This window comes from Cupressus sempervirens, chromosome 9 (assembly GCF_028749045.1).
Source record: "Cupressus sempervirens isolate cs-2001-9-10 chromosome 9, ASM2874904v1, whole genome shotgun sequence".
Classification (NCBI taxonomy): domain Eukaryota; kingdom Viridiplantae; phylum Streptophyta; class Pinopsida; order Cupressales; family Cupressaceae; genus Cupressus; species Cupressus sempervirens.
In genome coordinates this window covers 529,798,033-529,865,450 of record NC_143126.1, presented here as the reverse complement: position 1 = coordinate 529,865,450, position 67,418 = coordinate 529,798,033, and the positions used below count along the sequence as shown (strand labels likewise).

At 33.1% G+C, this 67,418-nt stretch overlaps 1 protein-coding gene across 2 annotated transcripts; it reads left to right on the top strand.

The window, feature by feature from the left end:
- Window positions 1-26,694: 26,694 nt before the first annotated feature.
- LOC149539678 (vesicle-associated protein 1-2-like) lies at window positions 26,695-57,753 on the top strand. Of its 2 annotated transcripts, none has more exons than XM_089800900.1 (9): window positions 26,695-26,745; window positions 29,457-29,579; window positions 30,053-30,123; window positions 30,462-30,543; window positions 30,691-30,806; window positions 30,909-31,067; window positions 31,288-31,329; window positions 45,180-45,257; window positions 57,147-57,753. In XM_089800900.1, exons 2-9 carry the CDS (start codon window positions 29,531-29,533, stop codon window positions 57,255-57,257), a joined length of 708 nt encoding a protein of 235 aa, XP_089657026.1. In that variant the 5' UTR covers window positions 26,695-26,745; window positions 29,457-29,530; the 3' UTR covers window positions 57,258-57,753. The 2 variants fall into 2 exon arrangements, with proteins under 2 accessions (XP_089657026.1, XP_089657027.1); XM_089800901.1 differs by having other exon boundaries at window positions 26,695-27,039.
- Window positions 57,754-67,418: the final 9,665 nt, after the last annotated feature.

The following is a 67,418-nucleotide window of genomic DNA, read 5'->3' as shown; positions in this document are numbered from 1 at the left end:
CCCCTTTATCTAACCATCTTTATCTTGATTTTTGTTTCAAGAAAATTTCCTCTTTGGATAATATATCTTCTTGCCTTGCTAATAATTTTTTTTTTAATAAATAGTTGTCATTGTTCATACCTTTATTAATAATTTCTGAGTTTAAATCCTTTAATTGCTTTTCTAAATCTAATTTTTCTTTAAAGATGTTATTAAAGTGTTCCTTATTCCATTTAAGAATTCTTTCTTTAAGCATTCTCATTTTGGCCACAAAAATGAACATCTTTGAGCCTTCAAAGTTGTCTTGTGCCCACCAATCTTTAATATTATTGTTGAAGCTAGGATCTAAAAACCACATTTTCTCACATTTGAACGGGTTCCTTGTAGGTTTATGTGGCTCTGAAAATTCAAATTTGGCCAGGAAATTATCGGACCCAACAATTGGCAACATAGAGGATTAAAAATTTAGATTGTTAGCATCCAGATCACCTTTAATCAAGAATCTATCTAGTTTTTCAACAATGTAAGCAAAGTCCTTCCTCCTATTGTTCCATGTGAAAGTCCTGTTACTGATCGGAATATCAATCATGTTATGAGAATCACACTACTCTTTGAAGTCTTTGGATGCTTGAGATAATTGTAGATTTCCACCTACTTTTTCATTAATATCTAGAATTGTGTTAAAGTCTCCCCCTAATTAAAAAAAACTGCCTTTGAGATTATTCATAAAGATGCCAATATCTTCCCAAACTGATTTTTTATCAAGATTACTGATTGGACCGTAGACATTAATGAGAATAAACTTAAGATCTAATTTTAAACTTTGAACACTACCACTAATTCGGTAATTACTGATGTTTAGAATATCTATGGAAACCTTCATGGGATTCCATAAGATTCCTAAACCCCTTGAAGCTCCTAATGACTCTTGAAAAATAGAATTCCAAAGACCAAGCAACTTATCTAATTTAGTTCCTTCTAATTTATTTAATTTAGTTTCCTAAATTAGCACAATATCATATTCAAAGGATTTGAGGTTATGTTTAAATAACCTTTTCTTGCTCGGGGCATTAAGCCCCCTAGCATTCCAGGTAGTAATCTGCATACCTCCTTGGGAAGGCACTTCCCCTTTCCATTGTTAAATAGCTAATCTATCTTTTGTTGTTCTCTGTTGTGCCCATCTGCTTCCCTTAGTTTTCTTTAATGATCTTCTTCCTCTTTTGCCTTTCAATTTTACACAAATTGGTGATCTAAGACCTTCTTGATTCATGTGAATCCCAAGTTAGTCTAAATTGGATTCTGCCTTCTGTATAGCCGCAATCTTATCACAAGTGCTCTTTTCAGTTTCTTCATATTTGAGTTCTCTTAGTATCTGATTAATGAAACCAAAATGCTTCCCTAGATTTGACTCTGAACCTGCTTTGTTGTCATTGCTCATATCTTTTTCCTTTTGTTCCACAACTCTTTCTTGCCCTTTCATCTGAGATTGGTGCAAGTTATTATCCTCATTCTCAATGTTTAATAGATATTTTCTTAGATCTTCATAGGTGTAGTTGCTCCCTCCTAATTTGAGGATTCTCTGAGTTAAGTCTTGCTTCTGAGCATCAGTGATATTATCAATATTCTTTAAACAAAAAACTTGAACTAATTCATTAGTTAACTAATTGAGACTATCTTCTTCTGATTTTGAAATGCTCATATTCTCCATTGTTGGGTCCAAAATACTGTCCCTGTTCAAGAAATCATGAAATTCGTCTAATGGAAAATTGTTTGCATTCTTTGAATCCATTTTTTAATTCTTTTGGATGTTGATTGGGGTAAATGGTGAATTTATTGCAGCACTTGGAGTTTGCTAGAACTTTTATAGGCTATTAGTAACCGAAGTTACTATATTGTCCTCATGTTTCAGTGGCTTACAATGCTCCATTTGGTTATTTTCCTTTTGTATTTTATGTTCCTCTTCATTATGCTCATCTGAATCAAATAACAACGAGTTCTCTACATCCTCAACGTTACCTTTTTTAATGTCTCGTGTAGTCTCTACTTATTGCAATTCAGGATTCACTCTGTGATCGGTATCTTCACTTTTGTGACTTAATCTTTGAGTCCTTATCATCAGGTTGGAACTCTGCCTCCTTAAAATTTGTTGTAGTGGTATTGGAATTTTCTTTTTCTTGTCCATTGTGTAGCAGCAGTTCCTGTAGATGTTGCGATTCTTTGTCCTCATTGCTTTCCTTGACTCTACCCTTTTCTGCTATCTTACTCTGTCCCCTGCTGCTTTTTGATGACTTCTTCTTTCCTCTTGATTTCCATGTCTTGCTAGAATTGAGATCCTTTGAAATTTCTTGTTTCTCTTTATGATCAGCCACTATGACTAATTTGAGCTTAACTTTGTCTGATAGAGAATCCTTTGTCCATTTGCTAGCTACTCCTTCTATACAAAAAGGCTATGTTTGGAACTCAAACTCCTCATAGGAAGTTGCAAATATGTTCTGATCTATATATCTTTGCCGACTTCTTTTCTTCATGATTCTTAACCAAGGAAATTTACCGTTGAAATCTGAAATGAGAGGTAGAGTCTTGAATCTAATTTTGTTAGTGTTATCTAATCTTATAATATCTGTTATTTTGCCTTCATAGATTTGCATTTTCAGCTCATAAATAGCTTTGTTAGTTCTTACTTCCCTCTGCATTTGAGTTGATTGATTAAACTTGGTTTTGATGAGCATTTTAACATTGTTACAATAGTGAAAGGAGGAATCAATACCAATAAGCTCTCCCAGAGCTGATCATATGGATCTAAGAATTTCTATTTGTATAAGCTCCGGAGGTAAATACTGGATATTAAACCATGTTGGGATCATACAGTCTAGTTCTTCTACTTTAAAATCATGAGACCATTCTACGAATTTAACCACATGACCTTTAAAGAAGCACTGAGATGCTAACATAAATTCTTTCTTAACAGAATCATCCACGCATTGTAAATATAGAATCCTATTTGAGAAGTGAGAAATACTTACTTGATCATCATATCTTCTAGCCACTCAGAGAGAAGGGGAAGATCTTTCTGAGGACCATTCCAAACTACGAAAATTCCTCCCTTTTGGCATTCAATCCAAGTCTCTTCAACTTCCTTATTGGAGATAATTATAGAATTATCTAAGGGTTTTGCTAGAGATTGAGAACTATGTAGATTTTTAGGGTTTGGTGGAGAAGAGGCATGTGTCTTTGCTAGATGATGATGAGGAGGGATGTAAGAATTCGGAGCAAGGGGATCAAGTGAAGAAAGATTCCTAGACTTATCAAGATGAGGTGAGTCGAATGATGGATGAAATGCTGAATCAATTGAATTTCAGATTGTTTCGTGGAATTGAGGATGGGCATATTTGGTTAAATTAAAAACCCTAAATTGATTATCTAGGTTATCGATGGTGAAGATCGTATGTAGTCTAGGGTACCTGATAGACATGATAAAAAAAGGGGGAATTTAAGTTGCAGATCTCTACCCTTTATCTGTCTTTTGCATCAAACATGCCCCCTGAAGACGTTGATTATTTCCTTTGAATTTCTCCAGTGTAGAGAAACTATTTGTCGTTGTGACTGTGTACTTATGCGCATCTTGAGGAGCCAAAGCAGACCATGTTCTATTGTGATCATTTGGAGAAAATGGTGGAGGATTGCCATACGAATGAGGCAACCTAAGTTTTCTTCTTTGAATTTTTTGGTAGTAAGACTACCCTGCTGTTTTCACTGCTCTATAGGATTTTGCCATTTTTTTTTTTCATTTCATTAAAATAATATTTTGGTTAATTATATAATATTGAGAATTATTAAATATTATTTGATTAAAAAGAAAATATTAAAGCATGAGAATATTTAATTAATTTTAAAAAAATAATTAAATATGTGCTTTATTTTAAAAGTCTTAATTTAGAAAATTGGTTAAAGAGAGATTAGAATATGATGATATTTAATTAATTATTAATTAATTAAATATGTACTCCAATTTAAAAGATTTAATTTAAAAGTTTAATTTAAGAAGTTGGACAAAAAGAGAATTAAAATATTAAAATATTAAAGATTTAATATTGCTTTATTATAATTATTTATTTAATAATAATTAAATTAGAGTTGCATTTAAACAATAAGTTTTGATTATTATTAATATGCATGTGAAAACTAATATGTTAAAAATAGAAAGCTAAGTATAGTATGGTTGCATGTATGTGAAAACAAATATTCTAAAAATAGAAAACTAAGTATAGTATGGGTGCATGATTTGAGAGATCAAAGACATGCAAAAATACTAATTGCATGTGTATTTTTATAATTTAATTTTTAGATTTTTTTTTTTAAAAAAATTTAATTAATTAAAAATAAATTAGTTAATTAAAAATAAAAATTTAAAATAATTTATTAATTTATAAAAATTTAAATAAATATTATTCATTTAGTTAAAGTGAATGTTAGTAATATTAGTGATTTTTTAAGTCTAATTAAACTCTTAGTTGCATATAAATAATTTAATATTTATTAATGCAAGAGGGAAGTTAATAACTAAATATTTATAATTTTATTATATTTTAAGAGAAGTTGTAGTAAAGTTCACTTCGTAATCATTTAGTTAATAACTATTTGACTTTATGAGAGAAATTATAAATAATTAAATTAAATTTATAATTTTATCTCTAGTTGTATTATGAATTAAAGGAAAAATAAATATTAATATTAGACTTAAATAAAAGTCATATTAATATTTTAAAAATTGAAATTAATATCAATATTTAAATATATTAATATGCATTTATGTTATTAATTAAATTATTTATGATTTAAGATTATTTAAATTAATAACATGATAATATTGTATGATATTTTATATGCACAAAAGGTTTGGATATTTAAATACTTATTTTTAAAATAAGTATATTAGCATAACAATTTATACTAACACATATACTCTTACTTTATTTCTAAACACATCTTTGTGACCCATAACTAAACAAGAGAAATTGGTGGATTGAAATCATGCGGCTGAAAACTATGTGTTTTCTAATATTCTATTTATAGTCTTGTGATGTTTATTTTCGTGATGGTTTTTCTTTGTGGGTTGTTTAATTGGCCAAGTTAGGATGTGAACTAGAGGCATTTTTTTATATTTCTTTTATGATTATTTGATTGGATGTCATGATGAGCTTTATGATTTGAATTGAGATTTATGTTTTATGAGCTTTATGTTATAGATCATTTATGAGAACTTGGGTTTTGGGAACCAATGTTATTTTTGGGTTGTCTGTTAAGGAACCAAATTCGATCAATATTATTTTTTGTGGTATGGGACACTATTGTGGTTTGTGATTCTTGAAAAGGTGGTCTAGGTGCATGTCTATGGGAGTGGCTTGCAATGGGGGCCAGGGCCCAAAAAGGCTATTAAGGTAACTCATTGTAAGTTGTGTAACAAGTGATAACATAGTAATTAAAATATCTTTTCTAACCTTTTTCCTTGAGATACATTAAAAAAATAAGTTAGAGATTTTTCCTCATCCATGCCTTTAGTGTTTGTATAGACTAAGGATGAGATGGAGATGATACCTTGAGAGGTATGACTAGTTTCTTCATCATCATGAGAGGATATTCTAGTTCCACATAGAGTCATTAGGGGGCAGGGGTCCTGAGAGATTGTTAGGGTAACTCTAGAGGTGGCTCATGTGATGACACTCCATAGTATGTAGCCTAAGTCTCCTTCATGGTTTTTTATATTTGCCTCTAGTGGTGTATTTGTTGGATATTACTTTTGATAGTGTATTTATTATGAGTTGTTACTCATTGATTGGATATCATTTATTGTTGACAATTGACTTTTATTAATGAATGATCAGTTATCCATTGGTGGTGTTTTTATTGATAGTTTTTATTGATAGAGTTAGTGATTGGTAGTTTACTTTTATTGATGACAATTGTTATCTGTTGGTTATTGTGCTTGTGATACTTGACATTGATTTTGAGGTGGTTTTATATTTTTGGTCTTGGTATTTGTATGTTGACTTGGTATGTGGTGTTGGTATTGGATGAGTGTCCTTTCGATTTTGATTATCTCTTTTTCTTGAGCAGTTTGTGTTACCCTTGAGGTAGTTTTGGCTATCGGGATTCCTTGCCTAAGATTATTTTATGATTTGATTATCTATATGTAGATCATACATAATCTCTCCTGCACGGTGGGAGTGGGAGCCTAATTAGGTGAGCACACAGTTGGGAGGTAGTGTATTCTTACCATTTGGGTCCCCCTTAGATTGGCAGATGTTGGATGCTTGTTGATACAGTGATACCATTATTATTCTTCTTCTTATCTTGAAGACTCCTATTCATTTGATGTATCTATGTATCATGTGTTTTGAGATCCTATGGGATATTGTATTGTATATTGATGTACTTGTATCTATTTTCACATACCCTATGACATGTGCAGTAGATGTTATTCATTAGATGTGTTTTCATATTATTAGTTGTACTTATGCATTTGCTTATATGACTATGCATGTGTTTATTCATTTTATGATTATGGACATTGTAATTGAGACTTAACCAATTAAAAAAAAATTCTTAAATGTGACTCAACGTGAAGGAATCCTTGAAGAATTGAAACTGTATTTGTAATTGATTACATGTTTTTGATGTTGCTTTTGCATTGTTGTTACTTTGATGTTGTTTAAACTTTAAAAAAAAATAGTTCAATAAACTTTGTAACATATTAGGTTTATTTCTTTTGGGTTCTTGAGCGGGGCGTTACATTCTTCATCACATTTGTAGCAATTACCCTTAAATTCACTTCTACCTATCTTCTTCTTCTGCTCAAATTTGTATTCACCTTCAACACTTAGTTTATTCTTTGCCGAGTGGTCTTGTTTTTCTTTCTCACGAGTACTACCTTGATTTCTCCTCTTCAACTTATCTTCTGCCTTTAGAGCATATTGATAAGTATCCTCAACTAAATCAACCTTCAACATACCAAACTTATCCTGAATATTGAATCTCAAACCATTAATGTATCAAGTCAACTTCTTCTTAGACAATTTTGTATGCCCAGATCAAATAGCTTGTAAAACTCCTTATTATAATCCTTGATAGACGTATACATTTGTTTTAGATTTTGGAACCTCTTAAATAATTCAAGTTCATTATCAACAGGGATGAACTTAGCCTTCAACTTGGACACCATCAATCTCCAACGAGTGATCTTTATTTCACCTTCCTCCTCCATGTATCTTTGCAATTCTTTCCACCAAAGAGTAGCATGCCCTTTCAACTTAGTTTGTGCCAACCTCACTCTGAGTAGATCATCAATATCCTCCAACTCAAAATAGTCTTCCAGGTCACCAACCCAATTAATTAGGTCTTTAGGATTCAAAGTACCTGAGAAATTAGAAATTTTCATCTTGTGCTTTAGCTTTGACTAAGTGTCAGATCTATCTAGCTGACTCAAAACAACTACTCTAAAGAATCAATATTATAAATGTCTATGGGCCAATGAATTCAGGACATAAAAGATTGGTGAGACATGTCTTATCTTATATTCTTTCAAGACATAATGATGACCTATTTTTTATTTTATTTTATTCTTAATTTTTGGGTTCTGGGGGTGGGGGGTTGGGGGGACTTTAATGTTATTTTGTGTCCAATTGAAAAGAGAGGAGTGAAAGGTTGAGTTTGGTAGTGACAAAAAGATTTTTCTATTTTTTATACTAATAATGGACTTATTGAACCAATATTGAGAAATGACAAGTTCCCATGGATGAATAGAAGGTAGAGGTTTCTCAACATTGTAGAGAAACTGGAAAGTTTCCTTTTGGTAGGTGATTGGGGTACTACAGACTAATTGTGTCAGGCTAAAATCCTTCCTATCTATGGGTCTAATCACTACCTAATTAGCTTAAATACCAAGAAGACACAACATCGAAATGTGCCCCTTTTAAGTTTCGAACTATGTGGCTACGACACAAAGATTTGGAAGGACTCATTTAGTTTTGGAGAAAGACGACTAAGATAAAGCTAGATAACAAGTCCTTTACTTTCTTCAAGAATTTACAATTTATAAAGGACCAGCTTAAAGTTTGGAGTAGAGAAACTTTTCATAATATCTTTAGTGAAAAGTTTAAATTAGAACAAGAATTAGCAAATTTACACTCTTTGGTCAAAACTTCAGGATTGAGAAGGTAGGAATTCCAACTTGAGACTTCTTTAAATAAAAGCTATAATGAAATTTTGGCAAGGGAGGAGGTAATTGGCATAAAAAATCGAGAGAAAATTGGCTTGCAGTTGATGATAGAAATACAAAGTTCTTTCATAATTCAGTCAAGGTTAAATTATCCTATAATGAAATTTTCTCAACCATGAAGGTGGATGGCATAATGTTAACTAACTTAATTGATATTAAATAGGAGGTTGTCAGTCACTTTTACAATATTTTCAACTCCAATCTCACTGATAATATGGTACACCCTTCTATCTTGGATGTTATTCCCTACTTGATCATAGAGCCTCAAAATCAACTACTCTATGCCCCTATTGTTAGTGAGGAAATTAGGCAAGCTATTTTTTTAGGGAGGAGAGAAAGCTCCATGGTCGGATGGTTTTCTAGCCATTTTCTTACAAAAGTTTTGGAAAATTCTTGGGCAAAACATTGTGGAGGTAGTAGAGAAATCAAGGTTTGGGGGCTCATGCTTAAAGACTTCGATAAAAAATTTATTGTTCTCATGCCAAAAAGGGAGGAGAGACTCTATTTGGATGACCACATACCTATTTCCTTGTGTAACAAAATTTTAAAAAGTTATTTCCATGGTTATATCAAACTAGCTTAAAAAAGTCCTTAGAGGCATCATTTCACTTAAACAAAGTAGGTTTTCCCCCAATAGATCCATTTATGAAGGTGTCATCTTAGCACGAGAAGCAATCCATACAGTGAACTCAACTAAATTGGAGAAAATCATGGTGAAACTGGACATTACAAAATCTGACAATGAGGTTAACTGTGGTTTTCTTTTGAAGGTTTTGTACATGTTTCATTTTTGCTTGGATTTGATCAAGTGGGTTGCTAGTTGTATATCTATATCCCACTTTCCAGTCCTAGTCAATGGGAGCCCACATGGTTTTTTCAAGCCTACAAAATGATTGAGGTAAGGTGATCCTCTATCACCCTTTCTCTTTATTATCATGTCTAAAGTACTTGGAATGTTAATTTTGAAATACGAGGTTGACGGTTAGTGGAAATGTATTGAAATTGTTAATGGTGTTGACCCCATTTCCCATTTATAATTTGATGATGACACATATTTAGTTGGTGTTGCCTTAGCTTGGAAAGCTTGAATGATGAAGTTTGTTTTGGATAAGTATAGTGAGGCTTCAAGGCGAAGGATTAATTGGCACAAATTTGAAGTTTATTTCTTTAACACTAATGTGTAATTGCAATTTAGAATTAGCCAAATTTTGAAGATGAAGGCGAGCAATCTACTAAGTATTTATGCATCCCACTCCTTGAAGGTGCTTCTAAGGCAAGCTTTGGAAATTTTTGGTTGATAGTTGTGTTAAAAGATTAGAGGGCCTGGAAAAATAAATAGCTTACCTTTGTTGGTCAAATCGTTATCTCTGTCTTCTCAATTTTCTTTATCATGTGCCTTAAAATTCCAAAGAAAAACATGAGAACCATTGAACAAAGAATGAGGATTTTTTTTTTGGAATGTGGGGAGTGATGAAGACAAGAGATTGTTGTTGTCTTGAGAGAAAATACGCAAATCAAAGAAATAGGGTGATGCAAGTTTGCATAGTTGAGATCTTATGAATGAAGCTTTAGGAGACAAGCTAGTGTGGCTTATGCATTCTGACCCTGATTTGTTATGGGTAAAGGTCTTGAGAGAAAAATATTTAGATAATCAAGAAGATAGTAGGATTTTAACCATTTGGGATCCACCATGAGGGTTAGCAATTTGAATTTCATTCTTGATTGCAAACACATTATTGTGCAATACTTAACTTAGAAGATAGAGGATGGAATATTGGCTAAGTTTGGGGATGATTCCTAGGGATGAATGGATTAAATGAAGTAAGAAATATTTTGGAGCAACAATGGGGAGTTCGAGTTAGGGACTACTGAGAGAAAAGGGAAACACCTCTAGGAGATGAATGGAGTTGGAAATCCATGGATCTTAATATTATAGAGAATTTAAAGAATTGACTGCTAGGTCTATTAAAGGAAAGAAATATAGTGATATCAAGAAAGAAGAATAAACTTATGTGGTATGTTGTTAAAATTGGAACTTATTTAGTCAAAATTGGTTATCAATTGCTTTCTAACGAAGGAGGAATAATGACTAACTAAGATTTTCTAGGACAAGGATTTCTTACCAAAGGCCGAAAGTTAGCCATAAATTGGAGGATCCTTATTGAGGATAAAAGGTGAAAATTTGGTTTTCACGGTCCCTCTAGATTCTATCTATGTGAAGATAGTGAAGAGAATGTAAACCATTTACTTTTGAATTGTAAGGTAACTATAGAGGTGTAGAGAATGATCCAAGGGAAAATAGGCTAACATGGCCCCTTTCCTAAAACACCTAAAGATTCATTTTTCTATTGGCCAAGCAGAATCCCTTGGTCAGTTTACTCAAGTCTTTGAAAAATATTGTAATCACCCAAAAATGGTGATCTAAGCCATGAACCCCATTTTTGCATTTTAATCTACGATCACATCCCATGCTTAATTAATTTTGCATATGTTATCAATCATTTATCCTTGATCAAATCATCAATTGAATATTTTATCTATTTTACTTTATATTTTACCACCTTGTCCTAATTAAAAGAATAATGTCCCCTTTTAATTAAATGGAGTCCCCAAAGTCCCTCTTATCCTAAGTGTGCACATGAAAAAGACTATTCCTATTTTATAAGTAAAACAAAACCATTTTTTTCTACGTATGCAAGGACACACTTTTCAAGGTGGGTGGAATCTCCTTTCTTCTCCACACACCTTTTGCCTCTTAAACACTATTGTTGATTTCACCTCTTGGAGATTCATGTGTACTAAGTCAACTTGAGATTGATTCTCCACCATCGATTTTGCCTCTTATCTCGTACGGTCCATTTCTCCTTAAAAAGAGGCTCTCTCCTCACTCTCTCATATCTCATTCTTGCACTCTAATGTTATGTTGTCATTTTGTTTACTCACACTCTTGAGCACATTTTCACTCACTTTTCTTTACTTGCATTTTAGTGTACTCTCATTCTTAGCTTAGATTTCCTTCATGCATTAGCTTAACTCACTTAGTCTAAATAGGGGTATTATAAGTCTTTCATTCTTATTAGCTTAATCTTGAATTTTTATTTCACTTAGCTTTAGCCTGCATACTTGTGATTCATGGATATGGGCACTCTTTCCTTTACTCCTTTTGAATCTTCAATTCTATGGTGCACCTTGCAAGGGTTGCTTAACTAGGTTCATTTGAGAGCCACCATGCTATCTTCAATCCTTGCATGCCATGGATAGGAGGCTATAGGTTGCATCTTGGGTAATCTTTATCATGGGTTCTCTCAAGTATAATGGTCAATAGAAGTGTTCCCACCCTTTGAGCATACAAATATGTCCTTCTATTGCCATCTGAGAAGTGTGGAAAGAACATAGTAGGAATTTTTTTTAGAATAAGTATGAATCCCTAAATAGATTGCAACTTAGAGTTAATTTGGCAATTAAAGAAATTATGTGTGATACAGCTTCTAAATTATAAATGTGTCCCCATTACAAAATGAGATCGATAATGTCAATTAGGGTAGTTAAGTCTATAATTTAAAATTGATGGTAGTTGCAAACAAGGGAGGGATACGATTGATCATGTAATGGTCAAATGACTCCACAATAAGAGGGATGGATTAAAGTAAATTTTGATGGTGTTGCTACAAGTAGTGATGGATATTCTAGAATTGGAGTTATGGTTAGAGATCATGTAGGCAATTTGCTAGCCTTAGGTGAAATGAAATTGCTATGTGGAACCAATAATATTGTTGAAGGGAGAGCTTCTTTAATGGCTTTAAAACTGGCAAAGGCCCTTGGATATAAATATATTCACTTGGAAGGCGTCTATTTGATATTCATGACGAAGATTGAGAAAGGGAAAATTTTAGCTTGGCATTTCAACCTATCCTCATGACAATCTTAGAAAGTATAATTTATTTTGAGAATATAAAGTTACTCACATTTGTAAAGAAGACAATTAGGAGGCTGATAAATTATTAGAGTGGGCCTAATCTTTTGATAAAGTTGGAGAATTTAAATGGGAGGATCTAAGAGGTAGTCTTAATGATGGGTTGTAGAGTAATAACGACTGAGAGTCTTTGGCATAAGACTGAATTGTTTGTATTTGTAAGGAAGGTTTTTGCTTACCATTCTTTGCTGATGTGTTGGGATGGCTATCAAATTGTGAAGATCCTTCATAATAAAAATGGTGTGAAAAATTATAATAATTGATTGTGTTTTAGAAGGTTGAAGTGTGGTTCAAAGAAAATATTGGCTCATATTTATTAAATGAAACAACATGTTTGATGGAAGGTCATTTCACCATAGGTAACTTCATGTGACGATGACACATAATCATTTCCAAGTTGAGAAATTTCTTTATATGGGGATTTGTGTTGGTTTGATAAACCACAATCAGACTAAAAACTAGTAAAGCAAAGAGGTAAATGAGTTAAGTTTGAGAAATGGAAACAAATTTCTCTATTTTCCACAATGTTAAAACAAAAAGGGTAGGAGAAATGAAAAATTTGTTGAAGATTAAATTGAAGAAATTGGTGGAAATTGTGTTGGAAATTTTAGAAGAAACATTCCAACAACATCGGAGGTGGAGGATGGACATTAACATAGTGTCAGTGGTGATTGTGTGGGAGCTTGAATTGGGAGATGACATAAAAACTGTTAAATGGGTGGCAAAATCTTTGTTCAAAAGTAAGATTTTAGTTGGGTTAGACTCCATTTTGGAGTGGGTTGTTCCAGGTGTGGGAACAAGCATACCAAAGTGCTATGAGAATGATCAAGATGCCAAGGAACATGATATCATTCCATTTTATGAGGTGGATTTGTAAGGATGGGAAATAAGCTTATATGGATAAGCAGTGTGAGGCTTGGTTGAAGTTAAAGGTGGAGTTATTGAAAATTGAGGAAGGAATTTTTGAAGAATTCCCCTTGCTTATCCTACAAAGGATGGTGACTTAGCTTCGCCATGTAACTGGGATTAAGTGATCGCATGCAAAAACCTCACTGGGATGCGCTAGGTTTTTTGACATACGTTTTGTTCTTCATTTTAGGAACAAGGCCTATTTTAGTAAAATTCAAGAATGTCTAAGAAAAGCCTTATTTTGGTCTATACATTCTAGTCTCCATGTAAGAGAGACATTTTGAAATCTCATGTATTTAGTTGAAAGCCTATAAGTTTTGGGGGTAAATATAATAGTGCTATGCAAATTCAATATAATGGCTTGGAAGGATAGGGATATGTGGTTTGAAATCTGATATATTAGAAAATGCAAATTTGTAGTAAAATGATGTAATGCTCCTTTACCTTTTTTTTATAGGTAAAATGCTCGCAAAAAGAGGGGTAAAAATTTATTAAGATAGAAAGGAATACAACAAGGAGAGCTCAACAAGGAGCTTGATCCTGAGCAACAAGATCATCAAATTCTTGCACCATCTCAAAGGACAGTTGCCCCCTATCCCTAATATTCCAACCCGGATCATGACTAGAAGCCCATTTGGCTAAACAATCAGCAGGTCTATTCCATTCTCGCGGAATATACTTGAACCTAATGAACTGAAAAGAGGAAGAGAAGAAAAGAATCTGCTTAACAACAGTGGCCAGTTGCCAGCTAACATCCTCAAGCTCTTGCGAAGAAAGCATGTTCACCACCACCTGGGAATCAGACTCACAAATAATCTTACTCCATCCCCACAAGCAACACTGTTCCATAGCATATAAAATAGCCTGAGCTTCCATGAGATTGTTAGTATAATCACCCTTATGAATTGAGAAGAAAAATTTAACATTCCCAAAACTACAACGAGCCACTCCGCCAATACCAGCCAGACCAGGATTCCCACGAGAAGAACCATTAGTGTTAATTTTCAGAACTCCACAGGGAGGAGGAGTCCAGTTACATATTTGATTACTATTATAATTATAATAACTAGCAGCCACATGCTTGTGTGCATGCAATGATGCGCCAATAGAAAATATGAAATATCAATTAATAATGTTAATAAAAAGAAAAAGAAAAATTATAGGTGATTATTATAATTTGCATTATACCAAAAATAAATTTGAATAATTGATAGTAAAATAATTGTAATAACATAGAAGAACACTTAAAAAGACTTTATGGTATATTTAAAAAGTTATGGAAAAAATACATTACATTTATTTTGAGAATTTTTTTTTTAAAGAAAAAATGTGTTTATCTATAAAAGAAAATATTTTTTAAATATCTCACTTCTATGTTTATCAATAGGAAATTATTAAAAAGTTTGATTATTGTTAATTTATTTTATTAAATTTTAATTTAAATAAAATGATGTTTTAAATTTATTTTAAATAGAATAAGAAATGGATTTTTCAAAAATAATTAACTCAATACCATCTCAAAAAAATTAGTAGGAAAAAAATCTATTATTAATTTTTTTTAAATAATAAAACTAATTAATTATTCACACTCTTGTTTCTAAAAATCTTTACCACTTTTTAGATTTTATTTTAGTGTTTTGATTAAAGATTGACATTTAAAAGATTTGCATAGAAAACTATCATCTTACTCTTGTTTCTAAAAATCTTTATCATTTTTTAAGATAGTATTTTAGCCTTTTATTTAAAGATTAACATTTAAAAGATTTGCATGAAAAACTATGATCCTTACTCTTGTTTCTAAAAAAATTAGTCTTTAAAGATTATTTTAGCCTTTTCTTTGTTCTAGCTTTTTATTCTTATTATTATTATTCTTCTTCTTTTTTGATGGAGGTCATCCACAAACAAGTTTTAGGTACTCAATATGGGCCCACGCGAGCCAAGGACTAAGGAGCATCTACGCTGCCAAATTCGCCCAGGGCACGATCTCGGCCTCATCCCTTATAATGTCTTCGGACCTTGCACTCAGCAAGACTTGATCCTTGGTTGGCTCTTTGTGAGCCATTCAACTTCACTAGTAGACCAAGGGCCCATTGACTTCTAGCTTTTTCTTTAAAGAATAACATTTAAGAGATTTGCATGGAAAACTATCTAGAATATTATAACTAATTTATTATTTTATACCATATGAATTTAAAATAAAAATAATTTTATGTGTGCATAATGAAATACATTTTTTACAATTTATTAATTTATTTAACTTAATTTTGTGTAAATATTATTTATAAATAGTTGCATGTATAATGGTTTCAAATATTTATTTTAAAATAAAATATATTGTTTGTTTCAAATATTTATTTAACATTAAAGCTACTTTTTTATTCTGATATATCTCATGGTAATAATATGATATCAATGTTAGTAAAAGAACAATAATGTCATATAGAGTCTTCCAACCATGAAAGTCATCAATTTAGCATCATGTATACTACTATTACAAAATCTAGTAGAATACATTACTACATTCTTGAATTAAAATTTTGCATCTCTTTTACACATGCTTATTAAAAAGACAACAATAAGCTTATTGATATTGTTAGGATATTATTATCAAACAAAATGACTTCGATGGGAAAAAAATATGATCTCAAGATTGGGCACATCAGCCTTGAACTGATAATTGTCGATATACGATTTTAGTCTAGGTATACCAAAATACATCACATTGACATCACATCTAATCATGCAATAAGACACATAGCCTAGATTCAACCCCTCCTAGAAGTGAAAAAAAAATATTAAATATTTTAAGTAGGATATCCAGATCCATCAATAAAAAAACATAAATCACAATAAGTGAACCAAGAATATCTGGTTGTAAAAAATCTGAACTGTAAAAATATATAAGCAATATGTGAGTAACTAAACAAAATTTGAATTACAACATGATGATTCATGAAAATTAAAATGCATGAGTATATTTTTTGAAATCATCTAAGAGCAATCTTAAAACAAGTGCCACATAATGGCTTAGTACTTGCCTTTAGTTTTTATATAAATCTAATTTTAATTTAATAAATTTACTATAGTATGTTAAAAAAAATTATATATATATATATATATATATATATATATATATATATATATATATATATATAAATAATACAAAATAATATTTCTTAAACAATTATATAATATAAGTAATATTATTTTTTCACTATTTTTAATTGAATGACAAAAATTATATTATAAGAAAATACACTATTAAAATATGAAAATCTCAACCAATGCACTTACATTCAAATAATTATTAAAAATCAATGAATCACATTAGCTTATTAAAAAAACAAGACTGAAAAAGTGTTATGTTTACAATCCATCAAATTAGTCAATATAAGAAGTAAATGAGTTCACCCAATCAAATTTTAGAAAAATATTTTATAAAAATTGTAAAGTTAAAAATCTTGCATCTATAATATACAACACATTGGTTTGATAAGGAAATTTAAAGAATGATTAATTATAACATGTAAAAAACAAAAAAATTAATCACTAGTTAAAGCATAAAATTCAAAAAGTATCACAATAGTACTTAGCCTATGAACAAGTACTAATAAGAGCTTTCTATTCCATATTTAATGAAAAAGTTTCTTTCTAAAAGACAAAAAAAAATCCATAAGTTTAGGAGCTAAAAAATAGAGATGGTAGTAAAGATTAGGTGGTCTTTGATAGTTTCTATACTTAAAAAATGAAATATGAGCAATTGATTCTTATTGAAAAAAAATAAAAATGGGAAAGGACTGACAATTTTTTGGCGAAAATTTGTTAAAACTGGGAGCAAAGCTCTTACATATAAGCTTGTTGGCCTAAAAATAGTAATTACTAATAAAAAAATGATCATATAAAAAAAATCCACATAAACATATCACTATACAATAAGAGAAAAAAACAAACTAAAATAATTGTAAAAGCTAAAAACTAAGCTAATTGTAAAAGCTAAAAACTAAACTAATTTTTAAAAAAATGAAAAAATTGAACATCAAATTTAGATTTCCTTAAAAGAAAACATAGATTAACTTGCTATTCCTCAAATAATATATTAATTTCTTAAAAAATAGTGAGAAAATAATTCAATTGTATCAACGGAAAAGAAAACTTTCGAGAATGAGGGTTGACAAATTTTCAGTAATCTAGGAACAAAGTTTCCACATAAAGCCTATTGACTTAAAAACAAACTTACATTTGTTTACAATTCAATTCTTTTTTATTATTAAATATATATAGAATTTAAGACAAAATCTCATAGATCCCTAGTTGACATCATCTTCAAATTCCAATGAGCTTTTAATTCAAATTATTAATTTCAATGTCAAATTTGTCTAATGTGAGATCACCCAAATATTATGATTATTGGAAATAAAAATAATGAGAGAATCGAAAAATAACTTTAACCATAGACAATCCAAAAATAAGTTTGTCAAAATGATAAATGATGACACTTTTGAAGTAAACAAAACATAAATAAAATATACAATACATTGCCCTTTTAATAGGCCTAAATGATGAAGGGCCACACTGCCCTTACCAACTCATAACCAAGAATGCAACAATATGGAGACAAAAAGAGGTAAATGCTTCCCAAGCAATTTTATTATACTTGAAAATTCTCACAATATTCTTCAAATGAGAGAACTCCAAATTCTTACAATACGAGAGAGCTTCCAAACCAAGAGCTTCCAACTAGCTTGTACACTAAGAGCTTCTACAAGAAACTATACTTGAAGACTTCTACTTCCTGAACTTGATTACAAATGATAACAAGGACGCAAAGCGTCTAGTTCCTGTCGTAGTGTATTTTGAATTGAAGCTTGTAGTGTTAAGATAAAATTACTTGTTACAACTAGTTATTTGTCTAGAAGGATTCCTTTTTTACCAAGGAAATGCCAATTTAAGTGTAAGTAATAGTGTCGTAGACTAAGTTTGCAAGAATTGACATTAGGAATTACATACAGCCCTTATAAGCAACATATGCAACATTGATAAATTATTGAAAATGGCATCCATACACATTTTATTGGATTAAATGCATAATTACAAAGAATAAAATAGGTATCAACATATATCATGTTTAACTACATAAATTATGACACTGCTACGAATTTAGTAGAGAAATCAGACGGATGCCACTATGCATATATTTGAAAAAATACTTTATTATAAATGCTATAAATTGTTTCAAAAAAACCAATCTGTATGTATGTGTGCATAATACTTTAGGTCAACTTCGATTGTATACCTTCCAAAAGACATTAGTTGAGAAATCAAATGGGTATCATTAGATCAATGAATTTTATAAATAAGTTGCAAATTCCGCGGTGTCAATTGGCATTTCATTAGATAACATATATTTTGCAACATTGAAAAGTATATGACTGTTAATTGCATTATATTACAAATATAATAATGATAAATACCATTAAATAACTCAACACAAAAAAAGGGTGTGAGTGTATATTGTATCATATTACAGATATAAGGATAAATGCAACAAATTCATATGACAGAACAAATGTATATTAACATACAATCTAAACAGACGGCTTGAAAAGATTGTCTAGATACATAAAACCCATGAGATGGTACTACAGAAAGAAACAATCCACATTGGTGGTGGGCTTGATATTCACAACTATATCTAGAATGAAATTTAAAAAAAATTAAAAATCATTTATACTTGTCTAGTTTTTCTCAATGACCCAATAACATGCTTATAGTATATAATATAACAATTATTTTTGGTAATCATTACTCATTTTGATGCAAATACTACTTATAAATAAATTTAATTCTGTAAGTGAAAGATTTTAACCCCTTGTCAATAACTAATGAAAGCATGAATTGTCATTTCACCTGGCATCACTCTGACTTATGACTTGACAATAAGAACTGATTGGACGTTAGCATTAAAATAATATAGAGAAAAACAAAAGAAACATAACTAGATTTATGCATTAGAATACTATTTCATTGATTTTTTAACACTTTAAAGCCCACAATTGAATTGAATGATAAACAGAGAAACTCGATTTAGACATGATTGCAGACTTCATAGTATACACAAATCAATTTGATCTAAAAATGTCTTATGTGTTATAAGTGGGGCCATTTTCTTGTTCAACAGAACATAATTCTCTGTGGAGACTGCCATAGACTGGAAGATTATTTGAACCCAACACATATTGATGGAATTTCTTATTAGATGTTCGCTTATGATTGTATGACATCAGTCATGGGCCCTTGCGTCTTTGAGCATGCTAAAGAAGTTTAGAGCTTAATGTTTAAGATAATGAAAAGTAAGTCAAATATTCCATTGGCTTAATGTATAGCATAATTTAAAAGTAAGCCAAAGTTTCCGTGGATCTTAATGTATAGCATAATTAACAGTAAGTCAAATTTTCTAAGTAGAGTATGACTTGGTGGACAACAATAATAGATTAATTCTGGTAAAGTATGCAGCAATAAACAACACCACTAATCTTCTTATGTTCTGTATTTTATGATTATCTGTTCTTTGTTATTCATTATTATGGTGAAAAAATTTAAATCAACAATACATTGGATAGTTCCTTCTAAAAAATTTGATGGAATTTTGAATTATCTGAAAGGGCACTTCTCCTTTATTCCAAAATATTGGCATTATAGATCTTGAATAGCCGAATAATAGATTTGACATGCTTTGCGTATTGCAAAGAAAGAACTCATAGATTGCAGTCATATCCAAATAAAAGCGTAAACAAACATCACTTTCAAACTTAACTCTTAAGGCATGAAGACTATTACTGTACTTACCCAATACTGTTAATGACAGATGACCATCATGATCACGAGGCTCTTTCCAGAAATCATCTCCAGTATAAGCACCATTGCAAACATAGCAAAAGAAAGTATACCAAAGAATCCATAAAACATCCCAATGTCATACCAAATACTACATAGACTTGTATTATACCAAAAGATCCATGAATGCATCTCTAGTTCCAATTCAACACATCCATATGCATGGATGAATTCTGGATTTGGTTGCATTCAAGTCACAAGGCCAAAATTGTCTCATAACTTAAACAAGTAGAATGGAATACCTTGAAAAGCCACAGAAGATCAACAAGACCTCTCAAGAGTTTCATTTGTTGTTTACATAATCTAATCCAAATATTTTTTTTTTATGCTATCACAATTAAGTGAAAAGTTCCCCCAAAACGGACGCAAAGAGCCAACCAAGCCAAAACACTTAATTTTCAAACTAATCTAATTAAAAATTCGGGCAAAACCATTAGTTCTCACACCTCCCTCATTTGAAAAATGTGATTAAAACGATAAAGCACTCAACCAAATGAAATATGGACGTGCATGATTACTTAACCCTTATTTTTTCATAACCCTGATGAACTCATCAAATCTCCATTAAAATTCATCAAATCAGTTTGTAATGGAAATAAAGTCACTATAATATGCTTACGCATTCAATTCCCAACCATCAGATCAAAAACCTGAATGGGATTTGGGGAGAATTTTAGAAACTTACCTCTTCATGAGGAAAATGAAGAATATTCAGTAAAAAAACTCCTCACCAAATGCCACAAAAAATTGAAGGAAGCAAGCTTTTGACCTGAAGAATCCATTAGAAGAACACCCACAAAATTTCCTCCACTTAGAAATCCTCCATTAGCCCATATTTGAATAGGGTTTCTCAAACAATTCCCAAAAATGGGGATAAAACACAAAGAACACTAAATCAGGAAAGCACTTTTTGAATATAATAGAATGCTCTGTTCAAATATTGTAGCATTTTAATTAAAGTCATTAAATTAGAATCCAAAAACAACTTTTACAATCAAAACCAAAGTCCAAATAAAAATTCCATACCATAAAATATTACTTGTTGAGGATATATTTGATAAAATAATAACCAGTGACACCAACCAACATACAACTAAATATAATATATAATATATCTCATACACTTACCAGTTGGTAACTGGGTGTCATTCTCGGGCTAATTTGTATGAAAATGCTGGCAGTATTGGCGTCTCTGGTTCAAAATTGGGGGGAATTGGGGGAAGTTGATGTTGAGGAGAAGTCCACCGTAGTAGAAAATAATAGAGAGGTCCAATGTGAGAAGCTCACTAGTGCCCAGGTCGACTCAACACAAAAGTTTGTGACTAATTGTTCTTGCCCTCCTCCTCCACTAGTTCCTCCCCCAAAACCAACGATTGTTGGATTGGCTCCTAGAAGATTTGTATCAAGTGGGTCGGTTGTACAAAGAAGTGGGTCTTCTAGAAGACAACAAATTTCTTGGAATGTTATGCCATGCGAGACTTCACTAACAGGCTCGCACTAGCCATGACTTCTTCTAAAGCCTTTGGCAATAAATCATCGTACTTGAGCTCCGATTTGTCCAGAAACACTTTCAGTCTCGTGGCATTGATGCTCATGCATGGTGTTTCAGGATCAGGGTCACAACAATTGCTCAGAATAGAAATCGAACGAGTCTGAAAGAAGTTGAATTGCATTTTAATGTATTTCAAAGGTTTTAGACGAGTCCCATATCTAATCTCCTGCACATAATCAATGCCCATAGATTTTTGTAGAATGCCACATTAAATGTGAACAATGACCGCTGCACAAAGTAGGAAATATCACCTGTCAAGCTGGCACATCGATAGAAGAAAAAAAAAATTCAATACAGATTTTTTTGACCCTTTAAAAGTACATGTCCCCATAGTGCACTGTGCCATACGTGGGCATGATAAAGTTTAAAATAAAAATTGCATTCTCTGATGAATCAAAAGTTTTGAAAAAAAGTGAACAATGACTGTTCACGTATAAATTAATATATTTACAAAGTTTATATGAACAAACATTATATTTGAATGGGAACAAATAAAAATTCTGAAATATGATTGGCTTAATAAAAGTTAACTAAAAGCATCTACTGATGCTATAGTATCCTGCCTTGGCTGGAACTAATAAGCCTTGCTTAAATAGGCACTTACCATCCAAGACATTACAAACACAACCAATGTGGGATAAAAGGTAAATACAACTACCTTAATATAAATATTAAATTCCCACCCAAATACAACTAAACACCACCATGTGGCCCAATTAGAAAATTACATTTCCTTTGTGGATCACAAAAAATATTAAATGCATGATTTAAGGAACTTTCCACAAACTTCTAAGATGCCACCTACACACTTCGATAAATGGAATGACAACTATTTTTCTATTTATGCCACCTATGCACTCTTTTTATTATTTTTATTATTTTTTGAATTATTTTCTTTCTATTTTCGTCACTTTCTCTCTCCTCCATAATAATAATAATAATATTTTTAAATTTTAAATTTACTTTCAACATGCCCCTTTATTTCAGATGCAAGATGCTCCTGCATCATAAAAGGATATTATGAATCTAAAAATGAGATACATGACCAAATACTAAGAGAAGACATTAAAGAGAGACATGGGGTAGAATGAGAATTAAAAACTCATGTTAACTAAGGAGAGGATTTTACAATTGAGGTGGTGAGTTTAGGAGGATATTTTTGAAACTGAAGCACCACTCAGATGGAATGATCTAGACGTTTACAACCACAACACGAAATTCTAAGGACATGCATAGATAGTTATTCAAATCAATTATTTCTACCAGTGTTATGATTATATGTACAATTGACACTAAGGAGAGGATTTTACAATTGAGGTGGTGAGTTTAGGAGGATATTTTTGAAACTAAAGCACCACTTAGATGGAAGGATCTAGACGTTTACAACCACAACACGAAATTCTAAGGACATGCATAGATAGCTATTTAAATCAATTATTTAAAACTCATGTTAACTAAGGAGAGGATTTTACAATTGAGGTGGTGAGTTTAGGAGGATATTTTTGAAACTAAAGCACCACTCAGATGGAATGATCTAGACGTTTACAACCACAACACGAAATTCTAAGGACATGCATAGATAGCTATTTAAATCAATTATTTCTACCAGTGTTATGATTATATGTACAATTGACACTAATAAGTGCTTAGAATTGTAATTTTGTAACATACATGGATGTCTTTGTTTTATAGGTTTATACTTCTCTTAGGCCTTGCATAGACATCATCTTGAAACAATCATTAAAATTGACCTTGTGTGGTCCTATATTCCAGTTGGAATCTAGTTTTGGTGACACAAATGGTCTATATATGATATGTTTTTTGTGTGTGCATATTTGTAATCTATTTATGATTTAAAATTCTTTTTTCTCACAATTATCAATATGTTTCCTAGAGTTTGAAGCTCATCTAGTCTTACTAAACTAAGTTTCAATCATTATTATATACATAAATGCCTCTCTAATTTGTTCTAGTGCTCTCTTTGCCACTTTCACCTGATATGTTTTAGTTCTATGATTAAACTTCTTGTTTGAGAAAAATAAGAGATTTCAAGGTTCTAAATTTTATACAAATACTTAATGAGTTACAACATCTTGCAATATTTGAATACATATGTTCTTGGTTTTAGATTTTCAAATATCTCATGAGATTAAGTGTTATATTAGACTAATTGGTAAATCTAATTAGATACACACTTTTATAACCCTCATTGCACATTTTTGTTTTAAGCTTATTTTTAAATAATCCTAAACCCAAGATAAAATTTAATCTTTTGAATCAGATGTAAAATACTCATTAACGAATTTAATATTTTAATATTTTATAGTTTTGAAATTGTTTATTATTGTGATATTGCTATAGGATTTATCTACTACTTATCAATTGATTATTATGTTCATAGACCTTTTTTTACTCTAAAGGGATAACATTTATAGGTTTTGATAATTATTTTATCATATTAGGGTTTCAATAAGAATGTTCCTGGTTGACAAGGTTTTACTTTATGAATCAAAATAAACATAAAATTTAAGTTATAATATCTAAAAAAAATAAAAATGCAAAACAAATATTTTGCTAAGTAGAATACCACCTATCATATTGGATAATTAAGCAAGCCGCATGTTGTTAAGTGCACAAGTTACAAGTCAAATGCCTAATATTTTTGGTTTGAATAGTTTTTATTAGTTTCAATTGATAAATATTTGATCAAATAGGTTTTACTCAAAAACTATTCATTCTAATATCCTTAGGTCACATATTATCCAGCTAGAGGCACCTGTGACCTAGTTTCAATAATTAATTGAATGTATCTCACCCAAAACCATCACACTAGAAAAATTCTATTGTTTGAAGTTGTAACACAAATATGTTCTTTCATGCTTTCATTTATGTTGATGCATAGAGTAGCTGGGATTAAATAGACAAGGATTAAGGATAGTGTGGATTTAAATGTTTATAGAAAGAATAACAAAGACTAATTATCATCAATTAATTAACTAACCAAAAATTAGTTAATAGACAAGGAGTAATATGTGATCAAGACTAATTGATTTAATTAATTAATTAACCTTGTGAAAAAAATTAATTGCCCTTTGAATGTTAAAGGAAATTAATTAAATAATAATAATTAAGAAAGTTCACATGATGAATCTTCATAAATGCTAAAGGTCTTCAACAGATTTGGACTTTGATCTATCATTAACATTATTTTTTTACGTAAATGTTATTGGATGAGATTAAATAAAATTTATTTTTCTACCAAGTTTAAAATATACTAAACCTTCATCTGTTTTATTTCAATTATAACACATGTTTATTTACAATATGAACACTTCAATAAACTAATCAAACTTAACTCCTCTACCCGTAATACCAAAGACTTCTAGATCATTTTATTGTCTCCAATCTAATAATCATTTAATTATTTATAAAAGGACAACCAACTCTACCTTCTCTCCCTCTTATACCATTTCATGACATAATATCTTTTACTATTTTTCACATAATAGTTCATATATAAAATACTTTAAACATTATACTCAATCAACTTTTATTGATTCATCTTAAATCACTATTTATGTCATTTTCAATCAACCTTAGTTGATTTAAAATATCACCATTCAAATGTTCTTTTATGTCTTTTTCAACCAACCTTAGTTGATTTAAAATATCACCATTCAAATGTTCTTCTTTTGGAAAAGTGGTCCATCTTATAAAAAACTAAAAAATAACTACACAAGTCTTTTTCAATCAACTTATAATTGGTTTGAATGTTCACTTATTATTATTAATTTTTAAAAATTGACAATGTCTTTTCACTATTAAAATTAATAATAAAAATTAATTATTTTTATATAGATAGATAAATAGGAGAATTGTTTATAGCTAAATTTGGGTGTATACACATTCTAAATGATATATTAGATTTTGATGATTTTTAAGGTTGTCTCTATGTGCTATTTAACTACTTATAATTATTCTTTTAACTTTTGGATAGTTACATAACACTTTGTGGGATTTGCTATGTACATAAGGTTAAAAAAGTGGTCATTTCAAAGTGTTATTGAAGCCCTGCTTAAAGATGTCTTTATAATCATGCACTTCAAGCACCTTAAAAATTGCTAATACTTATGCACAAATGTCTTAAAAGTCATTCAAAATTGTTAATACTTATGCACAACTGTAGATACAGGTGGGTGACTATTGATAAATGATATATTTATTAATATGCTTTAGTTATCATTTTGTTTTAGTTTATTTGAAGTTGGTAACTAGGAGGTTGAGTGAGTAAGGAATGATTGATAATTGGAATATGAGCGGTAATTGGCGTTCTTTCTATAGATCTTATAATGTTTAGAAGACTAAGAATAGTCTATGAGAGAATAAATCTTTAATCTTCAATTATATAGATAAACAACTCTCATTATATTAATATGCTTATCTTTGATATCTTTAAAGACATCACCCTCCATAATAAACTTTATGACTCGTATTCCACTAATCTTTTCCATCTACCTCTCTATTCCACATCAAAACTAATGAAAGTTGGTTCTACACTTAATTATAACAATAAAATAGAATTAGTAACAATAAATGATTTCTAATCTAGATGTGTATACCATCCTAATTTAATGAAAGTTGGTTCTACAATAAAATATAATTAGCAATAATAAATTATTTCTAATCTAGGTGTGTATGCCATCCTAATTTAGAAGCTAAACTACCAAAAGAAAAAATCACCATTGATTTTTTTCACACTCAAGCATAAAGAGATAAATGGACCCTTTGCTTCATCCTCAATGAAGATGGAAAAACCAAAGCAAAGCAAGTGCCAAGAGAAAAATAAGTACTTTTGCACGCCTGCACTCATGAAGGCCACCAAAAAGGCCACCAAATTTCTACACAACTTAATTCTCAAGAAAAGCAACGAATATAAAAACTGGGAACCGCCGGTGGCACCCGATTTCTTCACTGGCAGTACTCCGACACGTGTCGGTCACCACAAATTTCCAAACGAACTCCCGTCTGAATCTCCTCAAACGCATATGAAAATGACACTTTATTCTCTTGGCTGTCTTCTTTTTATTTAAAAATTCGCTAATTACTTCCAGCAGGGTTTCTGCATTCACAGAGCGACAGAAGCCGCACCCGGCCAACTTATTTGTATGTTTTTCATCTGCACCATTAAATGTTTCATGAAGTAGCTGTTCATTGTATGCGAATTTTAGGATTTTGTGGTTTTAGCAATTTCAAGCTGCTAAATCTTTCGATCTAGATAATCACGAGCCATTTCTGGTCATACATTTGATGTGGTTTTCCATTCCCTCCGAATTTGTTCAGCGATTGCGCAATTTGGTAGTTGCAGGGAAAATTTGACATTTGCCTTCTTCGTATTTAGGTTTTCGCCAAATATGTGCATCAGTTGTTGGTGAAAAACTAAATTCAAATTGAGAACTTGTAAAGCTCGACTTTTGGAACTTCTTTTTTTGTGTTTGGCATACAGAATGTGTTTTCTAGTTCTGTTTGTCTTAGATTTTAATGAGAACATTGAGTATGCAACTCTCGTCAATTATTTTTTCCAGAATTATTTTTTCTGGAAAAATGGCGCGTCTTTTTTCGAATTAGGGTTTCATTATATGCAGTGGCTACATGAACTGCTTATTTGAATTGAAATAATTTTCAAGTTCGTTTCTGGACAATTTTGCTTTCTTCTGCCTGAAATTTAGGGCTTTCTGAAATGCTTATGTTAGCGAGGACGTTCATATCGAACTCAGAGCTTATAGAGCGAGATTAATGTTAATTTTTTTGTTTTTTGCATGTAAAATAGGGTTTCTAGATCAACTTCTTGTCAGTTGTTATTTAACCAAACAATATAGATGATGTGATTGCCAATTTGCAGGAAGAGCAGGCGTCGATTTGTTTTTTCTGTTTGGTAATGCACTCTCTGGAGATTTAAGCAAGTTTCTCTTTAATAAAGGACCTGATGATTTACCACTTAGCTCACCTCATTTGACATTGCGAAAGTGCTCTGCTACCCTTACAGATTTATTACGTATCACAGAAACTATTATTGTATTCTTGATTTGAAAGGATTTCTGTTCTCGTTATTTAGCCAAAAAATCCATCTCTTTCATCCTTCAGACTTAGCGTTTTAGGTTTTTGTCTCATCTCTAGGTTTTGTTGTAGTTGAGACAATTTGGAACTCAAAAGATTGGAAGTAGTTTCCACTTCAGCATATATATAATACGACCTCTGGTTTTCTTTTAAGTTGTTAGGCAACCACATAGAACTAAGAATATAAGGTGCATTGGCAAAGTTTTAGGCGTAGTTTCATGTTCTCTTTATGGATCAATGTTTAGTTTTGTTCAGGAGGCACGCAAACTTTAAATACTGGCAAAGCTACTGAACAGTTATGTAATATTGGAATTTTTAGAACTTTTGGGTTCATCATGGTGAAATATTTCTGCCTTAAAGAATTTTTCGGTCTAATATATTTGCTAAATAACAAATTGTAGTTTGGAATCAAATTAAGGTTATTTATTAAAAAACTTGCCTCTGTTGAGTGGTATTGCTTCAATTAAATTCATCGAAGATTATATTGGCCTTGTCCATTAGGGTATTCCACTCCTGAAATTGGATATGGTAGCTTGTTAATTTTAACTTTCAACATATATAACATCTAAGCTTGTAATAACATGCTTTCTGAGGATTTAAGCGTCTATATTATAAAGTTCCTAGTGATTTGCCACTTAACCATTTGACAGGGGAAAAGTGCTGTTTTATCCTTGCAGATTTAGTTTTTTAATTATATAAACTATCTACATGAATAATAATTTAACCTTGAATTTAAAGAATTTCTTGTTTTATCATTTGTAAAATTATTTTAGTTTTCTGTGTCGAATTGAGGGTTTGTCTTGTCACTCTGCTTAATGTTGGTGGAATTCTAATTCCTACCATTCACAACTCGTATTGGAAATACTTTCATTTATTTGTGCACAATGTGGTTTCTAGTTCCTTGTGCCTAAATTGTTAGGCAACCGTAGTATGTAAGGTGCACTGGCAAATGTTTGGAAGTAATGCCTTGTTAGCTTTATTAGTTTGAGTTTTTTTATTAGAGTATACTTTATATATTGCTCACATAGCTACTGAGCAATTGCACAATATTTGAATTCCAAGAACTTCTGGGTTCAGCATTGTGAAAGGTTTCTGTTTCAGATTTTTTTTGTGTATATTTACCTGTAATTGTTGGTTGAAGTCAGATTATTTCTAAAGGGCTTTTTAACGGTTCACTTTCCGTTGCTAAAGTGTTCCACAATTGTGGGATATACAAGATACATGGCTCAATTGACAATTATTGAATTAAATATCAATTATTTTTTGTTTGATAGGTGGTAAAAATGATGTAATGTACTTGTGTAATCTGGTCTTATATTTGGTTCTGGTGTTTTAAGCTTTGAATCTAATTACTTGCATTTTAATTTTTTTGTTTGTTTGAAAGATTACTGCTTTTTGCATATAAATTTAATTTTAAAATTTTTTCAGTCCTATACTATTTTAAAAGTGATGATCTATTGGTTTTTCACTGTGCATGCAAAAGAATATTTCTTCCATCCCTTATCAACTAGACCAGGCCTTGTTAGGATCACTTTTCAGACATTATTAGTTGACGGGTAGAATGGCTCTTTTTCGTGTAATTGTAGCTTTTTTTTCAATGTGTTTATAGTGGTCTCAGATTGACATAATTACTCAAATTACAAGGATGATTTATCTCTAGTTATTGAGACTGTAATTCTATTATTTCTGCATTTAATAAAGCTGTGCTTACTACATGAAAACTTGTGTTGTTTAACATTATGTGGGATGTGGCTGGATAGGGGGCTTGAGCTTGGCGTTATTATATATTGGTAGTCAAATTCAAAGTCCCGGTCTGTCTGGATAGAGATTAACAATGACCAACGAACTTGTCACCATTCAGCCTGGAGAGCTCAAGTTTCCCTGTGAGTAAATTTCTTCACAGCACCTTTGAAGTTGGCATTTTATGCTAAGTGAGAAAATTTGATTAAGATATTTATATCCTTTTTTAATATTAGATTCTGACTGAATGACTGTATGAGGGATGCAGCTATGCTTACAGGGGAAACCTTGCATTTGATCATAAGTTTTTGGTGTTGCATGCTTATCATTTGATATACCTATTGGCATATGTTAACCAACATGCCCTAAAACAAATTTATTTCATCTTTTATTTCACACTCAGCTGTCAATTATTTGATTTTTTTCTGACACAATGCACCAGTTTTATGCACTTTGCAAGAGAATTTTTTAAATTTACTGTTCACTATTGTATGGGCTTCTTGCCAGTCATTTTATTGTATTACTTTAATGAGGAATGGCATCAAATAAACATGCATAATGTTCTGTATTAAACTTTATTGACACTTGTCTATCTTGTTATGGAATGGTTTGGAAGTTGAATTGAAGAAGCAGAGTTCGTGCTCCCTACAATTGGTCAACAATACGGACAATCATGTGGCTTTTAAGGTATTTGCACTTATTTTTTATGTTTTAAGTAATTTCTTGCTTGGTGACCTATAGGCATTCTGATGATCTGGTTTGTTCAAGTAACTAAATGGAAGCAAGCATATTGGATTTTTCTAATATCAGTAACTTTGGGGCCAGTTCAGTGATACTTGTTCCATTAGTCTCATTGCCTTGGGGGCTGTGCTATTAACACAAAAATTACCATTAATGAAGTTAAAGTTAGTTTTCCTTTTGTGGAGTCACCCAGAGTTGTACTTTGTCAGACAAATTATAGATTTTCTGATAGAAGGGTGAGATCAGTTGTTAAAGACATGATACGAAAGTTCTTCTTTTAACAGGTTAAAACTACATCTCCAAAGAAGTATTGTGTACGACCTAATACAGGCGTCGTGCCACCTAAGGCCACATGTGATGTGACAGGTTTGAGACCTGATTTTTCCAGTGGCACATGGAGTATTATTTCTTGTTTTGGATATAATGCAATATAGAGTTTTTTGAGCTTGTTTGGTGGGTTCTTGGTCATACTTTTACTTATATTCTCTACACTGGGGTTGGCTTGCTGTGTAGTAACAATGCAAGCTCAGAAGGAAGCACCACTTGATATGCAATGCAAAGATAAATTCCTTGTGCAGAGTGTCATAGCACCTCCTGGGGCAACTCTTAAGGATATCACCTCTGATATGGTGAGTGCCATTTATGATTTTGATTTCTGAATGCTGGATGCTCATCGATAGAAGGTTTTTCTATGTCAAAAAGAAATTGAATCGATGACCTATGTTTTCCAGTTCAACAAAGAGCCTGGTAAGGTTATTGAGGAAAACAAATTGAGAGTGCTTTATGTACCTCCACCTCAACCCCCTTACACTATCCTTGAATCATCAGAAGAGGGACAATCACAAAAGGAAGCCACGAGCTACATTACTTCTGATGTCTCCTCAAATACTGTAAGTGTAAATAAATGTGCTGGTTGCAGGCCAGCGCATTGTTATTATTATGGTCTCAATTCTAGATTCCTTTTTTTGAGTATGCTATTGAGGCGTTTTATTGCTTATTGTTTAATGATATTATTCATTTTAATGAATTCTGAAACAATGGATTTAATTTAGGTTTTGATTATTGAGAAAATGGACCTTAATTTCTATGTTTGACATGACACATGAATAGGTTTCAAAAGATCTTAATGAGTTGAAAGCAAAGTTATCTGAGGTGAGCTTCCTCTTTGGCACGACTACATTCTTATTAGCTTGACTTTATATCATTTGGATGGTAGTAATGGCCTTTCAAGTGCTAGTTTAATTATTTGACTCATTTTAAAAGTTTATATGATTCAGTTTTATCACCTTTCGCTTGCAAGCATGGTAATAAATTAATAATGTACAACAAAAAGAACACAAATGACAGAATAGAAGTACACAATATTTTAGACTATTCTGTGGATTACTAGTTAGTGTTTAACAAATGTTTTGAACTACTCTTGAACATATTCACACGCACATATATGCATGCACATGTGTGTGTGTACACACACACATATGTTATATATATGTAAAAGTTTATGATAAAGGATTGCCTGTGAGAAGGAAACTACTAGTTAATGGCCAATAGTTGTTTACAATCTCAATTAGACATTTATTGACAATTTCCGAAATGTCTGAATTGTAATGGACAGTTTTTGAATTTTAACAGTAAACATTAAAGAGTGATTTCCTTGGTCAACTGATGAATAGCCATTGATTATTGAAACATTTGGCATGCTAGTTTTGAATAGTAAACTAGTAGTGATTATGCTGGCTAAAATTTAAACAGTATAGATATTTAAAAAGAGGAGTGCATAATTATTATTAGATGAAACTGGAAGCTATCTACTTTGAGAGGCTGGTGGCCTACATGTAGATTTTTGGGTATGCTACTTTATTCTGAGTGAAATTCAAATGGATGATTTTGCAAAGTTTAAGCAAAATTTTGTTATGGAATTAGTGGACACAGGACATCATATTCTGGAAAGCTACTGATGTATTTTGGGCCAAGTCTGTATTTAGTAATGGTGAATATCCAGGCATCGCCATGGTGCATTCTTGCTGCATGTTTAGTCAAGATACTGAAACATTTGTTGGGAAAAAAACAATTTCATGTGAGTAGATTCAGAGGCTTCAAATAAAAATGGATTACTTGTTGATAAGTTTCAATGTTTTAGTGATGTTTAATTGTTTATCAGGATCAAATCATGGTTGTAGATTCTATTATATGTATGGAAAATGCAATGTGTTTGATCTTTTCAGAAGTAGGATCTTTATCTTGTAATTATTTATTCACTGATAAATCATGAAGGAGAAAAGGTTGCAGTGTCAGGTTGGTTGGCAGATAAATCATGAGCAAGGATCACCTCTAGCTGCAAGATGAAAACTCTCATTTTGATTATATTTCTCATTAGGGACGGTTTATAGCTTTAAAGCTCTTGGTTATGCAATTGATATCATTTATGTAGTTCTGAAGATTCCATCCTTGATGGAATTTTTCTTATACCCTTTGGTAATAAGTTAATAATTTAAGAATCAACTTCCAGTTGTAAAAAATTATAGTCAACAAACTGGGCTATTTTAATTCCTCTAATCAAACCAATGTTTCCACTTCATCGGTTTATTTAACATTAAGAGAAAAACTGCCACCCGTTACAAATTTTGTTTTTATAGTTTGAACTCTGATCCTGTGCCAGCTGGCCCAGGGTTGTGCCTGCTGCTGCATCAAAATTCAGCTTAAGATGGCCTTCATGAGGTTGAGACTAGATTTGCCTCAAGCTTACACTTGCCTTTTATATTCTATTCCCTTTGCCCCATCAACTGGGAATATCTATCTATTGTTATTACGAATTTTAAAGCTGTTTAAGTAAGTAAAATTGTTTTTCATGTGCTTGAAAAGTGACACATAGGATTTTTCATGAGACAATAACTTTTTGACTGTGGCTTTGATTAGGGTAAGAGCATAAGGGTTAGCATAATAATTTATGCTGTATCAATGGAGCTAGTCCAAAGCACAAGATCATATTATTGTTCCCATCATATACTATTGGACCTTTTCTTGTTCTTGTATTCAATAGCTTGACTTCATTGTGGGAGATCAACATCAATCTTTGAAGTTGTTGGTAATTGTAACTTGTAAGTAATGTATGCTCTAAGATCAAGACTACCAATTTCTTAACAGAAAGCTAAATTATTAATGAAGATATGTATGCTTCTGAGCAGAGAGTATGTGCTAACAGGCCCGGAATCTGCTGCTAAATATTATGATGTTTGGAAGTGGAGTAGATTGTTTGGAAATGAAGAGATGGGTTTATGTGGTCAATGAGTTTGACTCAAAAACTATATAGTTGAATCTTGATAGCAATATCACGCTTGACTTGCTGTGGAAGATATGTCCTACTTGTCAATTGATGGTCTCAAATGGGCTCTTTAATGAATGTTTCGTAAGGCACAGCACTTGTGGAGGTTTTGCTAATGGGTTAGAAAACAAGTGGGCTTAACCTTGGAGGAAACTCTATAGCTAAGCACGCTTGAGTTGGAGTGGTACTGAGATGGGTGACCTCCCAGTAAGATGCTAAGTGTTTCTATTCATTTTCCTGAGAGATGGGTTCTTGTGAACCTCTTCTCATGAAACATGGGTCAATGTATTTTACTCTAAGACTACATGATTGAATCCTGACAGCAATATCACAATTTGACTCGCTGTGGAAGATATCTTCTATTTATCAAGTGAAGAGTATGTTCAAACCTAAATTGCTGAAGGTGAGGAATAAGTCAGATAGCTTAATAAGAAAATAAATTTCAAGCCTAGGATACTCCAGCACATTATGGCTATTGCACTGCATCTAGTATACTAAGTTATTAACAAAAGGCTAGCTTTTTTTGGTTACAGAATTGTAGATGCATGCTTCTGAGGTGTTAATGTCTGGTAAACATTGCTGGATTTTGCTCCTAAAAGTGACTAAAATCTGCTTTCTAAAACTTAGATCTTAATACATTTGTACATTATGTATATTTGAAACAAAGATTACAACTAAGATTTTGTAAATCAAATCCTCAAAATTGAATCCTCAAAATTGAATCTTTTCTGATATGGAATTAATCAGAGGGTATATAATGAAAAATATTTGTCTTGGGAATGTATGGAATTCAGCTGAGCCTTGGATGTTGCAATAAATTCTGGGCACTGCACTTGGTCCAATAAATCTGTCTCTGAGAAATGAACTGAATAGATGCTTTGCTCCCATAAAAGCCCAACCCTGAGGGTTAAAGTTCCATCCTTGAAACTTCTATCCAATCTTTAAAGTCACCATTTTCCATTTGGTATTTTTTCTGAATTTGTTACTTTGATATCCTTATGTACTAACGGTGCAATCTTGCGAGAAATTTTTTATTGTCTTATCATTTTTGGACTTAAATGTTGGAATATACATCTTGTCTTTTGTTTTTGTTCATTTAAATTAACTGGTTGCCTTTCATCACCTTTGATCTAATCTCTGAGCCTAGGGTTGCATAATATGTTCTGTATCTTATCACTCTAAAGGTTGTAATTTGCAAGCTAAGCTTAAATAGACAATAGAAACTATGTTCAATTGGTTAGACTGGTGGTTTTGTTTAGAAAGACAGTACAGTGCAAAGGGAAACTCCACAAACATTAGCTTGGCCAAAAAGAAGGGTTCATTCTAGAAATTAAATGTATGAGTCAGGAGGGTTCTCTAGAGACAATTGGAGCAAGGAAATAAAAACATAGTTACACCGCCCTGGGGGACGGGGGGACGGTGGAATAGGGGGACAAGTTTTCGGGACGGGGGGACAGAGAGGCCTTAATTTGGGGACGGTGGGGGGGATGGTGGCGGGGGATAGGAGAGGGGGTATATATTAATGCATATGGTAGTTAAAATGCTAGATATGAAAAAATGTATTGCAATATAAGATATAAAGATGTAAAAGAGTAAATACTTGAACATTGCATTAAATTGGAACATCGAACATTAAACATAAATAGTCAAATATCCAAATAGTCAACATTGGGATGTCCCCCACCCCTGGTGGAGGTGGCGAAATCTAGTGGCACCGCTGGGGATGGGGGGACGAAGTCCCCAAGTCCTCGATGAGTTGAATTCTCCGGGATGTGGGGCAAGGTGGGGGGGGGGGACGTGTCCCCGTGTTACTATGAATACAAATAAAGAGTGTTCTAGCTTTGTAATTTGCCCCTAGATCTTGGCTCATATTGCAAGTTTAAATAAAATTTGGAACTCTTCTTTTTCACATGAATTAGCTACTTGCTTTCACCGATGCTATCAATGATTATTGATAAAAATAAACCTCCTTATGTCACAATCATGCTTGTAATTATCAAAGTTATTGGTTTGGGTTTGGTGGTTTGGGGTATGGCAATATTTTTGTATATGTTTGTCCAAAATCTATATAGAATCCAAAAACATAAAAAACAAAAGTTAGTCTCAAATACCAAATAGAATGTATTTAGTAAACAAAACCATCATTAAATAAAAAATTATTGTTTTGATGATAATTGGATAACATGATTCGGGATAGGTATTATACATGGTGAAAAGGGAAGTAATGCAAAGGGTTAGACTACTTTTCAAACTCGCACATCTTGAAGGATGTTAGAAGTCCCAATTTCAGTTCAAAACCCTAGGTAGATAATGTTTCAAACACCATGTACCTAGGAATACAATGTTTGAGACATCATGTTCCTACTTGTTTTGACCCAAGTTTGGCCCTGAGCTATGCTAAGATTTTAGTGGGAAATTAGATCTCGTGGTTGATCCAATATTTTTTTAAAATCTTGGAATGATGGTTGAAGTATTCGATACACTCATGATGAATTGGAAGCAAGCTTTTCAAGAGATCAAATAATCAAGCATTCGAGATTTGCACTCTAGTGGTAGTTGGACTGAAACCTAATTCTTGGGCTCAATCGCTAATAGGATTGACATGTTTATCAATGAGATGAGTGATATGTGATGGCATCTCGTCAAAAGAAGATTTAATAAATATATTATAATATTAAATATAAATTAATAAATATATAATATAATTACAATATAAATAAATAATAATAGTAAAATAATAATATAATGTAATGTATTGTTAATATAATTGTATAATACATTACTAATAGAATAATATAATATATCAGGAATGAAAAATTTGTATAATTGACATAATAATAATATAATTAAAATATTAAAGAATAATAAAATTAAAATATAAAATTAGACGATAACATATTTAAACTTATTTTTTAAAGTGTCAAAAAAGTGTCAAAAGGCATGAAAGGAAAAGTCGTGACTCCCTCAAACATGAGATATAAAAAGGTAGAATATAATTTCATTTGGGAGGGGAGAGAAAGGAAGAAAAGAGCATATGAGTTAATAAAGGCTAAGGAGCTAAATATGAAATCTTGTAACTCTTCTATGATCAAGTTATGTCTCTTCAAAAAATGTATGAGTTGTAAAAAAGTTGTACCCATTGCATAGGGCAAACATGATGAAGAGGTTTAACTCTTCTCCACATTGAAAGATATTAAGGGATGATGTTTCATTTGAGGACAAGGAAAGGAGAGAAATTTGGGGAAAAATATATGACTCTCAAAGGCAACGATGAAAAGTGGTTTCTTTTCTAATATAAGGCGGTGACCTTTTTGATAAAGTGTAAAGGAAATTTCATTCCTAGCCAAAGAGAGGGGAGCAAGATTATTTTGAAGAATAATAGAAAAGGCAATGATAATCTCAAATGGGGAGATCATAGTGGTATTAGAGCATGATCCCGTCATCTCATAGGGTAGGAATATACATACAATAGTTATTTACTATAAAAGATTAATGTAGAAAACATTTTGGAGCAAAATTGGAGAATTTGAGAAAAGATGCAAGTCAAAACTAGAGCAAAGATTAAGACTATCTTATTGAGCATCATGAACTTAAGGTATTCTTAGTCAATGTCAAGACTTAAGGACATTCTTAGTGAGTGCCAAACTAGATTGTGACATTTTTAGTGAGTGCCAAGATCCAAAATATTCTTACTTTGTGTCAAACTAGATCTAGGTGTTCTTAGTGAGTGCCAAGATCCAAGATATTCTCAGTGAGTGCCAAGATCTTGGACTTTCTTAGTTATTGTCAAATCATATCTAGACATTCTTAGTGAGTGCCAAGTTCCAAGGCATTCTTAGTGAATGCCAAACCAGATCATGGGGTTCTTAGTGAGTGTTGCGATCCCAAGACTCGAGGACATTCTTAGTGAGTGACAAATTAGATTGTGACATTTTTAGTGAGTGCCAAGATCCAAGATATTCTTAGTGAGTGTCAAACTAGATCAGGGTGTTCTTAGTGAATGCCAAGATCCAAGACATTCTTAGTGAATGCCAAGATCTAGGACATTCTTAGTCAATGTCAAGATTCAATGACATTCTTAGTGAGTGCCAAACTAGACTGTGATATTTTTAGTGAGTGTCAAGATCCAAGATATTCTTAGTGAGTGTCAAACTAGATCAAGGTGTTCTTAGTGAGTACCAAGATCCAAGACATTCTTAGTGAGTGCCAAGATCTAGGACATTCTTAGTCAATGTCAAGACTCAAGAACATTCTTAGTGAGTGCCAAACTAGATTGTGACATTTTTAGTGAGCGCCAAGATTCAAGATATAAGATATTCTTAGTGAGTGTCAAATCAGATCAAGGTCTTCGTAGTATGTGTCAAGATCCAAGACATTCTTAGTGTGTGCCAAGATCTAGGACATTCTTAGTAGTGTAAAATCAGATCTAGGTATTCTTAGTGAGTGCCAAGATCTAGGACATTCTTAGTGAATGTCAAACCCAATCATGGAGTTCTTAGTAAGTGCTGCAATCCCAGGCATTCTTAGTGAGTATCAAGATCAAGGGAATTGTTAGTGAATACTAAGAGACAAGGACATACTTAGAGAGTTCAAATAATTAAAGGCATTCTTAGTGAGTGCCAAATCAGATCAAGGTGTTCTTAGTGAGTGCCAAGATCTAGGACATTCTTAGTGAGTGTCAAATCAGATCTAGGTGTTCTTAGTGAGTGCCGAGATCGAAGACATTCTTAGTGAATGCCGAATTGGATCAAGGAGTTCTTAGTGAGTGTTGACATCCCAAATATTCGAAGTGAGGGTCAAGATCAAGGGAATTATTAGTGAGTATCAAGTGACAAGGACATTCTCAGTGAGTTTAAAAAACCAAAGACATTCTTAGTGAGTGTTGAGATTGAGGACATTTTGTGACTGTCAAGTTTGGGTCAAGAGCATTCCTAGCAAGTGTTGAAACTAAGAGGATATTCTTAGTGAGTGTTGTAATTCCTAGAAACGAATTAATACAAAGACTCTTTATCCCTTAAGATTTACACTTCTAGGAGCTTAGTTACTTGGGTTTGTTGTTTTGCCCCCAGAACCTTGCCTGGGTACAAACCAGTTTGAAATATTGCAAAAGGTTCAGCCCATGTTCGAACAAGGTTTGATTTCTCGAGGTTGGTTCAAATCCATTGTCCAAGAATTCGGACCCAGGCGAATTTCAGCTGCCTAGAACGAATTTGGTGCAAACTCAGGCGAATTTCCAGCGACGGACGACTTTCAAGGCATTTTTTATAACAAATTTGATATTGTTTTGAGTTCTACAGCCCTAAAAAGTGAATGTAAATAGGTTATTTTGGCTTCTAACATCATTTGTGGTGTGCAAATAGGTGATTTTGTGAGCAAATAGGTGATTGAGCAAAAGTAAGTTTGTTCTATACTCATTGATTTAATAATATAGAAGAAACTTTAATATATATTCTCCTTGTTCTATAACACTCAAAATATTTCATATCCAACATATAGATATGAGATCATAAGAACTATTAAACAAAATATTTTATAAGATCATGAATGTACTTTAAGTGGTACACACTTACCACTAAGGGCATTGGTACCTAACATCCCTACCTCCTAACGTGTGCGAGTACTTTGACTTTTGGCTGGTTGTTCCCTTAATCTTTGTTCGATGGGTTATCCCTTGAAGAATGTTAATGTGTCCCCTTTTTAATGTTACATTTAACTATGTGGCGGTTTGTAGACTTCAGTATACTGAAGTCAACCAGGATAAACGTGAGATGAAGGGATAATTATAACTATGTCGCCTTATGTAACATGATTATCTTCAATCTTGGCCTTGTACTTGAATAACACCTTGTTCTATCTACCAATGTGGGGCCTTGATGACAATTTGACACAGGTAAATCTCCTATTTAATTGTCCTTCCTTCAACATATATCCTTTGACTTTAGGTCAATGCAAAATGGTTGTATATTATCTTATTTCCTGCGACTATATATATTAGTTTGCGGTTATACTAATTACCCCTGTGTCTTCCTTACATGCAACTCACGACATGTAGCTTCCTTGGAGTTCAATGCTATAACTATCGATGCTTTCCTTTTCTAATTTCAAAGCATTCCAACTGCCATAGTTTTCAAATTCACTTGGCTTTGACCATCATAGTGTATTATATTTCACGGCATTCACTATTTCCATAGTTTCTATAACTATAGATTTACATATGACACCAATAGCCTCCTTGAAACAATATGATGCCTTCCCATTTGATGGCAGACTATTGCAAATTTGAACTTGGGATTGATATGCCTTGAAGTCTATCACTACTTAAAGAAAGGCACCATAATAACTTTGACCCCTTTATAGAAAGAGCATTGCCATTGAAAATATAAATCTGGTCGTTGAATTGATTGCAATTAAGTGGGTCTACACCGCCACCGCTGTGTCATTGCACTTGAATGAATATCGCAGAGGATGATGGACTGCTAAAATAGGCCTTTATACTTCTCTCTCACTGTTATCACAGTAGGAGGTCTCGTGGGACTATATTGCTTAATATCTGCATTGACTATGATGTATATCTCCAAAAATATATCCATTTTTTTCTGTCATATACTTCGTATAGTGTGAAGACAAGGTCTTCATTCATCTTTACTATATCGTTGTTCCTTTATAAATTGACTTGCTGTGTAGATTCACACTGATTGGAAATGATTCAACATATGATTGTCCTTTCAATCGACAACTCAATCGACAACACTTTGGTATCTACAATGCTAGTGAGAATCATAAACCGCTAGTCCTCCTTTTCTTCCATCTGTTGCTTGCATGCGATTTCTCTCAATCTGTTTGTTTTATTTGTAGTTTGGCTCTGATACCATGTTGATTTTCATGAATCATTGTAAATGTACTAAGCATTGCCAATATGTGGTATACGTTTTCTAAGTCACAAGGTTCAAATTCAAATTCGAGTTCGGTAACCATAAAATTTGGATGAAATTCGACAAGCATAAAAATTCGAAAAATGTTCGACATTAAATTTGTTGATAAGTAGGAGATGATTTCCACAGCTAGTCAAATTGTGATGTGAATATCAGGATTTAACTGTGTGATTTTTGAGTCAAACTCGATGACCCATGTTTCATGAGTAGTGATTCAACATGAATCCATCTCTCATGAAAATAAATGGAACACTTAGCACTCATTGGATCTAGGTGATGCTCACAGGGGTGAAGCACCGGGACTTCCCGGGAGGTCACCCATCCCAGTACTACTCCAGCCTGAGCGCGCTTAACTACAGAGTTTCCTCCATAGTTAAACCCAAAGCTTGCAACCCCATTTGCAAAACCTTCACCAAGTGTTGTGCCTTATGAACCATTCATTAGAAAGCCCCTTAAGCTCATCAATTGATAAGTAGGAGATGATTTCCACAGCTAGTCAAATTGTGATGTGAATATCAGGATTTAACTGTGTGATTTTTGAGTCAAACTCGATGACCCATGTTTCATGAGTAGTGATTCAACATGAATCCATCTCTCATGAAAATAAATGGAACACTTAGCACTCATTGGATCTAGGTGATGCTCACAGGGGTGAAGCACCGGGACTTCCCGGGAGGTCACTCATCCCAGTACTACTCCAGCCTGAGCGCGCTTAACTACAGAGTTTCCTCCATAGTTAAACCCAAAGCTTGCAACCCCATTTGCAAAACCTTCACCAAGTGTTGTGCCTTATGAACCATTCATTAGAAAGCCCCTTAAGCTCATCAATTGATAAGTAGGAGATGATTTCCACAGCTAGTCAAATTGTGATGTGAATATCAGGATTTAACTGTGTGATTTTTGAGTCAAACTCGATGACCCATGTTTCATGAGTAGTGATTCAACATGAATCCATCTCTCATGAAAATAAATGGAACACTTAGCACTCATTGGATCTAGGTGATGCTCACAGGGGTGAAGCACCGGGACTTCCCGGGAGGTCACCCATCCCAGTACTACTCCAGCCTGAGCGCGCTTAACTACAGAGTTTCCTCCATAGTTAAACCCAAAGCTTGCAACCCCATTTGCAAAACCTTCACCAAGTGTTGTGCCTTATGAACCATTCATTTGCAAAACCTTCACCAAGTGTTGCAAGCTTTGGGTTTAACTATGGAGGAAACTCTGTAGTTAAGCGCGCTCAGGCTGGAGTAGTACTGGGATGGGTGACCTCCCGGGAAGTCCCGGTGCTTCACCCCTGTGAGCATCACCTAGATCCAATGAGTGCTAAGTGTTCCATTTATTTTCATGAGAGATGGATTCATGTTGAATCACTACTCATGAAACATGGGTCATCGAGTTTGACTCAAAAATCACACAGTTAAATCCTGATATTCACATCACAATTTGACTAGCTGTGGAAATCATCTCCTACTTATCAATTGATGAGCTTAAGGGGCTTTCTAATGAATGGTTCATAAGGCACAACACTTGGTGAAGGTTTTGCAAATGGGGTTGCAAGCTTTGGGTTTAACTATGGAGGAAACTCTGTAGTTAAGCGCGCTCAGGCTGGAGTAGTACTGGGATGGGTGACCTCCCGGGAAGTCCCGGTGCTTCACCCCTGTGAGCATCACCTAGATCCAATGAGTGCTAAGTGTTCCATTTATTTTCATGAGAGATGGATTCATGTTGAATCACTACTCATGAAACATGGGTCATCGAGTTTGACTCAAAAATCACACAGTTAAATCCTGATATTCACATCACAATTAAATTTGTTGTGTGTGTGTGGATATATATATATATTAACATTGTTAAATAGCTTTAAAATCATTATTAAAACATTGACAGATTAATAAAATATAAATTTTATTTTAAGTTTTATGATTAAATTTTTATTAATATATTTTAATATGAAACATAAAATTTATAACAATTTAATATTCTTAAAAAATAATAAAAACCAAAAACATTATAATATGTATAAATGATATGGTAAAAAAACCTAAATATCACAAACCCAAAACTATATAATAATATTAATATTAAACATAAAATAAATTATAATCATCCGACATGACAGAAAGAAACAAAGTGTTCTCGCAACATGATAGACATGCGACTTAGCCCCTATCTTGCCTTTGTCAAACGATCAATTGTCATGAATTTTTCCACGTCAGACGATCAACAATGGTATTTCAAATAGACAATTAACAATGGTATTTCCATGTCGGATGTTAACAATGTTTCCTCTCCTCGTCTTTGCTCCTGTTGCGCAACTCAGCTCCTTTACATTGAAGTCGGGCTGCATTGAAGTTGATCAAAAAATACCCGTAAAATGATATTTCAAGCCCCTAAACACTGTTTTAAATTTTTTGACTTGATGAAAAATCCCATCCTTTTCCGTATGAGCACAGTTCGAATTTCAACGAATTTTATGGAAATATCTGAAGTTCTCCCAACTCTGAATTTCATGCTTGAAATTCGGCGAACTTTGTGACAGTGCGTTTTACAAATGGCAGCGTCCTCTTTTCTTTGTATAAGGAATAAACCAAGAGAAGAGACATGTCCTCTCATTGGACATGTCTATTCATCAATACGATTAATATAATGGCAAACTTAATTATAGGTGTGTGTGTATTTTCTGTTTGATCTCACAGGTTTATCCTACTCAAGCTACCAAAATATCAACTAAAATATATATTACTCTCAAAGGCAACAATGAAAAGTGGTCTCTATTCTAATGTAAGGTGGTGACCTTTTCATTAAAGTATAAAGGAAATTTCATTCCAAGCCAAAGAGGGGAGCAATAACATTTTGAATAATAAAAGAAAAGAAAATGGTGATCTCAAATGGCACATTACATACTGTGCTAGACATTAACACCATGCTCATTATTGTGAATTATGTTCTTGAAACACTCTATTTTGAAGATGACCTTGGTATTGGTGTTCTCTTGTCCTAACCATTGCTCAAGTTTTTGAAAGTCATGTGAAAGCTTTTGCATCTGCACATGAGGAATTTTTAAGGTCTCATCTTCATCATGAGAAGAGTGGGAAGAGTTATTCTCAACAATAGGAGGATTGTTGTCAATACGTGTGTTTGTCTCATCAAGATTATGAGGAAAGAAAGAGGACTAGGGATTAATAGAACTGTAAGATTATGACTTCTTTTATATAGAATTCTATAAGTAGGACTCAATGTGATAGCACTCGTGCACAAGAAAAGGAAAGGTAAATAGATCTAATGGAAAAATGAACTTTGAAAGAAATGCAAACACTCATCAATTAAGCACAATTGCACATGTAAGGTCTCATCTTCATCATGAGAAGAGTGGGAAGAGTTATTCTCAGCAATAGGAGGATTGTTGTCAGTACGTGTGTTTGTCTCATCAAGATTATGAGGAAAGAAAGAGGACTAGGGATTAATAGAACTGTAAGATTATGACTTCTTTTATATAGAATTCTATAGGTAGGACTCAATGTGATAGCACTTGTGCACAAGAAAAGGAAGGGTAAATAGATCTAATGGAAAAATGAACTTTGAAAGAGATGCAAACACTCATCAACTAAGCACAATTGCACTTTTAATGAAAAACGCATCCAACCATCAAATCAAACAAGAATATACAATACATAACGGAGTTCTCACACCAAAAATCATAATGGGAATGTCATAAGGGAAGTAATTCAAAGGGGTAGTCTGCTCCTCAAATTTACACACTCAGAAGGAAAATGTCCCAACAGGCTCAAGTTGGACCTAAGTGCCGAAAGAGACATTGGCCCTTTGAAATTTGGTAACATTAATAGTTCTGGATCGAATCAAAAGTCAGGACTTTCTCGTTTCCTTGTAAAAAATCGCGTTGGAATTTTATGCCTCCTGAAAAAGCTTAGTATTCACTAGCATATTCTGAAGGAAAATAAAATTTCGTTAATTTTGGTGGGTTGTTCCTCATTTATATATCTTATTTTTAATTTTAAGGACACATCTTCTGTGAGCAATTAGTTGGTTTTGTTTATATTATTCCTACACAATGTTACTACTCATAAACGTTGTGGCAGTTTTGAGTTCTTTTTGGTTTGTGGTCCCATCCTATTTTAAGCTAGTTCTGATGATCAGCAACAGTATTGTCCATGCTTTCAATTTTATGTTCAGGTCATCAGTAAGTGATAAGTGATGTGAATTGGGAATCTCAACTCCTATGCAACCCATAAGTCATACCCAATAAAATAAAAGTTTAAATACATGTCCAAGATATATAATTTTGTACAACAGCATTGTATTCCGATTCAAATGACATTATCCATATTAACATTTGAGTTTGTCCATCAATGCTTTTGCCATGTGGCAGTACCATTCTGTTCACCATAATATTTTATAGCAGGTCAATTCTTGTGGCTGTGACTATTGATCTTATTATCAAATATTGATGCAAGTTTCTTGTAACATGGTTAGAAATTGTGGAGGATCATTCTTGAGAGTTGTTTGCTCTGGGATTTTATGGCCTGTTTGAGTTCATGGAAATAAAGCCATTCATTCTTTTGTAAGGTTGTGGAAAGTTAAAATGTACACTGTTGCATTTTAAATGTTCTTACCTCTCATGGAATATTAGCAATCTCATGGAATATTAGCAGAAAACATCACATTTTTGCACATGCATTAATTGCTTTTTAGATCCTTAAAGTTTACAAAATGTTTTGGTGTTTGTGCAGGCCCAGGCTGAAATCTCAAAATTAACAGAAGAAAAATCTTCTGCTTTTCAGAAAAAGCAGAAACTGGAACAGGAATTGGTACGTTCAGCAAAATTGGGTTGATTTAAGAATGATACAAGAAATCTTTCGGAATCTCTTTTCTTTGTTAATTTAATTTTTATTCCAATCTAGAGACATATTAGACTGCTTGAAGTAATTTATCATGTCTGGGGCTATGTGTGCCAATGTTGATTTGTAGAATGTCTTGGAACATGTAGAATGCATTTGGTTTGAAGCTTTTTAGACTCGACCATTTTGGGAAAAAATGCAAGAATTAATTCTTTTCAGCAAATATTTGCCTTTTTGTTTTATCAAGAAATTTTTGATTTCAGGTATTCAACATCAGTTGCTTTAGAAGCACTGCAAGGCTGACAACACTTGACAGCAAAAGCACCTGCTTTATTTTTGGAAAATTTGCATTTCGCAACAGAATAAGCTTAAGATGTCTGCAATCTTATCATTGTTTTACGCAAATCCAATATTGAGCAACCACTCTGCCATCTCTGAGCTTCTGTGCATATTCAACACTCCAGTCACAAGAGCTTTAAGAGGCCTGCTGCTTTTGAATACAGCAGTCACATGCTCACTATCTTCCTTAGGTCCTTCAATAGATAGCCCAGTCAAAATAGGTGTCTCCATTGGAACAATGAACAACCTTCTCCTCGGCCTTATGCTCCATGGAGTTGCGAGGAATTTTTGCGGGACGAATAAAAACAAAATGGAAACTTTTATATATATATAGAGAAGTTACAAAAATATATCTCATAACACAATGGTAAACCATTATCCACAGACATTTTAGAACTTCAGTAGATAGCAAATTAACAAAATTCAAATACTTCCATTATAAAAATAGGGTGTACATATAGGAAAAATGCCCCAAGGCTCCAGGTTTCATGCATGAAATGACATAAAGAGAAGTCCAACTAAAATACTAAACAGTAAACAACATCGAAGTCAAACTCCATAATCAGCTGTCCATAAACCACTCATTGTAGGTCTAGGAATCTAAAACCAAATCATCATTAGAGTCAACCTTTGAGTCATTCGTAGCCTGAGCGTATTCCTCATATAACGGAATCCCAAGTAATCATGGAGCCGTGCCATCCCTCTCCATCTGCGTAGCATCCTTGGGATTGAGATCCCAATGTAGGTTTGGAGTCTGATGATTTTCAATGCTTTGCCAATCCTGTAGCTGCAATACATAGTGAACAACCATTAAATGCTCCAATTGTTTAGAGGTAAGATTGTTCCTCTTGATCCATTGGATGAAGCTTAAATGTGGACCAATTCCTCTTTACAAAGAGGAACTGACAACCTGTGAAAGAAGACAATTGGCAAGTATTCTCAGGTCAGCTGTTTCCTACTATGCCATGTACTCCATCCAATAGGGTATGTTTGAACTAATGTAGCTCTATCCGTCCTTGCCTCTGATCTACCAAAGGTTGGACCATGAAGATTGGTGAATGCAGGCCATTGACCCTGACGAGATAATAATAAGAGATCTACTTTACTATTTGATATTTAAATTGAAAACTTGAGATCTCAGTTTGACACTCGCCTCCTCATCAGCAGATGTATGCAGTCTCTAGGTCCCCATGCATACTATTTTGGAGTGACAACATACGCTACCATGTGAAGTGGGTTGCTCATAATGCTCTACTGTTGCATCACAATGGGGCCAAGATGCTCATCAATTTACCCATTACCCTCAAGAAGGTGGTCAATGTAAATCCCAAACAAGTAGGAGATAAGGGGCATCCCTACTTCACCCCAGTGGTACTATTGATGAATTGGAGAAACCAACGGGAGTCCTAAGATGACCTAGGACCTCTTCATACAATCTCATACTAACGATCAGGAGAAAACTCAAGATGTTGATATCACAGTGCCTATGAAAACGTACCCGCTGAGAAGTTGTGCCGCAAAAAGAGCCTATCTCTATAAGCCCTTAGGGTAAGAGACCAAAAAAACCACATCGTCCACAAAAAGCAAGATATGAAGGCACCCATTACCCTCCAGATCTCTGTAAACCCTTAGGGTAAGAGACCAAAAGAACCACCTCATCCACAAAAAGCAAGATACGGACCAACACTTATTGAAGAAGGTGCTCATGAAGAAACTCTTCTAACTCATCAATGCAAATCCCAAACAAATTAGGAGATAATGGCCACCTTTGCTTCACCCCAATGGCGTTTCTGATGAAGTTGGAGAAATCAGTGAGGGTCTTAAGATCATTCATAACCTCTTTGTACAATGTCATAATGGCGGTTAGGTGAAGTGTCGAGATGCGGATATCATAGTCTTTGAAAAAGGGCCCACTGAGGAATTGTGTCAAAGGCTTTGTGGTACTCAACAAAGCAGCAATAAATCTTTGAGGAGCAAGAACAGGCCTCTATAGTAGTGCGGATGGTCAAGATGTGATCCATATTTTGATAGTCCTGCTTGAAACCTGCCCATTCTTTGGCCCTAATATGTTACTGATCGAGCTTCCTAGGAAGGAGAATATTAAGAAATGTGGCATAGAGCTTTGAGAAATTATGGCTGACCATAATAGTTGTATAATTGCAGGGGTTGCAAGTAGGGCCTACCTTGTGTAAACAGTGATTAATATGAATAATATGAGGGTCGGAAACCTAAGCAGACGATCTGATTGAAGAGCTTTGATATATCAGAACATAGGATGGTGGCACCATGCTTGAAAGCCATCCTCATCTGTGGCCCCGCTGATATTCATTTTTCTGATGGCCTCCAAAAGGAACCTGCCAACATTTGATTCACCCTTCTCTTTTGCTTACAAATTAAACAAATCAGCAACATTTGTTTGTCTTCTAGTCTTCTTTCCCTCTTTCTTTAGTAGAAGTGGGAATGGGTGTTTGTGTGGGTGTGCTACTCAAAGGCACACCAGCTTGTACATTCTGTAGTTCTGTAGTTTTAATGCCTCCCCCCTTCATGTGCAATCTAGTTGTCTGAAGTTTTTGTTCTTGTGTTAAATTTTTTTGCAAACTTTGACCCCCTGACCCCTAACCCTAAAAAATAGCAATAGATCCTAGTATAGCTACCAAATTAGTATTGTTGCACAAATGGTGCTCCTATTCCCTTCTACCCTTTGTTTTGTTTTCTTATCCTTGTCTAATGAGAGGTTTCTTGGAGTTGAATGAGCCTTTTGCAAACATTTTTAGGGCATGAGAAGGGCACTCAAATGGCTTAGAGATAGTTTCCCTGATATGCCCGCATTAGTTGAAGTTGAAAACCCCGCTATGGCTGCCCTAGTACTAGGTCTTTTTCTCTAAGCATTTGAGATTTTTGCATTTCCACATCCATGCTATCACTAGTCCCTCCTCTCTCACCGCTTCTCATGATTATACAATGTAATATAGTGCTGCAAGTTAAAAAAACATATTTCACTCAAAATGTCTTCCCTATGTGTCAAAGATTAAAATAAACAAATGGAAAATGAAAAACATGCATGGAATGAAGCACATAGGATGTGGGCACCGTGCTTGAAATCCTCTGCCTGAAAGACACCCTTGTCTGCAGCCTTGCTGATATTCATATTTCTGATGGCCTTCAAAGGAACCAGCGAGTAAATGATTCAGCATTCTCTTTTTCTTGCAAATTAAAAAAAATCAGCAGCATTTGTTTGTCTTCTAGTCTTCATTCCCTTTCCTTTACTGGAAGTGGGAGTGGGTGTTAGTGTGCTACTCAAAGGCACACCAGCTTGTACATTCTCTAATTCTGTAGTTTTAATGCCTCCCCTATGTGCAATCTAGTTGCCTCAAGCTTTTGTTCTTCTGTTATTTTTTTGCAAACTTTGACCCCTTGATCACCAATCTCCAAAAGATGGCAATAGACCCTAGTGTAGCTACCAAAATAGTGTTTGTTGCACAAATGGCACTCCTATTCCCTACTGCCCTCCATTTCTTTTTCTTATCCTTGTCTATGTTAAAGTTGTAGCTTCAGTCGGATCGATTCGATCTGATATACATTATTGTTATTGGTAAGCATCATTTCCTATATATACTTATCCATGTTAAAAAAAAAATTTTGAAAAAAAAAAAAAATATTACACATTATTATTATTCATGTAAATATAATATTATTTAAATGATGATTACATCATAGAGACATGTCTCCTCTCATATTTCTATGAGATCCAAATCTGCATTTGGACATCATCAATAACAATGATTATGATTCTACATTTGCAGAAATGATCCATATTACTCAACATGGTACCAGAGCCTAGTTGCAGATGTAAAACGAGTGCAGATTTAAAATAAGAATTGACTTCAAAGTACTGAGCCTGCACATGTTAGAATCTATGGAATCAGTTCTGATCATATGAATGCATGGTATTAGTTTGTGATTTATATCCTTTCTAGCGGCCAGTTATTTGAAAGCAGCGATAGACAAATGATACACATCACTCAGCATATGCAGATATAATACTCAAAACAAATAACATGGAACAAGACCACGAAGTCAACGGCAAGGAGTAATGTTACAGAGAAGCCTGATAACCTTTATTTGAATGCTGAATGTAGCGAGTGGACTCTACAGGCTGAAACAATATATACAATGCTGAAGTGGTAGTTGAACTTACCATATCATCCTATTGTAGACTATGTGCTGTCATGATATTTGGAACAAATAAGGCAATGTTAAAACTTGCAAATATGCGATTATATACATGGATGGTCAAAAGAAGAAGACAACATGCCACGAAGGTTACCATGTCATTTGATAGCGTGGAAGGTTGAAGTGAGATAGGTGCTATTGAGCATTCAGAAAGACATCTTTTTATTTGAATATGTGTAAGAAATGATGGCAAAACGATGAATCAAAAGACAAATAAACTATTCAAAGGCATCTATGGAGTTACGGCAATAAAGTTTATAAGCTAATCATTAAAAACAAGGTTCCAGTGATAGATATATTTGGAGATACATATGCAGTCAAAGCATTCATTAGAAATGTAATTCAACGACATAGGAGAAGAGAATAGACACTTGAAGGATCATGACGACTTGTAGTGTTGGAGAGTGAGGGTAGCCATATCAATACCCAGTCAACATTGATTATAGATATACCATTGGGGTGTTCAAACGTGTTTGAACAGCATATTTTCGGTGTTGAAGGAAATCACGATAAAGGAGCAGAGACATATTTGTAAAAACCAGTGCCACAACATATATAGGTCCACGTCAGAAATGAAGGAAGGTTGTGTAATTACAACATTGAAGATTGGTTCGTTAAGGTTAAAATCATTAACTTTGTAATTCAAATAGCATATAGTAATTTACCTACAAGTTATATTTAGGAGCGGCGGGCCACATTGTTTTTATATACCTAAAGGCGTGCCTTTTGAAAATGAAAAGTCATGACTTGTATGGGATGAAGGCATAAATAAAAGCTAATGAAGAAAAGAAAATTCACATTTCCATTGGGCGAAATTAACTTGCCACACCACCAAAGTACCAACCATATGAACGGTGTATAAATATATTATATGGTTAATAACACCTATGAGTTCAGTAAAGGTATGTTGAAAGATAACATATAAGGTATGCCTTACTCTCATTTCTTACTTTTATGCAATAGATGTTTAATATGTAAATGAGAGTAGGTTTATATTTCATGGAAACCAATATCATCTCTTAGGAGAGAACAATTAGGTCCAAGTAGTATTATAATATCTAATATTATTATAAGAATATGATTGAGATCAAAAGTTGGATTTGTTTTTATATTATAGACCTTACTTTGTGAATTATTTTAAATCTAATATAGTCAACAACTAATTAATTAAGAATGTTGATGAGGACTTTGGTATAAGTATGTGCTAGATAGGGAGCGTGCACAAGGGGAGGATTAAAATGCTCATGGTGGGGTAATATGAGAACTCCACGTAGATCGTGTCCAAACTCCAAATTTACATCAAATCATATGGCAGGAAGGATGATGACGTAGCAAAGGAGCGATTTGAAGGTCATGAGATGAAAAATAACTACTAGTCAAGATGGAAGTGTAGAAACGATAGGTTGATAAATGTGTGGAGGAGGAAATGATAAAGTGATAAATGGTTTAATTTGGAAGAAAATAAAATTAGCAAACCAAGGGATATGAATTAAAACCCATTACATTTCTTTCTATAATTTTAGAAGAAATCTTTTGGAGGGCATTATTGTTTGACTGAATGAGATAAGTTTTCTCTTTTGAGTACAATTTTAGTATCATGTTTTGTAATAACAATAAATCTTTCTTATATTTTATATATGTCCTATGTGCCTTGATCATTTCCTCCGAGAATGTTATTACAAGAAAAAGAGGGAGGTTGATATTTTAGGTAACCTTGAAAGAGAGGGAAAAGACTGAGGATGTTATTTAGTTAATCTTCAGTGATCTCGGTCTTATTGATTAAGAGGGAGTAAACAATGTTGAGATGGATTTCTCCAGTAATCAATAAATTGCCATTGTCAAGAAGACCGTGATTCATACATTGTGATTCACACAATGAAGTCTTTAAATTCATTTGAACCATCTACGAGTCTCTCCTTGATGATTGAAACTTGACGTATGAGTTGTAGAGTCATTCATGTGGCACAATCATACTTAATCAAGATATTGGCATATTATGGACGAGTTTGATAAAATGGAAGGACATGTTCACCTCTATTGTTAAACTAAATAAATGTTGGGACAAAAAGAGCAATTTGGAACTTAGAAAGGAGCTGTCATATTTGATGCAACATTGTTCAAACAATATAAGAATGAGTGGAAATTTAACATTGTGGGGGGAAGAATAGTCAATGTTCCATTCCCACTCAAATCTTATTTAGAGGGGAGATGTTCCATTCCCAAATAATCTAAAACTACAATTTTTGAATCTTCTTGTGCAATATAAGTAATTTTTTTTTTAAGTCTTTTACATTTATCTACTCTTTGTAGTCTCTCTCTTATTTATAATTCTATACATACGATAAGGGTTATTTGCTTTGATATTTTCCTTTATGTTTGAGGACATTCTTACAAGAAATGAAGGTTGTTACTTTACGTATGCTACCAAATATTGTGCATACTCAATCTAATGATAGTAGCCCCAAAGACCTTGATGATCAAGGTGGATAAATTGAGGCTCCTTGAAAATAACATCCTCGATGATTGAGATTATGAGTATCCTTCTACATTAAGAGGGAGTATGACACTTATTCAAATTCTTCAAAGGCAATGCAGGAGCCTAGAAGATTGATACTTAGACGGAGTCTAGAAATACATGTGTGTGATTGCATGGTTTGATGGGCCTACTCTTGAGTGCATCATGAGGAAGTATTGACTTATCACTAGAAAATTAGAGGATTAGTATCAGATTCAGAGTAATTTTGACAAGCATCCTGGGGAGAAGAGAAACTCTAAGGGAGTAACTAGAGGACTTGACTTTCCAAGAGCATTGTTTAGAGGGAGAATTTTGAGGTGCAATCCTTTGTAAACAATATCTTCTCTATAAGGAGAAGTTCGAAGTTAAATTCCTTGTAATGCATTTTTTCCGTGAGAGAGAAATGTGGTGAAAGCCTTTGTACCACCCTCTAACTAGGTTCATGGTGGTTACTATTTCACATATTATACGTAACGAAAGGTGACGATTTTTCATTGACACATAAACAGAAGGTAACCATTGTAAGGTGATGATCTTATAAATGGTAGACTTGTTATCATGACAAACTTCATTAAATTATTGTCCTAGAGTGTTGGAAGTCATCATAACGAACAAACAGAACACAACCATTGTAAGGTGGCGACCTTATAAATGGTAGACCTGTTATCATGGTTCCTTCGGCCGGATTTTATCGGACACCATGATAACCAACTTGTCATGGTTCTTTGGGGGGATCTTGTCAAACACCATGACATAGTTACTATTATAGACCACACTTAAGGTGATGTTTAAGCTTATATTAAAGTTATGGAATTTAGTTCAATTGTGTGTTTTAAAAGGTGAGATGATATCTCTTCATAAACTTGAGAGCATAATGTTTTCTATATCAACCCTCCCTAAGAGGGAGTGTTAAAGTTGTAGCTTCAGTCGAATTGATTCAATCTGATATACATTATTGTTATTGGTAATCATCATTTCCTATATATACTTGTCCATGTTAATAATCACAAGAGTATACTGTTGAGTAACATGGATTGTTTCTGCAAATGTAGAATCATAGCTATTGCTATTGATGATGTCCAAATGCAGATTTGGATCTCATATAAATATGAGAGGAGACATGTCTCTATGGTGTAATCATCATTTAAATAATATTATATTAACATGAATAATAATAATGTGTATATATATGGATCGTTTCTACAAATGTAGAATCATAGCCATTGTTATTGATGATGTCCAAACGTAGATTTGGATCTCATAGACATATGAGAGGAGACATGTCTCTATGGTGTAATCATCATTTAAATAATATTATATTAACATGAATAATATATATATATATATATATATATATATATATATATATGAGATCCAAATCTGCATTTGGACATCATCAATAACAATGGCTATTCTACATTTGCAGAAATGATCCATGTTACTCAACAGTATACTCTTGTGGCACAGTGTATGAGAGGTTTGTAGGGATTGAATGGCCCTTGTCCAAATATTTTGAGGGCATGCGAAGGGCACTTAAATGGGTTAGACGTTGCTGCCCCAGCTACATCCACATTAGTTGAAGTTGAAGATCCCCCTATGGCTGCTCTAGTACCATGTCTTTTTCTTTGATCATTTGAGACTTTGGCATTTCCACATCCATGCTATCACTAGTCCCCTCACTTCCAATGCTTCTCATGATTATAGTGCTGCAAGTTAAAAAAAAGTATTTCGCTCAATGCCCTCCCTGTGTGCACAAAATTGAAATAAACAAATAGAAATTAAGAAACATGCATGGAGTGAAGAAAATTTGATGGTAAAACCTCCTCTTGCAACTCCAAAATAAAAAATGTTTTTTCACAATCTGCTGCTGTTCTAAGTTCTTCTTGGCATGTATGGTAAAGTGAGTAAGTTTCCACCTCTTGTGGTCTTTTGTCTCAATTATGTCACTAATATATTTTAATGCGTTTTAAAACCCACTTAGGGCGGCCTAAGTGGAAAAAACAAATTAAATAAAAACTTCTTTCCACTGGGGAGGGCATTCTGTCATGGGGACAGTTGAGAGATGGCTAAGCCATCCCCTGCATGGAATGCTGTCCCCAAGTCACCTATTGGCATGAAAATTCCATTCCTGTAACGTCTTGATATTGCAAAAAAAGAAACAAGAGCGGAAAACAATCCCGTTGCTGTATCATTGTTCCATCCCTGGGACAGGTGTGGGAAAAGATGGCTAGGAACACACCCCCTTGGAGCATAGTTGCCCTGGACCCATGCTTGTGGCAGGTTTCTCTACCATAGTGGATTCAGACACAACACCCAAATCTTTTCTCTCCTAACAACTTAATCATGTTTTGAAAAATCCTTGGAAGTACAAGTAAAGGAACACTGCCAAAACTAGATGTAACATCTTCAACCAAAGACTTTGGTTTGTAGGTTTTTCAATACACGTGAGTGTATCTTTAGATAGACAAACTTCATCAAATATGGCATTTATCCAATTGATGATGCCCTTTATAATGCACTTATGCTTACAAGGTAAACTCTTTTGAATGTCTGAATTGTTTCCCAACCGTTGCTCTCCATTCAATGAAATTCGCTGAAGTATGGGACTTGGCTGTCACACAGTAAGTCCACGAATCTCTACAGAAATAATAAATGAAACATAAAATGCACCTCTATTGATGCAGGAGCATTTTGGGCAAATAATCAATAATCATAAGATTTGCTAGGCTTTTAAGAACAAATGACCATCCTTGTTCACATCTTAAGTATGATCATGTAAAACATGAGAATTACAAGTTACATGAACATTTTTGTTGTGATTGCCCCAGTGCTTCATATTCTTGAAGCAAGTATTCTCATCATGCTCTGCTCGTCATGGCAGGTGCATACTTTCTTCTTGTTCTTGTTGATTTTGTTGTCACTCTTGTAACCACCATCCCTGGAACTTCCACTGTTCCCATTTTTTTTTGTCTATATTGCACATGTTTGTATTGGTTCTTTGGAATTCTAATTCACCTTTTCTTTGGTTATATGAACCCAACCCATTGACTGCAACTGAGTCCAACTTGGTGAAATTTTGTTGCTGCACAACTAGCGAGGAGTACAAACCTGCAAAAGACTGTCATTCCTCTTAACTGGCCCTAGCATTGAAGAACTGGGGAATTACATTGTATGATGCTTGTAATATGTTAATGATGATCTCAATGATCCATTTTATATTCCTTATTGCATTTTAATTAACATTGAAGATCCTGTAAAGAAGTTTAAGAACACAAACATTCCTGAAAACTTGACTATTATGACTAAAAAATTTAGCTTTTGAGATTCATTCCCCTTAACCTCTTGATCCTCAACAGATAAATCTAAACCATTAAAAATGGTGAGAAGTCATTTGATTGTCTGAGATGTTACTCCTAAAGCACAATCTGCTCATTGGACTGCTCTTCTGATGCGGTACATGATACTACATTGGAACTGGAAACTGGAGAAATCACATTAGTATGCAAAAAAAGGGCTAAAAGACCCTAGGCTACATGATAGCCAACCCATATAATTTTGAGAATTTGCAAAATCTCAATTCATTTTTACATTATCAATCAAAGATTGCCATTTGGCACCTCAATCGTCAACTATTGCCAGTGGCCTAAACAAACAACCTTTTCCACTGGTAAACTGACAAGCAAACCGACACGTAACCAACAAATAGCTGTGGCCTAACCAGCACCAGAAGATAAGCAAGGACAAAATAAGGGATTGAGCCTCTGACTCCCCTGGGCCAGTCCATTTTGCATTCAACGTGCTATCGAGTTGGTTGTGCATGTGTGGACATGCTATGAAGTGTGTACTGAGCTTATATCAGAAAAGGATCCTGTTTTAGTTTTCCACAGAATTTTAAAGTGCAATCAGATCTAAGATATGCCACACTTGCGCAGACGTTTGATTAGAAACTCCACTTTATCCTCTACCGACAAAATCTGCCTGGTAGAGTCACAATTAATGATATGTCAAAAATTTTCAGTTGTCTCCAAACTCCATGATATCACGTGAGACAATACAATCACTGTATAAGTGAACAATAATAAAACTCCACAAGGCAGAAAGAGGAACACTTATGAGTGGTAAGAAACACCAAAAGAAGATAATCCCAATATTTTATGCGAATGAGATAAAATGCCAAATGGTTAATGAGATTGGGCATGGGGATTGTCACAGCTTCTTGATAATCAGATCGAGGAGACAAACGTGACATGTTAATCTAGGGGGTATGGCATAGGAGTTGGCCTCTAGTTATTCAGATCAAGTATACAAACTTGTCATGTTAAACCAGGGCGTATGTTTTTGGTTTCCCAGATTTGCATATTCCTAATAATTGCTGTGCTACACATTTTTGCTATTTGCTTTAGGTGTGTAGTGTGCATTCACTCTTAAGTAAATTAATTCTTAATAATGATAAGTAAATTCAATGGCTCCATACAACATTTAGAACATTTGGTGATTATAAGAAGTTCTAGGTGGTAAGATTATTAATATTCATAATGATTGAATTAATTTGAATTTGCTATGAGTTGAAATTGGATTATTTTTTCCTTCCAAATTGTTTTTGTGGGACACTTGGTGTCTATTTTTGTTGAATGATTTTGATGATGTTAAACTTGTTTTTTGAGCTGAAGATCTCCCAATTTGTTTGTTTTCTAGAATGGGAAAAGATGGATTTTGTGTGCAGCATGTTGTTTTTGATTATTTTATATAATTTCCTTTTTGTTTATTTGCAGGCACTTTTAAAGAAGAGTGATCACGGAAGAGCTAGATTGGGCTTCTCATTTTTATTTGTTTGCTTTATTGGACTCGTGGGTATTATTTTGGGGTACTACTTCCATTCGTGAATTTGAGTAAATGGTTCCAAAATATAATGGTTTAAATCCATAAAGGTTGAGATTGACAAAATTTGTGAGAAGCATGCAAAGAAGCATCTTGATTGCCATGGAAAAATCATGGCTGCAGGTATTTGTGTTTTCAAACACTGCTTTGCCCACAATCAGGAACGTTTGAGGTCTACTTGTTTCTCTGGCAATCTCGTGGGTCTGTCATTTTTTGATTGGATAAAAGAAATATGGACTTTGTGTTTTGAAATGTCAGGCATAAGACAGTTTCCTCTCTAGGAGTTAATCTTGACTTGACATCAAATTGTGATTTATAGTGTAGCGTTGGTTCGACACCTTTATAATAGGGAGTTCCCGTTATGTAATCTCAATTGATTCTTTTACAAGACATGTTGAAGTTTCTTCAAGTGTTAATTACTGTAACATTGTTTTATTATATGTATTTGTATGAATTGGTAATACACCCACCAAAGCTTCCTAACTGTTTTGGACTTGGCTATTACGGAGGTACCTTGCTTCTTGTTTGCCTTATTCTATTGACGGGAGACGAAATGCCATTTAAGGAGTTAATTAAGACATGGCATCAAATTGTGTTTTCTAGTGAAGTAAGATTATATACCTGTGTCAGGGAGTTTATACCAATTTATTATTCAATTGTTCTTGTGCAAAGGTTGCTAAAATTTCTATATGGACTGTTGTATAAATTGGTATCTAGCCAATTAAATTTGGAACTTGCCTGGACCTAGACTTTTAATTCTTATTTTTGTGGCCCATTAGTTAGTCTCGTTTTATTAAACATTTGATTCCAAAAGATGAAATGCTTTTTAAGGAGTAAGAAAGACGTGGCTTTAAATTGTTTTTTTTCATTATGTAATCTGGAGTAGTTGTTTCACAAAGCTTGCCAAATTTTCTACAAGTTGACATTTATTCATGAAGTGTGTTTTATATTTATTTGTATGAATTGGTATCTGTAAATTCAGGATTTTAAACTGAAATGGACTTGGGCTTTTGGTATCTTGTTTTGCAACTAGCTGTAGTCAGTCCATTTATGTATATTATATGTATACAAACAATGGATGATTCGAGCTGGACTTGCAGTAGAGTGGTTCCTCAGAAAGTCTCAATGGATTGACACTATAAATAGACCATTTACAATTACTAGTTGCTAGGCTGAGGGAGTGAGGTATTGGAAGGTGATAGCAGTTGTATATTTGTGATTCGCATATCTGAAGAAGAGATAATTATTGAGGTCCAGAATGCTAGCGTGGGAGGATGAACATAATTTAGGATGTTATCTAAGGGCCACGTCTTCTATAATATGGCGAAGTATGATACATTAAGAAGAATGTAATGAGATATAAGGAGTATAATACATATGCGTATTGATATATGTGTACAAATAATTACAAATTTTGAAATTTTGATCTAACGTGTATATGTTATTTTATTTTGATTTTTAACAAATATAGATATGAAATACCTTTCCGTGTTAGCTCTAGGTAAGACTAAATGGAAAAACTCCTTTGGGTACAAGAGTCTAGCAGTCGACATCCCTCAAATTTCTTGTTAACAATTATTAATGTTTAACTCAGCATCAATATTCTCCATGGAAATACTCTTTTTATACCAAAGTTGCATTGATTTGTTTAGATATCCTTGAAAGATACAATATGTTTCTTTAATCAACTTTGTCGAGGATAAAAGGACTAATATTTTAGGTGGGCACGAGGAAGGACATAGAGGTTAGGGGTTAGCTCATGTTAGCCGAAGTCTCAAATAAGGTAGCATGCAAACTAGATTGATCCTAAATGTTCCACTATTATTCCTAGATTACCATAGATAAAAGGGTACCTAGAAAGAGGTGATTAATGCATTCTTCAACATTGTCATAAACAATGCAAACGCATAGGGGATGAATTCCTCTCTTATTAATATTTTGTGAAGTGCTATTATTTTTGGTGAATCAACCTCACAAACATGTTACAATTTGTTTAAACAATTTTTTCTGCACCTTCTACACCAAGGAGAGTTCTTGTTGAGTTCTTTTCTTTTTTCCAATTTATACCTTAACAATCATAACCCCAAGCAACAATATACATTTCCTCCAAAGAATTGGGAGGGTGACTCACAAGAATAGATGCAAGAATTTATCTCACAAGATTTTGTAGAGTCAGCTATATACACTTGTGATCTTAAGTATTTCTGCGCCTAAGCATATAGGTCATCAGCCCAAGGACATAGGCTTGAAATGAGTCAACATTAGATGTGCACCATGCCTTCATCTAGGGGGGTGTCCCATTTTAATGAAGAATAATTACAATAACTCGAAAGACAATTGAAACAAAGCATAGACAAGTGATTAACTAGCTCAAGACAACAAATAATAACAAAATAAAAATATAAGACCGACACAACTTAAATCATATCAAAACTAAACATTAATCAAGAACTACAGAACCATTATGCAAGAACTAAATGCAATTTGATAGAACTAATTAGCTAATCTAATAAAATGAAGGAAAAGAACAAATATATGCACCTCAATTGAAACCACTTCCAAAAATCGAGAAAGTGTAATATATAATGTAACTTGACGTATATTGCAATGTCACATTTTATGTACAACACTAGAGCTGAAATCGTGCAGACAAGGCCTAAAAAACATCGAAGAACGCTTCAGAAGGCAACCCAAAAGCATAATCAATTATCCAAACTGCCAAAAATAATTGGTAAAACTAAATTAGGTGCATATTCTAAAAGTAGGAAGAGATGTTGATTCATGGTGCATGCGTTGATTCTCGACTGGCAAACTTTTGTGAACAAAGTCTTAGACCACTAAGTTAGAGATGCCAACTTAGTCTATCAAGATGTTGATCCATGCAAATGTTGATCCACAGATATGTGGATTCATGAAATTTGTTGGAATTAACAAGACATGAAAGACAAAACTTAAGCCGAAAACAATGTACAGTTGGTAAACATCTAGCTCCACATCAGTGTAGCAAATAGAACAGATTGATGCCATAATTACTTGATTACTTCAATAGATACATATCAAGAACATCACTAAATAAGCATGCATATAAATTAATGGTAAATGAAATGAATGATATACTATGAACAATCAATGTTCTACATCCCTTTTATTGGAGGAAACCCATCATGTTTAAACTGATTCAAACTAGTGGTAAATTGAGATGCCACCCTACCTTGTGGAACACTCAAGCCTATCCCACGATGCTTGCAAAGATAGTATCTCAATAAACAATACAACATACGCTCAAGTAAGGAGTGACTAACACACCAATAAAATGCATAATCTCAAATGGCAATATAGTTATACAGTGTCATGCACAACTATAAAATATAAAAATACATGGATAATACTCTATATATGATCTAATGCAACACGCAATCATGTAGGTTACAAAAAGCACATGGAGAACACTTACCATGTGGATCAAAACCTCAACACACCAAGAAACCTCATCATCTTAATACACTCAGGGTGCTATTCATTGTTATCAAGGTTATAATGTAAGTACTAAGGTGGAGTGTCATTATATGACTTGTACTCATATCAATGTTTGTAAATAAACATACATCAATACACATCTCAAGTTAATGCCTCAAGATATATAGATACATACTCACCTCCAAGAAAAACCATCAAGTGGTGAGGTAGTCACACCAAATCTCTCTTGTTTTTATTCGGTCTTTCATCTTAATTTATTTTTATTGTGTTATCAGTTATTCAAAACTCCAACATGGCCTATACCAACCACTTATAGACCGAGATCCATGTAAGGAATCACTCCACACTATTGCCTAAACATTAGGCTCATTCATGACAAAAGAAAATAATGAACCAATGAAAATCTATAAAATACCCTCAAGTCATTAACCACAAAATATGAAGCTCTATTGGTATCAATACCAAGAGCATAGGTCAATCAGACCTTGACATATGAGGATAGCTCAACTGCTTGCTTAGATGTAGCCTCAACACTCTACATCCACATATCACATGTGAGTCAACCTAAAGCATATAAGGTTCCAATACCATATGCTTATACCAACCACTTATAGACCGAGATCCATGTAAGGAGCCACTCCACACTATTGCCGAAACATTAGGCTCATTCATGACAAAAGATAATAATGCACTAAGGAAAATCCATAAAATATCCTCAAGTCATTAACCACAAAATATGGAGCTCTATTGGTATCAATACCAAGAGCACAACTCAATTAGAACTTGACATATGAGCATAGCTTAGCTACTTGCTTAGATGTAGTCTCAACGTGCTACATCCACATATCACACGTGAGTCAACCTAAGGCATAGAAGATTCCAATACCATATGCTTCATAATAGAAATTAAGATAATAACATGAGGATAACTCAACTCCAAAAACACTCAAGGCAAGAAACCACGTAAAATCAAAACCAAGCTAAATATCAAGTTGCTTGATTGACCACCTTTCTCCAAGAGAACATAGATTCCATGGATCTATCAATCATCTTGTTAGAACACGAGGAAGGCTCAAAACACTCAAAAGTAACAAAATACCCAAATTTTAGCAAAATCTAAGAAAGTGTGAAAATCATAATTTTTAAATATAAAATGAGTGAATTTGGGTTGCAATATCAAATATTTGGAATGTACTCAATATATTATGATTCAAAAATCCCATCATAAATTTTGAATTCTACAATCTCCAATAGATAAAAAATGGAAAACATGACTACATACACATTTTGGGTGACACAAAAAAATGCGACCTAAAAAATACCTTAAAGTCACACATCAAATAAAATCTTGAAATTAGATCCCATCAGCCCTTTCGTACCAAACAATATATTTCTACAATGGAATATCATTTTTTGATACATAGAGAAATTTGAGAAGCATAGTAACTCTAAAACCCCAAATGCCCAAAACCCAAATACATAAATACTCATACACACCCAACTTGATAAAGAATTCAAGAAAGAACATGTGGAAACACTAATTCTCAACAAAATCAACTTATAAAATTGGCTTTATTAAAAAATAAATAGAGTAATTTAAAAATGGTGAGATGCCTTATCTCACACTGAATGAAGAAAAAACAAAAAATGGAGAGAAAAATCCAAAAAACTAATGGAAATGGATGAGATCTTTGACAAAGTGGAGAAATCTCAACACAAATCAAGTGAGCTATTCCTCATAAATATCTGGTAAGGGATCACATCGAACAATCATTAACATTATTTTCTTTAATGAAATTTGGAGAACAATCCAATTTCTCACCAAAGGTAAAAAGTGAAAAGTGAGTGTAAAGAACTCACTTTTTTCAAGATAAAGGCACTTTTCAAAAATAACTTCTAAAATAGATCACTTAAATTATTTGAGTGAACTATTGACTATTCTCACCAAACTCATAAATATATCGATTAAGAATAATGGAAATTCAACTATGCAAAATTAGCTATTAAATAAAATATTAGATTCTCCAAACACAATAAAAATTAACATTTAATTTAAACCTCTTCCATGACAATTCTGGGGAATCTAATGTACATATAGACAATTGGTCTCTTACAAAATTTAGATTCGCCAACACACCATTGGGAATACTATATCAATACAAATAATTTATCCATACAAGAATGATATTGGAATAAATATGAAAGAATAATGAAGCTTTCTCTTGAGCCACTATAAAAAATAAACTCAAATCTTACAACTCAAGTGGAATGTGTCTAGTAGCTATTCACTGACACATACAAACACCAAGTGTAGCTACTCACAATATAAATATCTGAAGCACATGAACATACATGATAGAAACCAACAAACAATAATGATGCATCATGTAGAACTTAAAAAAGAGTGAATACAACTTCATCTCACTTTGTACAAACACATCAAGCATAATTCATAGCAAATATTTAAGTGTGACAATGAACATCATCTCATATACATTAACATTGCATTTAAATATAAAATATAAAATAATCATTTCTAGCAATATGAGCATATATCAACATCATCTCATATACATTAACATTGCATTTAAATATTTAATATAAAATAATCATTTGTAGCAATATGAGCATATATCAGTACAAATGTTCGTAAAATATCCAACAACATATAAGACATGATATCATAGGTATATCATTAAACATCATCATGCAGGTGTGATCAAGTATAGTAATCAAATGCATTGCTTAGTGGCACACCTGATCACATCACATGTATAATCACAAAATTAGATCATGATATGATCATAGTCCAATAGCCACTTACACATAAATTAGTACAAGAAACCCCCCCTTTTGCAATCTGCAACTTCATTATTTTTTCATGAAAATATGTGGTATTCCTTTTTGGCTGCCATGAATGGCTTTTTAATATTATTGCAATTTCATTTCATATTCATTTAGTGGTTGTCCTTGGCATTAATCTTGATGCTCCTCCATGCCTCTTAATATGCACTCTTTGTCCTCAAAATTAGTATTCACACTATTTTAGTTTGTTCAACATTGTTTCTTGACAAGTACTTGAGGGTTTCCTTTTGAAAATATCAAAATTCTTTATTAGGTTGTGTTTTCTTTGTTTGAAACCCTCAGTATACTTCATGGTTAATTTCAAGCTCTACGTAGGTTTTTTCATTGTAGGTCATGACTCCATATCTCGAAATGATATTCACATCATTGTGAGGTTTTGTGCTTATAAGGTAAATGATTGGTATCTTTGTGTGTGTGTGTGTGTGTGTGTGTGTGTGTGTGTGTGTGTGTGTGTGTGTGTGTGTGTGTGTGTGTGCGTGCGCACGTGTGTGTGTATTGAAGCTTCTGAAGTTCTTTGTCCATGATGTCCCTTTATTGATATAAGTATGACCATTTATTATGTTTTGGTGCACATAACCCTCTTCTATTCATTTCTATTCCCCCATCAATGTCTCTAGGTATTTTCCAGTATATTAGAGTTTTAGTTATAATATATCTGACATATTGTTAGTAATTGTTTGTATCCACTATTTTGAATGTGAAGATATTAATATTTCAGATTGTCTATATACATTCCAAAATAATGAGGACACTTTTGATTTGGCATATTGCATTAATTGTTAAGACCTATCACTATGCCTACTATACATGGAAATGACTATCACTATTTCAAATGAATAGGTTTTTAACACAACTTGAAGGCTATTGACTATTTCATCCATATGTATAATCTTTCTATCGTCTCAGATGCAAAAATCACCTTTATTGAATAACATTATACACAACCTTTATTTCTCTTTCCCTTTTATTGCAATGGTCTTTATGATTGCAATTTATGATTCTAGAAATATTTATATAATTGGAATTCATAATTTTATTTGAGTTTGTATTCATATCCTAACATTCATATTCTAAAAAATTGGAATATTAATGTAGCAATCTGGAAACCTCATACCACTCGAAGCTTGTGTCTAGGTGTGCTATGCACTTTAACTTATAGGGTTTACATACTATTTCCTATGACTAAGCTCATATGTTGTTGTGAGGTAGTTCAATAGAAACTATTGTCTTAACATATTTGTTGATGTTATTCATGTTAGGACTTCTATAAATGATCATTACAAATCCATGCGTTATTGTCTTTGGTGGACCAATTTGTTGGCCAATTTTTATTTTTTTTTGCTATTATGCTCTGGGACTCCTTAGGTTTTATGGAATTTTATGTTGTTCTAAAAGACTCTTTTCAATACTTTAGGTCCAAATATTTTAAATTCTGTTAATAAAATATAATGGTCATACAACTAAAAACTTTATATATTTTAGATAAATACTTGATTTTTTGAACTATGGTTGCCTTTATATTATTCCCATGTAAATAATTGAATAATAGTAAGTTTTTGCAACCAAGTAGCTTATCTTCCTGCAATCATGTGATAAGTGCATGATTAATTATAACTAAGATATAATGAATAGACGAGATGTGAAATGAATGAATTTCCATGTCTTCTACTCGTAACTTCGCATTGTGGGTATATGGCATTAAGGAGGAATGGTCCAACAAAGTTTCAACAAGATTCTACCAACTACTTGGACCGAGTCACACAACCATGAAGAAGGAAAACTATGGAATCATGCGAGACTAGTTGAGTTACATGATTTCTTGCATGAATTGGTTTCGACTATTTATGAACAACAAATATAGGTGCTAGTTATCCTACATTCTCTGATGTGATTGTGTGGAAGACCAATTCTTCCTTGTTGAGAAAGTTTCTCAATGATTCTTTAATGTAATAACCACCAATACATATCATGTTAGAAGTAGTAAGTATAAGTAGAGTTAGTTGTAATATTTGGTATAAATAAGTTGTAGAAGTCCTCTTCGTGTTAGCTAGGTGGTAGAAGAGAGATAAATCATTATTGAGTTGATGCAATTTAGTTTAGCAAGATAGTTTTCTAGTTTTCAATTATCATTTGTATAATCCATTTTAGTTTTATGAATAAAGAAGTTTTATTTATTCTAAATCAATATCTTATTGAGTAGTTTGGATTCAGTCATCTAAAGGGGACTTCATTATTCACAAACTAGTGAACTTTGTGAGTGAACCTTCACATATTTTCTAATTTTCTATTTTCTAATATGATCCTTGTCTATTCTTGCAACTGCATGGAAGTAGTTCCTATGTCTATTCCTATAGCCAAGACATGTAGAGTATTCCTTTCTAGAAAATATGATCTTTCTTAGCTTTTATGTTCAATGATGTTATGGTAAAAAGGACTTAGATAGATTCCATTCAATCACTTATTTTCCCATAATTTCTTTTCCAAGTAATAGTATCATGACTCCAATAAATTCTTAGTACATATATTGTGCAAAGCCATTTCAAGCCTACATCCTTGGGTTGATTAGTTAAATAAATCTTTCCATAGATAAACAGATTTTCATTAAGATGTCCATTCATTGAGTATGAGAAGTATGCCTAGTTATTAGTCTATCTGCATAGGCCAAAACTTTTGTTGTCATTACTGGGGATAATGTCAAGCTGACAACCTATTGAATCCATTAGTTCAAGTTTCCAACTCAAGTTTTATTCTATTTTTCTTTAAGTTATTTTAGTAATTATTTATTTTGAAAATAATTCTAGAGACATTTAGTTCTCAATAAATATACACAAATAGAAGAATAATATTGAGGGATTCTCTAGGAAGATATCTTCCCAATAACTCCAATAACTAGTTAGGAGAAATATTTTTTTAGAAGAAGAAAATCCCTTTGTTGATGCTTTCTTAGGACTTACCAACTTCCTCATTACCCTTAAAAGAAGAATATTTTGGTCTGAAGATATTTGAGGAACTCATATACCTCAATCCCTTTCCTAATATCTTAAGAAAACTGTACCTTATTCCTCCTAATCAATAATTTAATTAATACAAAGTTGATAATATGCAAGCCCTAGTCGATCTACCAACCAAGAGGTCCACTAAGAATGAATGAAACTCCTACTTTTCCATTCTTTATTATTGATCAACATGATAACAATAATCTCAATAACATACTAGCTTCAACTCTTCCCAAAGTTTAATAGACTAATCACAAAGGACCGTGATACATTCATTTTTGAGTTTTACACCCTTTGTAGAAGTTAGGACTATACCACAAATGCCCATAGACTTAAACTATTCCCTCCAACTCTTAAGGAGTCAACATTGAGATGATTTATGAGGTTATAGGGAAATGTTGGCCATAACTGGGATGAGATGAAAAATTATTTCTTGGAAAAGTACAAAAGATACTATAGAGGGAATGATTTAAGAGGATATTTTATTTTATTTTAAAAATAACCCAAAATGAGGATGAAATTCTAGAAGACCACATAGATGTTGTAATCTGATTGAAAAAGATCATTGTATGAAAGATATTGTTGCTACAAAATGTGTTCAATCACTATTTTGTCACTGATGTCAAACCTGCTATTTGCTAGAATGGCAATTGCTTATAAGATCCAAGCACTATCACTTACTTGATTGATGAAGAATCAATAAGATGCAACAAAAGAACCTAAGAGAAAGGTTGAGTTATGGTTTTGTAAGGAAGTGCAAAGATCAGTTAAGACAATGATAAAGTGATGTATTGACAATATACTTGAAGATGAAGAGGTTGGCTACAC

Bases quoted from the DNA above. Each gene is read 5' to 3' on its own strand.
- LOC149539678 (XM_089800900.1), top strand. From the start codon at position 29,531: ATGACCAACGAACTTGTCACCATTCAGCCTGGAGAGCTCAAGTTTCCC. The intron at 31,330-45,179 runs GTGAGCTTCCTC...GTGTTTGTGCAG, and splicing joins TGAAAGCAAAGTTATCTGAG to GCCCAGGCTGAAATCTCAAA. The intron at 45,258-57,146 runs GTACGTTCAGCA...GTTTATTTGCAG, and splicing joins AGAAACTGGAACAGGAATTG to GCACTTTTAAAGAAGAGTGA.